This window comes from Oryctolagus cuniculus, chromosome 2 (genome assembly GCF_051225735.1).
Source record: "Oryctolagus cuniculus isolate XC-2025 breed Fujian yellow rabbit chromosome 2, ASM5122573v1, whole genome shotgun sequence".
NCBI lineage: Eukaryota > Metazoa > Chordata > Mammalia > Lagomorpha > Leporidae > Oryctolagus > Oryctolagus cuniculus.
This window is the reverse complement of record NC_142868.1, coordinates 26,012,151-26,084,239: the sequence shown is the minus strand read 5'-3', so window position 1 is coordinate 26,084,239 and position 72,089 is coordinate 26,012,151. Positions and strand designations below refer to the sequence as shown.

At 39.0% G+C, this 72,089-nt stretch overlaps 1 pseudogene across 1 annotated transcript; it reads right to left on the bottom strand.

Moving 5' to 3' along the window:
- Positions 1 to 62,441: 62,441 nt before the first annotated feature.
- LOC127486513 (non-histone chromosomal protein HMG-17 pseudogene) lies at positions 62,442 to 63,535 on the bottom strand (annotated as a pseudogene). Its single transcript, XR_016229845.1, has one exon. The product of XR_016229845.1 is annotated as a non-histone chromosomal protein HMG-17 pseudogene (transcript).
- Between the last annotated feature and the right edge of the window lie 8,554 nt (positions 63,536 to 72,089).

Sequence of the window (72,089 nt, the reverse complement as noted above, 5' to 3'; positions counted from 1 at the left end):
CCGGCACCACAGGTGGAGGATTAGCCTAGTGAGCCACAGCACCTGCCTATAGTGTTGAAAATACTTTTCAACAAGTGTTTCAAATGCATTAGTAACTAAAGTATTCCAACACACAAAATAATCTGATATACCATGATCAAGGCATGATGGTTGATGCTCCAATTTTCTCATTAACAGCTCACTATGTTTTGCCTGTGGAGTACTTAAAGAAATGAATTTTGTAAGGAAAAGCTAAGCCTTTCCAATTGTGCCAATCACTTTATAAAATGATCTGATATGCAAAGACCATCGCTAGTGATGCAAACAACAGCATGTATTTTTGTATTTTTTAAAAATGTATTTATTTATTTGAAAGTCAGAGTCACACAGAGAGAGGAGAGCAGAGAGAGAAAGAGAGAGAGAGAGGGATAAGAGAGAGGTCTTCAATCCGCTGGTTCATTCTCCAGTTGGCCACGTAGGCCAGAGCTGTGTCAATCCAAACCCAGGAGCCAGGAGCTTCCTCTGGTCTCCCATGTGGGTGCAGGGGTCCAAGGACTTGGGCCATCTTCCACTGCTCTTCCAGGCCACAGCAGTGAGCCGGATCGGAAGTGGAGCAGCTGGGTCTCAAACCAGTGTCCATATGGGATGCTGGCCCCCAGGCCAGGGTGTCAAACCACCACGCCATAGAGCCGGTCCCAACAGCACGTATTAAATAGTATAAGCATTAAACCAAGATTATTCTCTGTTTCAAATAAAAACAGGAGGGTCTTCAGCATACAAGAAACAGATTTCAGTATGAAAAATATTTGTCGTAATTTCCCATTTCTAGACAAATATTGTAAAACATTTCAAGAGTTCGGTGGCCACTCTTTACTACGATGGGTATCAGCTTTATGATGACTCTGAAATATCCCTGTGTGTATGGGGTGGTGTTGGGTGGACAGTGGGTGTGAGATACACTATTTCAGTGATACAGTTTTTTTTTCTCTCTTTTTTTTAAGATTTATTTATTTTTATTTGAAAGTCACAGTTACATAGACAGAGGAGAGGCAGAGAGAGAGAGAGAGAGAGAGAGAGAGGTCTTCCATCTGCTGGTTCACTCCCCAGATGGCTGTAATGGCTGGAGCTAAGCCAATCCAAAGCCAGGAGCCTGTAGTTCTTCCAGGTCTCCTACGTGGGTACAGAGGCCCAAAGACTTGGGCCATCTTCCACTGCTTCCCCAGGCCATAGCAGAGAGCTGGAACGGAAGAGCAGCAACCGTGACTTGAACTGGCACCCATATGGGATGCCAGCACTGCAGGTCAGGGGATTAACCCACTGTGCTACAGTGCCGGCCTCATGATACAGTTTGAGTACGTGGAACAAGCCCCTTTTTTTGCACCAACTGGGACCCTAGCACCCTTTTTGACTATTCCAGTAAATCACTTCCAGACTATGTCATAAACTCTCTAGTGAGTTTTGAAATTTGTACTCCAGTTGTGTTAGTTGGCAAAGACTGGGAGAACCAAGGATGTTCATGGTCACACTGTGCATACGTGTATGTATACCACACACAAAATACTATCATAACACCAAAACGATTAATTAGAACTCAAGAGGATAATTTTACTGTTGTCATAAAGCCTTAAAATTTGGGCTATATCTGAAATTTTACAATGAATTCTTTAATTCACCAGAAACATTTTACCAATTCCTTTGTACATGTTGTCTCTGCTTCTATGTAAACCTTTTTAACAGATTTGATAAATTTATTTACAGTCACTCCAGAAACAATAAGCTTTGCAAGTAAACAAAACATGATAAATGAGTATTCTGAAGCTTTAGGATTGTTATGCAACTGGAGTAATAACAAGTTTTTTAAATTCTTTAACATCTTTTCTCTTTGTTTTATTCTTTGAAATATTCTCAATGGTGAATTCAGGATCATATCAGAATTTGTGAGTGTGTGTGTGTGTGCACGCACATTTCTGGTTAATATTAGAATGGGAGGATAGACATGGGAGCATGTATAAACCTAAAGGAATCAGTATTTCCTTGTTTATAATTTCATGAAAATTTTTATTTCAAATATTTTTTCAGAACATTTTTCATATTTGCCTTACAGCTGCTACTTTTACTACAGTAACAGACAATTATGATAATTAATAACTGTCTCTGAAGACATATGACGAATTTCATCACAATAAATGATATTAGTAGTAGTAGATGTAATATCTACAATTGAATTTGTATTCTATGTGCCTCACAAAATTCTGAGTACTTTAATTATGTTAAGTGTTAGAGCCCTTATATTTAAATATCTTTTAATTTTATGTGTTAACACTCCTTACTGAAAGCCATAGGTCCAATAGAAAACACATCAACACAAAAATATTTTTGCTTATATATTTTCTTTTATTATTATAAGTTTCATTGTATGTGTCTTATATATATGAGACAATTTTGAAATTTCATGTAAAAGTGGAAGTAAAAGATAAATTCAATTTGGTGCAAAAATATTTTAAAATCTATGCATAGCTTTTTAGAATACATATTTTTCACAAATCTTTGAAAATATGTTATGTACATATCTGTATATATGAATATATTTCTGTGATCAGAATATGTGTATACCCCCAAAATTCATATGTTTAAACCTAATCTCTAATGCTAAAGATAATCCCTTAGTAGTGATAAGCAGGGCCTTTAGGAACTGATGAGGTCATGAAGGTCTTAACCCTCATGAAGAGGACTAGTGCCCTTAAAAGCAGCCCAGAAGGAGCTTGTTACACCGTTTGAGGGTGAACTGAGAAGTTTCCTTCTGTGAAGCAGAGGGCAGCCTTCACCAGACACCTGCTTTTGGATTTCTAAGTCCCCAGAACTATGTGAAATAAATTTTTCATGCTTATGAGCAACTTAGTTCATAGTATTGTGTTACAGAAATCCAAATGGGATTGGAAGCCCCTTGTGCACATACGTGTATCTCAAAAACAGTGCATCTTTATCAGACTTACTATTAATTTCCTAAAGTAGAATTCCAACACCCTGCTGAAAAGAAAAAGAACATACACATCTGTTCAGTAGATGAAAATTCACACCTCTAATTTATATCATTCTGCTGTTACAAACGGCAAAGATAAAACTCCTTGGTTTGAAGATTCAACCTTTCCTGAATTTTCTAAGGCCAGATCTGTAATTCACTTGGTGGTCTAAAGTCTGATTATTGTGTGTTTCTTAATTCAGCCACATCCTAAAGCAGAAAACCATTCATTAACATAATACGCCTGGTGCTCTGGTATAGTGGGTAAATCTACCATCTGTGGCACCGGAATCCCACTTGGGCACCTGTTAGAGTCCTAGCTGCTCCACTTCTGATCCAGCTCCCTACTAATGCACCTGGGAAACAGCAGATGATGGCCCAAGTACTTGGGCCCCTGTACCCATATGGGACAACTAGGAAATCTGGCGCCTGGCTTTGGATCAGCCCAGCTCTGGCTGTTATGGCCATTTCAGGAGTGAACAGGCAGATGGAAGATCTCTCTCTCTCTGTCTGCCTTTTAAATAAATAAATAATTTTTAAATATATATTATATATATATATACCTGGTATAATGATTATATATATGCCATCAAGTATTCATAAAATGTACAACACATTTACCAAATTCTTCTAAATAATTTTAGGTGGCCTTTTTGAGTTGATGTGATATAATAATTTCACTTGATTAAATGTAACACTCGTATGACAGTGCCTCTGAACATTGTCAATGTCTCTGCTACATTATTTTGAGAATGAAAAAGGGTGGAGGTGGGGTTGGCATTGGAGGTGAAGAAATTAGAGAAAAGCACATGCTTACACTGCAGGAAGACTCTTATTTAAAAAGTCCACAAATAAAAATTTATGGATATTGCAGCTTTAAGCCCAGAACTGATGACTTCACATAAAAGACTGCAGCAAATGAAGATTTCATTGTCCTCTTTCTGACTTTCTGAAATGACACAAGAGTCTGCGTGTTCTGGGCACCATTCCCCAAATCCACAGATGCTCTTCTGGGAACGAGGGTGGCGGCACTGGCAACCAGAGCAGGCTGACAGCGTGCGACTGTTCCTGGAAGCACTGCCTTCTGGAGATGAGCCTTTCAGGAAGGCAACAACCACATTTCATTATGTTCTTCGCACATCATATATGTATTTTTAATATTTGTATTAATATAAAAAGGACAGATTTCATGTGTTGCAAAGATATAATTCTAAGAACATAATGAAACTTCCTCTCTCCCGCTCTTCCTCCTCCTTCGTTCCTTTCTATTTTTATTTTTCTCTTAATTTTTGCAATAACATAATTTCAATTTGCCTTGTAGTCACAGGCTTAATATTACACTAAATATAGTGCTCAACAAGTAAAAAGTAGAAAAATTACTATTTAAAATACAGAGGCTTGGGGATGCTGCTGTGGCATAGCAGGTAAAGCTGCCGCCTGCAGTGCCAGCATCGCATATGGGCACTGATTCGAGTCCCCGCTGCTCCACTTCCGATCCAGCTCTCTGCTATGGCCTGGGAAAGCAGTAGAAGATGGCCCAAGTCCTTGGGTCCCTGCACCCACGTGGGAAGACCCGGAGGAAGCTCCTGGCTCCTGGCTTTGGATCTGTGCAGCTCTGGTCCATGTGACCAGTTGGGGAGTGCACCAGCAGGTGAAAGACCTCTCTCTCTCTCTCTCTCTCTCTCTCTCTCTGCCTTTCCTTCTCTATCTGTGTAACACTGACTTTCAAATAAATAAATAAATCTTTACAAAAATAAAATAAAATACACAGGTTACTATTATGTGGGAGGGATGGTGATTGGAAGAAAAATATACTACTAATATATAATAAATATATATTACTAGTTTATTTTAAATTGGAGACATTGTGATTTTAGTTATCAAAGAATGGAATATCTGAGGCATTACACAAATAAAAATTGGAAATAGTCACTTAGTAATTACCAATAGATCAATTCATTACATTTTTAAGGGAATACCACACTACAAAATGCTTACTTTTAAAATAAAATACTTAAAGACAATATAGGTAATATAGTCCTTTACTATCATATATTTTACAGTGAATTTATCTTCAATTCATAGATTAATAACTTTTAAAAGTGACCTTAGTAATCATCAACCAACTCCTTCATGTTATAGGTCCCTCGAGATTAAGTGACTCACTCAAGATGAGCCAGCCGTGAATCAAACGGAACTCTCCAAAATTCAAAATTCAAGGACAATATTTTACTTTTACCAATTTTCAAAGAGTTTTAAATTTATTACCTCTCCTACGAAATCAGGACTTTAGAAATAGTAATGGTTTCATTTTTAAAGAAATAGAAGCCCCAACAATTTAAACAAATTGCTTTGTAAGATATACTTATCAGGATTATAAAATTTAAATCCATGTTACAACATATCACTATAAATGATAAATATTTACACTCACAATGATAAAATATATTTCCTAACAGTTTTCTATTTTATGTTTTTATCAAATCAAACCAAAGGAAACTCTTTTGAATACATATAGAATAGCTACTTTTCTGTTTTACAGACAATAAGTACTCAATTATAGTTCCTCTAGAATAAAATTAATTGAAAGAATATGCAATAAACTGTAATATAAAAGCAGACAATGAAATTTTCTCATTCAAAAACTTTTCCTTTTAGATGCATAGGAAAAAAATGATTATTTTACAATCTAAAAGTCAATCAAATGTCTTCCATTATTTTATTAGTGATACTACTTGTGATGCAAATGATATAATTCATCCTCACATCATGATTCCGTTGGTAGTTAGGGTCCTAGTGTGATATGCTATTTATATACCAGTCTCATTTGCATCACAACTAAGTGATCAAAAGTTCACATTGTATTTGTGCTGGATGTGTGTTCCTTGTAAATCTTACATCAGAACTTGGTATATACTAGGCTTTCAGTAAATGCTCTGTGGGCATGAATGGTTCTGGCTGTATAATTTTTTTTAAGAATCATTACAGTTCAGTTATTACATCAGAATCAGATACAAGAAGCCCACATATGTGTGTGCAGACACACAAATACACACACAAATATATGAGTAGTAATCTCTGATACCACATCTTGAATTTCTTTGCTAAGTTGCTCATTCAGTGTAGAAATGGTTGAGCAGTTTTATGGTGAAATACTTTATCTTAAACTCATAAATAGGTTTTTCATTTCTTCTTTATGAAGAATATCCATTGACTATCACACAAAAAGATAGGGGCTAGTGCTGTGGTGCAATGGGTTAACTTCCTGGCCTGAAGCTCTGGCATCCCATATGGTCACCGGTTCAAGACCCTGCTGCTCCACTTCCGATCCAGCTCTCTGCTGTGGCCTGGGAAAGCAGTAGAAGATGGCCCAAGTCCTTGGGCCCCTGCACCCACGTGGGAGACCCAGAAGAAGCTCCTGGCTCCTGGCTTTGGATCGGTGCAGCTCCAACCGTTGCAGCCAATTGAGGAGTGAACCAAAGGATGGAATACCTATCTCTCTCTCTTTCTACCTTTCCTCTCTCTATGTAACTCTTTCAAATAAATAAGTAAATAAATCTTTTAAAAAAAGACAATATGATAATATAATTATCTTATTACCCTAGTTAATTTTTGTTCTTTATATATTTCTCAGTATCTGTTAAGGGCTACTTTTTATTCATATAAAGGGAACATATTTCATGTATTTCATATATACAATTTTAAGAACAAAATGATACTTCCCATTCTTCTTCCTCTTTTCTTTCTTATTTTTTCATTTCATTTTTGTGATGACATACTTTTAATTTACTTTATAATCACAAACTTAATCCTGCACCAAAAAACTCAACAAGCAGTAAGTAGAAAAACCACTATTCCTCCAAATTACAGACAAGAAATATAAAGAATAATCAAATATCAAGTTGTCAATTTCATTCTTATGCATTACTTTTGTTTGTACTGTGTGTATTAGTTTCCACAAAAAAGGACTTGCTTTCTTTGCGGACTGGCTTATTTCACTAAGCATAATGGTCTCCAATTGCATCCATTGTGTTGCAAAAGAAAGGATTTCATTTGTTTTTATGGTTGAGTAGTATTTCATTATCTATACATACTATGTTTCCTTTTTCCAGGCATCAGTTGATGGACATCTACGTTGATTTAATATCTTAGGTATTGTTAAGTTGAGCTGATTTCCTTTAGGCAAATTCCCAGGAGTGGGGTGACTGGATCTTAGGGTAGTTCTATTTTCATATTTCTGTGGAATGTCCTTAGCTGTCTTCCATAATGGTTGTATTAGTTTACATTTGACTAACAGTGTTTTGGGGTATCTTTTTCTCTGAATCTTCACCAACATTTATTGTTTTTTTGATTTCTGAATGACGGTCATTCTAACTAGGGTGAGGTGAAAACTCATTGTAGTCTTTATTTGTATTTCTCTGATGGTTAGTGATCCTGAGCATTTTTTCATGTGTTTGTTAGCCATTTGTATTTCATCTTTTGAAAAATGCCTGTTATATCCTTAACCCAGTTCTCAACTATATTGTTTCTTTCAGCAATTTTCTAGAATATGTTCATTTTCTACTGCAGCATTTGTTTGGGGTTTATCCAACATTTACAGCATATTTATTAAAAGATGAAATGAAACTAAAACATTCACAAATAGATCATTTTGCTTTTTCCAGCAGTAAAAAATGTAAAGACACAAAATAGTGCTGCCTGCATCACTTATTGCCAAGCACAGTGGCTTCTGATTGATAGGCAATCTCAAAAACAAAGCAACCCCATATTAGAAATATTCCTGCAGCTTCAATTGCTTTGCTTGGAACTGATATGTTGTGTCTTACTTGGGCAATGTGCTCAGGCTTGACAGAGCACTTACTCTGTCTACTGATCTGTCATGCTACTAAATTTTATCATGGAGTAATGCCAATAAAAAACTTTTCTCTTTCTTTTCTTGATTGTATTTGGCAGGCCTATTGTTCTGTGCACTTGCAGGTAGCAGTCACTCAAATATAATGATCTAAACAGATTCCAAATATTGATTTCTTGGCAAAGATTCTACTACTGTCCCAGAAAAAAATCTCATGAAAAACATGATCTGTGTCCTCCCTGTGTTCTTTTATTGTGGTCCAGCATATTGGTCTTTTTTTTTCCCCCTGGGAAACTGATACAAACCTCCATTAAATTAGCAAGTAGACATCAACCATAAATTTACTAAAAGAAGTTAATGCAACAATTCAAAGAAAAATTGATGAGCACAGAAGAATAGATGGGGTACAGTATTTTGCCATTTTCTATCATAAAATGACAATGCTTGCTTTATGAAAGAGGGAGGTTTAGTCGATCTTCAAAAAGCAAGCCAGAAAAATGTCCATATTAGCGTGTGTTAAAAATATACCAGGATGCAGCTCAATTCACAATAGCAAACATACAGAATCAACCCAAATGCCTGTCAACTGAAGACAGGATAAAAAAATTTATGGGATATGCACACCATGGAAAACTACACAGTGGTAAAAAAATGAAATCCAGTCATTTGCAACAAAATGGATGAAACTGGAAAACATCATGCTTAGTGAAATTAGCCAGTCCCCAAACGACAAATACGGTATGTTTTCCCTGACCTGTGATAACTAACATAGCAATAAGGCAATGTATAGAAGGGAAATTATTTTAGAAAAAATTTTACTTAATAAATATAAATTTTGAAAGTACAACTATTGGATTTAGTGGCTGTTCCCCCATAAGCACCCTCCGTCCTGCAAACCATCCCATCTCCTACTCCCTCTCTCATCCCACTCTTTATTAAGATTTATTTTTAATTATCTTTATATACAAAAGGTCAATTTAGTATATGCTAAGTAAAGATTTCAACAGATTGCACCCACACAGACACATGAAGTATAAAGTACTGTTTGAATACTAGTTTTACCGTTAATTCGCATAGTACAACACATTAAGGTCAGCGATCCTACATGGGGAGTAGGTGCACAGTGAATCCTGTTGTTGACTTAACAATTGGCATTCTTATTTATGATGTCAGTAATCACCTGAGGCTCTTGCCATAAGCTGCCAAGGCTATGGAAGCCTCTTTAGTTCACAAACTCTGACCCTATTTAGAAAAGGCCATAATCAAAGTGGAAGTTCCCTCTTCCCTTCAGAGAAAGGTACCTCCTCATAGAAGTGAAATTGACACCTTGAGAAGCAATGACTTTAAACAGTCCTCGTCTCAACTGTTGAGGAAGTTTGTTTGTTTGTTTTATACTATTTGTTGAACTCTTTTCTTAACATAGAGTTAATCATATGTGTATTTAAAGTTAATAGAAAATAGGCTGGTGCCACGGCTCACTAGGCTAATCCTCCGCCTGCAGCACCAGCACCCTGGATTCTAGTCCGGCTTGGGGCTCCGGATTCTGTCCCGGTTGCTCCTCTTCCAGGCCAGCTCTCTGCTGTGGCCAGGGAGGGCAGTGGAGGATGGCCCAGGTCCTTGGGCCCTGCACCCGCAAGGGAGACCAGGAGGAAGCACCTGGCTCCTGGCTTCGGATCAGTGCAGCGCGCTGGCCGCAACACGCTGGCCGTAGCAGCCACTTGGGGGTGAACCAACGGGAAAGGAAGACGTTTCTCTCTGTCTCTCTCTCTCTCTCACTGTCTAACTCTGCCTGTCAAAAAAAAAAAAAAAAAGTTAGTAAAAAATAGATCCTAGTAAAATAAGAATTGGAATAGGAGAGGGAAGAGGAAGAGTTTTGAAAATTTGAAAGAGTTACACAGAGAGGAGAGGCAGAGAGAGAGAGGTTTTCCATCCAACGGTTCACTCTCCAATTGGTCTCAACGGCTGTAGCTGTGCTGATCCGAAGCCAGAAGCCAGGAGCTTCTTTTGGATCTCCCACGTGGGTGCAGGGGCCCAAGGACTTGGGCCATCTTCCACTGCTTTCCCAGGCCATAGCAGAGAGCTAGATTGGAAGAAGAGTAGTCAGGTCTCAAACCGTTACCCACATGGGATGCCAGAGCCTCAGGCCAGGGCGTTAACCCACTGCGCCACTGCACTGGTCCCTTAAATAAAAGATTTCTAAGGCTTAAAGTATACCAGGTGGGAATAGAAGTAATATGTTGAATACTTACTTTGTACCAAGTTCATTTTTAGGGACTAAAACATGAATCAATGAACTAAGGGATAAATTGGCTTCTCTCTCTCTCTCTCTCTCTCTCTTTTTTTTTTAAAGATTTATTTATTTTACTTGAAAGTCACAGTTTCACAGAGAAAGAGAGAGAGAGAGGTCTTCCATACTCTGGTTCACTCCCCAGATGGCCACCACATCCGGAGCTGTGTCGATCCGAAGCCAGGAGCCAGGAGCTTCCTCCGGGTCTTCCAAGTGGGTGCAGGAGCAGAGAGCCGGATCTGAAGTGTAGCAGCTGGGTCTCGAACCAGTGCCCATATGGGAGGCAGGTGCTTCAGGCCAGGGTGTTAACTCGCTGCGCCACAGCGCCACCGGCTCCTACACACACAACTCTTTTAAGGATCCTCAGCCTCACCCCCGGGCTGCATCACATCATAGGTGAAGTCTGTATCCATATGTGTCTGAGGTCCATTTCTATTCTTATAAAGCCACCAGGATTCAATCAGAAGCAACACACCCCAATGATACAATCTATTCATTTCCCAAAGATCCCACCTCTAAAAACTATGGTAGGATGAATTTTCCACTTTATTTGTACAGTTAACTTATGAATTTGAGAATTAAATTCTTCCATGAATTTGGAGAGATTGATCATATTCAAACCATTGCAGTTATGAAAGTTATTGAATTTTCTCAAATGCTTTTTCTATAACAGTTGGGATGATGATTTTTTCCCTCCTTTTTGCTAATATAGAGTTTTAAGTTGGTTGTATGCCAGAATAAACCTCATATTACCATGCTTTATGCTGCCTTTAGCATAGGGCTAACTTCTGTTTGCTAGCATTTTGCTGAAGGATTTTACATCAACATTCACAAGATATGTTGACCTATTTTTTCTTTCCTTATAGTGTTTTTTCTCTGGCTTCAGTATTGGGGTAATGCTGGCTTTATAGAATGAGTTGGAAAGTACTGGTTTGTCTTCAATTTTCTGGAAGAGTTTGAGAAATACTGATGTTAATTCTTTTTGAAATGTTTGGCAAAATTCATAAGGTAATCCATCTGCTGCAGGGCTTTTCCTTTATTGGAAGGTTTTATGATTTTTCAAGTATTTTGAGATAATATATTTTAAATTTAAAATATAGCCAAAGACCTTTTGGCTCCACTAAATAAAGAATGAAAAAATAAATAGTAAAAATATCATAATTCAGCAGGAAATTGAATAAGAGCTATACACAATAATCAAAGGAAAAGATGTTCATCTTCACTCATATAAGTTTTTAAATAGTCACAAAATCAATCTACGTACTTGTTATAGATTTATTCAGGCTTTCTATTTCTTAGTGTTTTTGTCTTAGTACACTTGTGTTTAATAGGGATTTGTCCATTCCATCTAGGTCATTCAATGTACAGCTGTTTCTGATAATTATAATCATTTTCTACAGTCCTCAGGTTCATTTGATTCAGTGGTTTGCATCTTCCTTCTTTATCTTACACATCATCATCCTATTTTTAACTCTGATGCCAAAATATCATATACAACTATACATACACATGCACGCATATACATACACATATATGAAGCATTCAAAAAATCATGAAAATTGAATTTTAATTAAAATTTCCATGAAGTATGTGAACTTCTCCTGATAAAATGTAGTCATATAGCTATGTATTTAAATGTAAGTATTAAATATTTATGCATATATATTTAAAGGTAAATTGTAATAGGTATCATTGTGTAGTTGTAAATGAGGGGGAAATGGAACTAAAGGATTTCATTTAAAAAAGGAAATTAAAGCAACAAGTCCATGGAAAAATGAAATTAAAGGAAAAGATTAGGAGACAAGTGTTGTGTGACAGGCTAAAACACCTCCAGGGATACCCACATGCCATACTGAGGTTCATTTTTATTCCCACCTACTCCATTTCTTTATTTTTTTTTTTATTTTTTGACAGGCAGAGTGGACAGTGAGAGAGAGAGACAGAGAGAAAAGTCTTCCTTTTGCCGTTGGTTCACCCTCCAATGGCCGCCACGGCCGGCGCACCGTGCTGATCCAATGGCAGGAGCCAGGTATTTATCCTGGTCTCCCATGTGGTGCAGGGCCCACCACCTACTCCATTTCCAACCCAGCTTTCTGCTAATGCGTTCTTGGAGGCAGCAGACGATGACCCAAGTGCTTAGGTCCCTACTACCCAGAGAGGAGACCCAAATGGAGTTTCAGGCTCCTAGCTTTGGCCTAGGCCTGCCTTGGCTGCTACAGGAATTTTGAGAGTCAATTAATGGATTGGAGCTCTCATTTTTTCTTTCTCTCTGTTGCTCTGACTTTCAAGTACATGAAAAATTAGCAGAAACTTTTTAAGTCTAAACATAGTTTTTCATAATGAAACATTTCATTAACTTTTGAAGACACTTGTACAAAATAACTGTATCACTGACTACCATTTGACATTAGGCTATGCAAGGATCAAGAATCTGATTTTGGGGGTCAGCATTATGACTCAGAAGGTTAGGCAATTTAAGTTGCAGCTTGGGATGGGTGCCAGATGGAGTCCTGGCTGTTCCACTTCTAATCCAGCTCCTTGCTAATGCTCCTGGGAGAGCAGTGGAAGATGGTCCAAGAACCGGGGTCCTGCTACCTACATGGGAGAGTTGGATGGAGTTCCAGGCTCCTGCTTTCTGCCTGGCCCAACCCTTGCCACTGCAGTCATTTGGGAAATGAGCCAACAGATAGAAGATTCCTCTCTTTCTCTTTGTCTTTCTCTCTCTCTCTCTTTCTTTGACTCCCTTTCTTTGTAACTCTGCCTTTCAAATAACTGAATAAAATCTTAAAATTAATGATTTTTATGTCATAAATTTTATAGTTATTTGAATGACATTTTCTTTTTGTTAATAATTGTACACATTTATGTGGTACAGTGCAGCATTTTAATACATGTATATAATGTGTACTGATCAAATTAGGGTAATCAACATTTCCACATTTTTTTTTATTATTTTTTTTTATTTTTTTATTTTTTTTTATTTTTGACAGGCAGAGTGGACAGTGAGAGAGAGAGACAGAGAGAGAAAGGTCTTCCTTTGCCGTTGGTTCATCCTCCAATGGCCGCCGCTGCAGCCGGCGCACCACATTTTTGACATTAATTTATGATTGGAGCTTTGGAATTCCTTCCTTCTACTTGCTAATAAAGCATATAAAAGGTGATTATGTACTACAGTCATCTCATCAAGCTGCGTAAAACTAGACAGCTATTTTTTTCTAACTCTTATTGAGTTATGATTCACATACAAAAATCTATAGGCATTTCATGCATGCACAAGATGAGTTTGAAAATACATATACCTGTGAAACACCAAATTGTTATCACTATCAATACCATAAATTTATAAATCATTTCAAAAATTTTTCTTCCACATCCTTTGTTTTTCTTTATTTCATTTTTCTCTACTTATTTGGGTTGACACATAATTATCTATATTTACAGAAATATTATGATGTTTGGTACATTTATATACTATATAATAATCAAATTAGCTTCATTAGCATATTCACCATCTCAAATATTTAACATTTATTTGTAGTGGAGACATTAAAATCCTTCCTTTTAGTTATTTTAAAATATACATTTTTACTGATTTTCATCACAATGAGGCTTTGCAATTCTACAGTGGTCAATACTTAACTAATACACATCTTGTGAACTCCTAGAGTCTCCAGCGACAGCCTGCTTCTTTCTATTAGAAGTAGTACTTTCTTTTCCTTGCAGACAAAGGCCTTCCTTAAGGTAACTTCTCTGAATTTGACATAACATGTCCTTTGGGCCTAGGCCACCAATTCAAGTTTAATTTTTTCAAAATCTGGGCAAAAGTATTCTGAAACCCATAAAAGAGGAAAGAGTTTATACCAACAGTGAACTATAAGACTCAGTTAGTGTATATTTTCAGGATCCAGGGTAGTATGTATGTGACTAGACTGAAGGTGCTTGATCAAGGGAGGGTATGGTGGGAACTATCATTGTGCTATTAAAACTGTATATGTGAAATATTTTATATAAATAACATTTATATAAATGCACATTTATATAAATATATAAATATTTTATAGAAATAAAAAAGTTTCAAAAGTGGGGGCTGGTTAGACAACCAAGAGTTTTATCCATTGGGAACGCGTCTCAAGTTATAGGATTTCACACCCTGGTGAATACTTCAGGAGGTGACATGAACACTGTCCTATAATCATAGAGAAAACAGTGGCTTTTTCTAGGTGAGGTGAATGTGCCAGACAGCCATGGCAGACAGTGACACTGTAAAGCTTGCCAGAGCAAATGTGCTATAGAGGATGGAGGTGAAATTTTATAAAAATAAGAGGTTTTTTTATAGCAGTTCCAATTTATAGTTCCAGCCATCGGTGTCATCCCAGACATCCCTTTCAATATAAAGAACAAATTATCTGTACATTATCTCTTCATGTTATGGAGAACGCAGCATCAGACAGGAAGTACAGTGCCTGGTAAACTGCTTGCAGTTCTGCAGGCAGTAAAGTCCTTAGAATATCTAGAATATTGCTTTCTCACTTGTTATGGGTGATTCAAAAAGAAAAAAAAAAAAACAGCAAATATAAAATAAACAAAAAACCCTAAGAAACAGGTGTCTAGTTTTGGATACCAATCCAAATAAGCATGAGCTTTTTTACAGATTCAATATAGGATGCAATCAGCACTACCCATTTTATAACACAACCTGGAATTCTTTACATAACAGAAAAATCAATGTGAGACATACGGCAGTGTGGGGTAAGGTGGGAAAGGAACTACTGAGGATGAGCACAGTGTGCCAAAGCAGCAGGTAGCCTAGATTTGCCTTTCCCATGGCCTAAGACTATGCTCACATTTAGGATACTTGGAGATTATCTGATGAGGTAGCAAAAGTTGGGGTTCATTTCACAAATGTGTCAACTGATATGAGGGTAATTCAAAAATTTCATGGAAAATTTATATTAGTAAAAGCTATGCATGGATATTTAAAATTGTTTCTACCATAATAAACTAATCTTTAATGCCATTTTTCTATGAATGTTTGAAGTACTCTTCTGTTGGGAATACAACCTGTTAGAGCTGGTAAGGGCAGCATTCTCAGCATCAGCTAAAATGTCCACTGGGACACCCACACCCCATCCTTGCCAGTGCCTGGATTGGAGTCCTGGCTCCACTGTCAGTTCTAGCTTCCTGTTAATGTCTACTCTGAGAGGCTACAAGTAGTGGCTGAAGAACTTGTGTCCCTGCAACCCACTTGGGAGATGGAGTTCCCAGACCCTGGCTGTGGCCTGACTAAGTACCAGCTATTTTGGGTGTTTGGGGTATGAAACAGGGAATAGAAAATCTCCCTCTGTCTGTGTTTCTCTCCCTCTCTCACCACATCTCCGCCTTTCAAATAAATGTTAAAACTAAATAAATAAAGTATTTTTTAAGAAGAGATTGTAGCTCCTTGGTTAACCACCCCTTTCCCCATCCTAAGTATGATCTTGAAAAGCACCTGTGAAGGAAATGGTACAGAGCTTTGGGCAATGCACATTGTCTTCTAATTCATTTGAACCAACAAGTTGCCTGAGTCTTGAAAATCTGCAGACTCAGAGTACCTGACAAAAGATTTGAGAGGCCATAAGAGTAATTTCATACTCAAAGATCATGAACAGACTTATAGGAGAGGACAAAAAGTGTAAAAATCTTTGTATCTCATGTTAATGTCTACCAGAGACCAACAATCTGATACATAAAACAACTCTGATGATTCTATCAGTCAGCATCTACCATCATACATCCTGGTATGTGCAAAACATGTGTATTAGAAATGCTTGGAGGCCGGCGCCGCAGCTCACTAGGCTAATCCTCCGCCTTGTGGCCCCGGCACACCGGGTTCTAGTCCCGGTCAGGGTGCCGGATTCTGTCCCGGTTGCCCCTCTTCCAGGCCAGCTCTCTGCTGTGGCCATGGAGTGCAGTGGAGGATGGCCCATGTCCTTGGGCCCTGTACCCCATGGGAGACCAGGAGAAGTACCTGGCTCCTGCCATCGGATCAGCGCGGTGCGCCGGCCGCGGGGGCCATTGGAGGGTGAACCAATGGCAAAGGAAGACCTTTCTGTCTCTCTCTCTCTCACTGTCCACTCTGCCTGTCAAAAAAAAATGCTTGGAATAGGCACAGGGGCTGTGAATACATATTAAGTCTGATCTTATGACTTCCATCACTGAATTTACATTTATCATCAGTGATAACCAAAAATGAGTGTCCAGTTTGCTCCAATACTTCAAAAAGGACAACCAAACACTTTGTGGCAAGTTGTTCACATTAAATTTCCTCTACTCTGGAAGACTCACAATGTATTTTGACAGAATGGACATATATGGTGTATGCAAGTATCTTAGTCCATTTTGTGTGGCTATAGAAGAATACCACAATAAGTTATAGGGAACATAATTTAATTGGCCTGCAGTTCTGGGATCTGTGAAGTACAATATCAACGTGGCAGCATCTGATGAGGAACTTTCTCCTCTATCACTATGTGGAAGAAGACATCACAAGGCAGAAGGGCAAAAAGAGATTGAGAGAGTGCGGGAAAGATGAGATAAACCCACACCTAAGATAATAAGCCCACACTTGTCATAAACAGTGTTCATCTATTCATGAGAATGAATGTAGACCTTATGACCTAAACACTTCAATGTCCCACATCCCAATGCCATCACAATGGCTATTAAACTTCAATGTAGGTTTTGGAGAGGACAAAATTCAAGCCATAGCAAGCAGTGCATTTGCCTTTTTTGCATGCAAAAGCTAAGTCAGTACTACTATTGGAAAACTCATGAATGTTTGATCTGTGACCATGAAATCCTTTATAATATCATATGAAACCAAGGACCCGGCAGCAAAAGAATCATGAGCATGGGCTGGTGACATGCTATTGGCTCAAATGCTCTGGACCTGACAAAGTACTGAGTGGGCTGTTGAAGACAGCTGCAACATCAGCTTGTACTTGCCAATTCAGAAGGACAGCATGCCACTCTTCAAGACACTGTATATGTAGTTTAAGTTAGTGTTTAAGTAGTGCTTTGATCCAAGTGGACAGAATGAATACGTCTGGATAAACGAAGTAGAGTAAACAGAACTGATCCTGCTTACCTTTATTCTTGGTGACCCACTTGGAGTGTCCGTTCTACTTATCCCTGTAAATCTTGGTTTTGCACGTATGGAGATGGTGGTTTCCAGAGGAAGAACACTTCCAGCAGTGAATAAAGAAGTAATGCATTTGAACCGTAAGCTACTAGGGCATTTTAGACTTGAATCAACAAACCAGAGGTCAAGAAAAGGAGTTTCCATCTTTGCAGGAAAGATGATCCTGATTGTCCAGAATTACGAGGCTGCTAGTACACAACATGGTTAGCAAGCAGTAGGTTTGCCACCCATGTGATCCACTGACATTTCTTCATAGGCCCTTCTTGAGTTTTGTTAGAAAAAGAGCAGAGGAAATAACATTTTCTAAGAAAAGATAATGATGAGGGGCCCGGGATTCACAGGGGTTGAGAATATGATCATCAGATAAGTCACTAAGATCAACAGAGTTGTTATCTGAGAGTGAAGAAACATACATTGACTAGTAAAGTAAGAATACAACGAATATCCATTTTGACTTTGAGGCCCGCTATTATGAAAAGAATTATAATCCATTCTAAGAATCTTCCTCTCTAAGGTTGTCCACAAAAGGAAGGCCCAAAAGATTTCTAGAAAAGAAGTCAGAATGTTCTCAGAATTCATAAAAAGGTATTGATTTGATGGATGCAAGTATGTACCATCATATGTGCTGTAATTTACTGTATGTGTCCCTATTCAAAAATAAAAAAAAATCAGCTTCCAGGAGTGTGTCTGGCAGGAAGCCTTCAGCTAACAGTCATTTCAGAAACGTGTTTAGCTCTAAGAGTCACCTCACTAAAAGTTGCACGCCCACCTACATAGAAGCCCTCATCCAGTGATTGTGTTTCCAAACTGACCCAACTGTGAAGGGACTCCTTGCCTTCATGACTGCCTTCAAACTCATTTAAATTTTTCATTGAAGAGAGAAAGAGAGAGAGAGAGAGAGAGAGAAGAAGAAGAAGAAGAAGAGGAGGAGGAGGAGGAGAGGAAGAAGCGGAAGAAGAGGAAAAAGAGGAAGGGGAAGAAGAACGAGAAGGAGAGGAAAAAGAGGAGGGGGAGGAGGAAGAGAGGGAGGAGGAGAAGAAAAAGAAAAAAGAGAAAGAGATGGGGGGGGAGAGAAGGAGGAAACACCATATTAGAATTGTGTCTGTAAACTACATTGAATCTGTCCTCTCGGTATTAATATGACATTAGCCTGAAAAAAATTAAATAACAAATGGTAAAACAGCAAATACATAAATCTTTCCTTGAGATTATAATGAAACTCAGCTCTTTTCTCTCTAGTGCTGTTTCCTTTTTACAATGTTGATCTCAAGAGTACTCTTTAATGCTAATGGTACTCCTTAATACTAAAAATAATATTCCTTAATACTAAAAGTATTCCTGCACACTAATCTCTCAGAGTCTATCTACTGAAACCAAATTACAATAGGGGCAAGATAACGAGGCTTGAAACTGATGTTGTTAATGAGGAAGTTACTGTTAACAGCAAGGTCTAGATAACACCTTGTGTGTCTAGTGGATGTGGGTGGCTAACAGGTAACCTGTGGATCAGTAGAAGAAAGGTAGCCACAGAACTGGAAGCCTAGAATAATAGAAGAATCATCTTAAAAAACAATTAAAATCGCCATGCATTTTGACAGAGGTAGTGAAGGAAAAGTTTACCAAACATCAAAATTTCAAGAAAATAAGAAGCGGAGGAGGATTACATAGAAGCTAACATTAGGATGACCACTCATATAATTATTAGGAGAGAAGAGGTTAGAGCAATGACCGGGAAGTGACCAGAAGGTGGTAGAAAACAAACATGCTACCATCTGAGAGAATCCTCAGTGAGAACCATGTTTCAGAAGTAAAAAGGAACATTCAGTAAGGAAATTTTAAATGTGGCAGATTCTGTGTGAAGGCTACGTCTTACCCAAGTTGTTTGAACTGGTGAATACATGTTTTTACATGCTTTGTGTATGTTATTATAGTCTCTATCTTGTATGAATGTGAACCACATAAAACCTTGTAAAAGTCAAATTTTTAACCTCTTTCCATTAAAGTTAATATTCATTGAAGCTGAAACTCTTATGAAATGTAAGAACATCTGAAGGAAAAAGCATATTTTGCCATTTTCAGAAATTGTTAGATTTGCAACACATGATTTCACATTTTATACAATTTTCAAATCAGATAAGTTTCAAATACTCATTATAATCTTACAAAATGAACAATAGCAAAAAAGAGTCTACATTTTATTATTTGGTTATGATTTATATCCCTAAGCTTGCAGGACCATAATTCCAATATCTTCTATCACCTTATTATACTACGATAGGCCACTCAATATCAACATGCTCAGAATAAAATTCTTATTTCTATTAGATCTTCTTTTCACTTAATCTGCTATTGCCCTGCAAAATTTGTTCCCTTTTCTTTCTGGACGACATTAAGATTATATTCCGTAGATTTAAGGATAGATAGCTGTGACCATGCGATTAAATCCTAACCATTGAGATATATATATAGATGAAAGGAGTATGATGGAGTTTCCAAAAGGTCATGGAAGATGGAATTAAATTATTAGTCTATTCTTTGCAAATGTATGCATTTTCTATAAACTTTTTAGATCTATTGTATGTACCACTTCTATGTTTGCCCATTAAAATATCCCACCAAATACTGAACTCTACCTTGCATTTTGAACTGAATGTACAGAGCCTGCCATATTTTTGCAAGGCCCTACCTGAAGTAGCTGTAAAATAGAATGAAACTAGATCCTTGAATCATATCACATATAGTCATTCAGGAAGTGCCAGAATTGTTTTTATATTAGTGAGAAACAAATTTCTTTAACATTCACCACTGAGATTTTTGTGATATGTTTTATGATAGACTTCTCCAACTGCATACTTTTGTTCTACCAGACTTTCCTATTTTTGTTCAGGTCATCATAACATTCTAGATACACAACTGACTTCGTGTAGGAGTAAATGCAATGGGCATTCCCAATTAGTTCTTCCTTTCCAACGCCCAATCTTGTTCATTGTCAAGCTCATATTCTACAACTCTAGTGTTTTTTGTTCTCATATCTTTAAATTTCTACCTATTATAATAGAAGTGTTTAAAATTGAGCATAATATCTACATTCTTCATTTTTTAAAAGATTTACTTATGTATTTGGATACTTATGTATTATGTATTTACTTATGTATTTGCTGTATTTGGACAGCAGAGGGAGAGAGAGAGAGAGAGAGAGAGAGAGAGAGAGAGAGAGAGAATCTCGCATCTACTGGTTTTCTTCCTAAAGGGCTGCAACCAGGTCTGGGCCAGGCTGAAGCCAGGAGCCAGAAACTCTATCCTCATCTATCACATGGTAGGGGCCCAAGTACTTCCCCTGCCTTCCCAGGAGCATTAGCAGGAAACTAGATCAGAAGCAGAATAGTTGGAACTTAACTTAGCACTCTGATAAGGAATGTCAGCATTGCAAATGGGCAGCTTAATCCACTCTTCACAACATTTCCCCCAACCCTGCAACATATTCTTCCTGTTGCCAGAATTAAATTCCTTGTGGTGCTTTCCTTGATGTGCGGACTTTTCCATCCTCAAACCAGTCTCAGAGCACTGAATCGTTCAACTCTCTGATTTTTACCCCTTCTACCAGCTAGAGAATACTTTGCTTCTAAAGAGCCCATCTGAGTGTGTAGGCCTGCGTGGATGTTCTCCTTTTCTTCAAGTCAGCTGCGCAATGTCCCATAATCTAATCATGTGCAAAAATCCACCATGTTTATGGTCCTGATGATAATTCAGAACAAGTACATCAGGGGTGGGAAATCTTAAGGGATATGTTAAAATTCTATATATTGCAAGAGTGTTATAGTTCAAAAAACAATTCTATAAGCACTGTCACTGAACTTTCGTCTCACTAAGCTATAGGTTAGGTGTAGTAAGAATTATTATTACCACCTCATATTTAAGTAATGAGAGGTTCAACATATTTAAGCAATTTGGTCATAACTAGTGTGATGGTAAGGTTTAAAAAGAAATGTTCTGTTTTATGTCCAAGATTCTATTTACATTTTATAGACTACATTTGGATTGCATGCCTATTTTTTTTTTAATTTATTTGACAGGTAGAGTTAATAGAGAGTGAGAGAGACAGAGAGAAAGGTCTTCCTTCTGTTGGTTCACTCCCCAAATGGCCACTACAGCTGGCGTTGTGCCAATCCAAAGCCGGGAGCCAGGTGCTTCCTCCGGTCTCCCATGTGGGTGCAGGGGCCCAGGCACTTGGGCCATCCTCCACTGCCCTCCCAGGCCACAGCAGAGAGCTAGACTGGAAGAGGAGCAACCGGGACTAGAACCTGGCACCCATATGGAATGCCAGCGCTACAGGAGGAGGATTAACCAAGTGATCCCTGGCACCGGCCCCAGGATTACATGCCTGTTAGTATTACTTTATTGCCACTCAATTATAAAATGATAATGTCAAAATAGCGCATTAATGTAAGAATGTAGAATTTTCTAAATGTTTGTATAAATTCTTCTTAATATAATCCTGGAGAGCAAGACCAAATTTCTTTATTCCTCCATTATCAAGTTGAGACCACATAAAAACAGTGAATAGTTACCAAATTTATTGATTTTTCTTTTCAATTCATTGAAAATTGAATTTCATTGATTTTCTGTTCAATCAATTTACCTGCTCAAGCTAAATCCACAGAGAAATATATGAAATAGTATACATTTCATTTCATTATTTATTCTTCTGATATATGGAAAAATAATTATTAAAGAATAAAACTACTGAAACTTTTTTCTTCTTGTTAAAAATGATTTATTTATTTATTTTAAAGCCAGAATTCACTCCCCAGAAGACCACAATGGCTACAACTGTGCTGTGTCAAAGCCTGGAGCAAGGTGCTTCATTCAGGTCTTGACAAGGACCCAAGCATTTGGGCCATCTTCTGCTGCTTTTTCCAGGTCACTAGCAGAGAGTAGGGTCAGGAGTGGAGTAGCTGTGTCATGAACTGGGGCCCATATGGGACGCCAGCATCTCAGGCAGCAACTTTACCTGCTATGCCACAACACCAGCCCCCATTTTTTTTCTTCTAATTCTTATAGCCATGGACAAACCTTTTATAATTCAAAAATCCAATTATTACCAACTCTCATTTTTACTGGAAGATTTAAATTTGAACATATCAGTGCTTCAACGGTTTTATGTAAATTATCTGTATTTAAAGATGATTGCTCTGAAAGAAACATCAGGATTAAAGTAGACATATACATAATGTGCCGGGAATTTATACGCAGTAGCTTAAAAATTCATATATTCTAAACAATACTTTTGAGTAAATAACTTATGATGCTTAGTATGTATGTTGGCATTGGAGGCTAGGGGTGTAATTTTCAAAATATAGTAGTTTGATATTATATGAAAATCACATTTCCCACCCATTAAGCTGTTCATGTTTCAGCCTACAAAATATATGAGTCTAATGTATACCATCAGGACAAAGCCAGAATGGAGGAGTTCTAAACTTCCTAACATATATAGAGATGGCATTTGTTTTCACTTTACCAAATCAAGTTCAAGCAAGTAAACCCCAAATGTTACTCTTGGAAAAGATCAACTAGGGCTTTGACCTACTTAGATAATTCAGACGTTCCTATGCTAATGCTCCTGTGGAACTGCAGAAAATATGTTGAGCATGTTGTAAAATAAGGGGAAAATTTCAAGAAAGTTAGCATTTTTCAGCTATTAGATGCCATCATTAGCAATATTCAGAAATATTCTGACAGCTTTCACTACAATCTCCTCTTCTTTTGTTAAAAAAAAAAGTCTACTCTAAAGAAATACATTCAGCTAGGTTATAATTAACGTGACTGTCAAAAGATATTATATATCTTTAGCTGCTTACTATCCTGAGGTAGACAAAAAGTAGCAGGACTATAGTTCTCTGTTTAATCAGGTCAAAGCAATGGCAACTTTAATTAGAGTTATTGTCAAGACACTGCTTAAAGTCTATAATAGTAAACTATGTCATATGTTTTTTCTTTTATCTTTTATTTTAGCTTTATTGAGGAAGGGGAAATTTTTTAATTTATAGATTGGCTAGCCTTTTCTCATACTATCTGTTACAGCAACAGCTCTTCATGGATTTAGCAATCAATGACTAGCAATTGACCTACCAGTTCTACTAAAGTGTTAAAAATCTAATGAGATTATTTTAACTATTTAATATTATTTAAAAACTATTAAGATTTCAAAGCACAAAAGTCATAAGAATTGAAATGAAATATTTGCGGAAAATATTTTCCCTACACAACAGTTATTTCATGTATAATATGATAGATTAGGAAAGAGATGTATTTTCTAAAATGCAAAATAATTGGTTATAAAAATGATCAGGCTTATCACTGAAAGCATTACACTATATAGAAGCATTTATTATTTAAACTGGCTCTAAACAAATTGTTCTAATTTCTCTATTTTTTAAAAGTATAATATAGAACTTTCAACAAAGTATAACTATAATAAGAGTATTTTATATGGAATAACTGTTATTTCAATTAAGAAAATTAGGGATAATTCTGAATTATTTTTATATAGATTGACCTCTCACATTTTTATACATTCATTGTTCTTGGACAGTTTTTACTTAGGTGAAAGATTTAAGAGTGAAATAAGAAGCTTATCTTAATACAGATAAATCCAGTTCATGAAAATAAATATAATTCACATTGTCCTTATATTGTCTAAATTATGAAGAATATTTGTTTCTACTCTGACTGCTAATTCCTTCTTTTGACATATGTTAATTTCCCAGGAAATTATGTTCACCCCTTTAAGGAAAAATTTCTTACTACATACTGACTTTTAGTTCAGGGAATATACAGCTTAAGATAATAAGACTAGCAATTACTTTTCTATTTTGACACAGTAGTCCCAGACCATAGCATTGCATTTAATGAAGTAGGCCACTGCTGCCTTTAGGACGGATTTAGGCAGTCTTTGACTTGGGTGGCTTAACTGTTCCCAACACAGATAATCAACCCATAATGACCAGTGGATTCTGAAAATTCTGCTGCCCTCTCCCAGTGGCTTGCTTTCCATTATTTCTTCTCGCTCTTTCTGTAAGACAGTGCCAGGGGGCACCCTCTTCTCTTCCAGTGTGTGCTCTCCTGGAACTTCCGGTGTTTACCTCTTTACAGGACTGAAAGGAAGAATTCATGACCATGCACCTGGACCCTCAGAGGCAAGGACAGGATTCTGACTCCATCCACTGTAATTCCCCACTGCCTTCGGTTATCCCCACCTGAGTTATGCCTACCAAGAACAGCATTCCAGCTGATCAGAACATCCAGTTGATGTTAATATTTATCTTCACAGATATTCAGTGATCATCCTGAATCCCAGGTTTTTATTCTAGAAATGGAAATCTTTCTCCAAATTTTATTAAAAATGTATCTGGTATAACCTTAAATACAGAAAGGAAGATGGAGGGGAGAGGTAGAGAGACAACAATAACCACATCTATGTTTCTACTTCGAAGAAAATTTAATCTCTTAATGGAAGACACTTCAAAACATGAAAAAAAAATACAAAGTTAGCTATTTCTTAAGGTGTTCAACAGGAACAAAATGACAACAGCTATCACTTGACCTGGTCGAGTTGGAAAGATTCATGGAAATAAATTACAGTCCTCACTGCTCCGCCCAACCATTCTAAATCTTCTGTTTGTCCTGGAATCTGCTCCTCATGATTGAAATTTCCAGTCGTTAATTACCCCAGACTTACCCTCGTATACCATCTGCCCCTGGGACCCAGCCACTGGTACCAAAAATTGTTGTTCTTCCTGACTGTAAGAGAAGATTTGGGAGGGAATGGCAGAGGCCCTCATCCCTTGAAAGCATATAGATTGTTTTCCTGACACTGAAGTGCTATCATGTTTTTGAATAGTACTACACTTCTGGCATTTAGGAGGGTAAATAAATTTCTGTGCATCAACTTATGAACATAACCAAAATAGATGAACAACTCCTTCAGGAAAATTGCGTGTTGAATCTCAAACACCTAAGTTACCTATAAACTTTTAGAACAATGTATGGTTATAAATCCTGTTGTTTGTGATACTTCAAAGGAACAAGCCTATTGCATTCATCTGAAACTGCAAAGTTTGCTCCTCTTTGCGAAAGCTTTACTTGATAGTGGAGGGTTTTGGAAGAGGATAAGACCCAATTTTTAATTTTGTTGCTACTTTGTTTTTCTTGACTTAGAATCCCTTCACCCTTTTCTGTAATTCCCTTTCTAAACTATAATTCTCAGCTGCTAGAATTAGGGAAGCAGGTGATTGTTTTAAAATATAGTACAAGCAGGGGCTGGCACTGTGGAGCAGTAGGTTAATCCTCTGCCTGCAGTGCCAGCATCCCATATGGGCGCCAGTTCTAGTCCTGGCTGCTCCTCTTCCAATCCAGCTCTCTGCTAATGGCCTGGGGAAGCAGCAGAAGATGGCCCAAATGCTTGGGGCCCTGCACCGACGTGGGAGACCTGAAAGAAGCTCCTGGCTCCTGGCTTCGGATCTGGCCATTATGGCCATCTGGGGAGTGAACCAGCAGGAGGAAGACCTTTCTTTCTGTCTCTCCCTGTCACTGTCTGTAACTCTGCCTCTCAAATAAATAAATAAAATCTTTGAAAAAAAAAATAGTACAAGCAAGCTGAACTTTGTAATCTTAAGTCTTTGGAGCAAGCAGTGTTCTTCACTTTAGCCAGAGCTGTCGCTCCCCCTCTTCGTGGAGGAACGACACAGGACCCTGCGCTGTTCTTTCGTCTGCTCGGCCCTCCCCGGGTTTGCTGCTGGTTCTTCCCGGGTTGGCTACTATCCCTTCCACCTCCGTGGAAGGGCAGTTCCCCCTGGCCACATTCCCCACTTCCGCAGGGGAGCGGCACACCGCCGGCTGGCTTTCTCGGGGGCTGCACAGGTGTTCCCCTTAGATGTTCCCCTTAGATGTTCCTGGTGCATGCTGTCTCTCTCCTCCTTTATAGTCCTCCTCTGCCAATCCCAACTCGGCTGCCCACACGCCGAGTACGCTGCTCTCCTCCAATCAGGAGCAAGTCCTACAGTTTATTGGTTGAACTGGAGGCAGCTGTGCGGAAGCTGTTTACTTCTCTCCCAGCGCCATATTGTGGGAGAGCAGATGCATAGAATAAGTCTTAATTCCAGTAACTCAGTCTAGTCCGGTTTGCTCCCCACAGATCCCCCTTTCTTTTTATTTTTGGCGTTGATACGCGCCTGTCTTCGGTGTCCCGCGGCACACACTCTGCTCTACTTGCTAGAGTTGCCACAGGTTCTTACAAGTCCTATCTATCAGGCAAACCGAATCCGGGTCCTCTCTTCGCCATGTTGTGAGGAGGTTTTTAGGCGCTGATGCGTGCCTGTGTTCGGTGCGCTGCAGCGCATGCTCTGCTCTGCCTGCAGGGGCTTACAAGCCCTAACAATCAGGCAAACCAAATCCAAGCCTCCTAATTGTTGTATTGTGGGGAGGCCTTACTGATGTTAATTCGTGCCTGTCTTCGGTGACCTGCGGCGCATAAGCTGCTAGCCGCCCGCAGGTGCTCATCGCCTCACTTAATCAGGCAGACCGAATCCAAGCTCTCTCATTGCCGTATTGTGGGGGAGACTTATTAGTGTTGGTTCGTGCCTATCTTCGGTGACCTGCAGCTCATACTCTGGTCGAGCTGCTTGCTGGTGCTTACCGCCTTAATCAGGCAGACCGAATCCAAGCTCTCTCATTGCTGTGTTATGGGGAGGCCTTTTTGATGTTAATTCGTGCCTGTCTTCGGTGACCTGCGGCGCATAAGCTGCTAGCCACCCGCAGGTGCTCATCGCCTCACTTAATCAGGCAGACCGAATCCAAGCTTTCTCATTGCCATGTTGAGGGGAGGCCTTTCTATTTCTCTATTTCTCTATCTCCGGGCATTCCTATCTCTCCCATTTTACTTCTGTCTGCCAAAATTCCTATTTCTCTTTTACTTCTAAACTTCTGTTTCTCTTATCCCTGCGGCTTCCCGGCGCCTCGCCCTGCCCGCAGGCTCCGCCCCGAGGCTATTTCTCGGCGGCTTTCCGGCTGAGCTGCTTCAGCCCGCATCTCTCTCATTTGCGCGGGTCGGCTTTGCGCGCACACTCCGCGGTCTCGCACTTAACCCTTTCGCGTCTGAACCACGGCCTCGCGCCAGCCCCGCGTTCCCTATCTATTCACGCCCCGTGCTCTCTCTGCACGCGGCGGCTTCCGCGAGTAACACAGCGTAGCTTGCGTCTCCACCACTAGCATTCAATCCAAGTTCCCCGGGCTAGCCTGGCGAATTCAACCCAGCGTACGTCTCCGCCCCACGGTTTGGCTTCCCGTCCTTTGCTCCCCGGGCTAATCAGACGGATCCCAACCAGGCTTACGTTTCCGCTTCTGGTTTTAACTTTTCGCCCCCTATTCCCGGGCTAACTTGAGAATCCCAAAGTGGCTTTTGTTTCCACCTCGGCCTGCCCCCCGCGGCTTCAATTTCCCTAACATTTTTCTCTACCCGGTATGTTTCCCCAAGCTTTCCTCCAAAAATACTCCTCCCTCATTTCTCCTGGCTTCTCCCCACAGTCCGTATCCGAGTCTGTTTGTTCTAGCTTTCACTTTCGCTTTCGACCTTAGAGATTTCTCCCAGCTTCCCCCCGTAGTCCGTATCCGAGTCTATGCCTAGGCTTTCAATAGCTTCTTCCGGCACCTTTTTCGTCCGGCTTTTCCCTAGGCTGTTTGCTAGTCTCTCTCTCCGATATTTTCCCAGTTCTTCCCGTTTCTTCCCTCCTAAGTTTCATATCCGTCCTAGGTTTCCTATCCGAGTCACGGCACCATTATGTCGCTCCCCCTCTTCGTGGAGGAACGACACAGGACCCTGCGCTGTTCTTTTGTCTGCTCGGCCCTCCCCGGGTTTGCTGCTGGTTCTTCCCGGGTTGGCTACTATCCCTTCCACCTCCGTGGATGGGCAGTTCCCCCTGGCCACATTCCCCACTTCCGCGGGGGAGCGGCACACCGCCAGCCGGTTCTCTCGGGGGCTGCACAGGTGTTCCCCTTAGATGTTCCCCTTAGATGTTCCTGGTGCATGTTCTCTCTCCTCCTTTATAGTCCTCCTCTGCCAATCCCAACTCGGCTGCCCACACGCCAAGTACGCTGCTCTCCTCCAATCAGGAGCAAGTCCTACAGTTTATTGGTTGAACTGGAGGCAGCTGTGTGGAAGCTGTTTACTTCTCTCCCAGCGCCATATTGTGGGAGAGCAGATGCATAGAATAAGTCTTAATTCCAGTAACTCAGTCTAGTCCGATTTGCTCCCCACAAGAGCAGCAAAAAAGTTTCTGTTGTTAAAAATTTTGAAAAGCAAAAGTTTCAATTATTTTATCTCACAAAGGGATATACATTTTCACAAAGATCCCAAGAATCAAGACCATTAAGTCAGAGGAATGAAGCTTTGTAGCAGATACCTCTTTAGAAGTTACTTAGAGGAGATCTGCAGAAAAAATGTCTTCTGCACGTGGAGGGAAGTTAGATTATTAGCATTAAATGAATTTGAAAATATTATATGGGTTCTACAGTTATGGGGCATGTATATTTTTTTCAATAAATGTGTACTGAGTACATATTTGTCTCTAGGTGACACAATATTGGGTATGACTTACACAATGGAGAATGTAACACATACAAGCCAAGGAACCTAGATTTGAGAGGAAGAATATGATACCACAATAGTGTGAAAATATCAGGCAGAGGGAACAATAGGAAGATTGAAAATGGGGAACCAATCCAATTTGTGGGGAATTGGGTGGAGTAGAAGCATAAAGTAAAATGCCCTAGAACTCTTCACGAAGGAGAAATCTAAGCAAGTTGTCCCCATCAACTTAAGGCCAATCAGAAAATGACACATCTTAATGCTATGCTTCAAAAATGATACTTTAATATTATAATTCAAAGTCTGGGAGATAAACATCATCTTTCCATTTAGACATTCAAAGTAATATCTGCATTTAATAAAGAGTGGCAAACATGTATTTAAACCCCCGTGTCATCGGGGAGCTGTTATGTGAGCCATAAATTATGGTTAAGAAGAGGAAACACCTCATTTGAAATTGACAGTTAATCTGAAGTGCCTCAAGAGCACCTGCCAGCACAGTAACAATGACACGGGTCTCCCTAGAAGGTCCTGTTGACTTGTCTTTGCAGAGAGGTTGGTGACAACAGTTCTTAGTCCTGGAAACACTGAATGGAGCTAAAATGGTTCGATTCTCCAATGAAACTACTACAAACAGCGTTCACTTCCCTAGCAAGGCAACTTAAACGGAGTGGTTTGGTTCTCAGCAGGACAACACACTGCTCTCATAAGCTCTCATTCACACAATTTTATTGGCAACAAAAGGCTCCAGCGGCTCCAGCAGCTCCAGGAGCTCATCTTCCCAGAGTAATTGGAGTTCTTTCCCTTGCTCTTTCATCCTTGCCTATGAACACTCACACATTTCAAGTTGCTACCCACGGTTCAGCCACCACTATTTTGGTGGAGGGAAGAGAGGAACTTGAGAGATGAGAGAAAATAAGACATGAAGAATACTTTCCACATTTACTTCTTTGCATGGAATAGGCACCAGGGTTCAACTCTTGCCTGATTTTTTTGTTAGAGGAATTTGTCTCCATCGCAACTCTTTTCTGTGGCTCAAGCCGTCTTTGTGCTCCTGCATCCCCACTGTGGTTCTTTTCCCACACAAGGGGTCTGATACGCTGCTTTATGATGCTGCTCTTGGAAATCTGGGGAACACTTTCTTATTTCTTCACATAGCCAATGTTTATCGCACACTCAGGCCTAGGTACTGTGCTTGGTGTTTGAGCTATGGCACTGAGAAAGAAAGGAGGTGTAAAACCATTAGTTATAAGTGGCTTTGAAAAGGGAAATGGGAGGGAAAAGAAAGATTATTGTATTATTATTATTATTACTATTATTATTCAATATCTCTGAAGTTAACCAACCACAGAAAGAACTGAGACTTTTTTTTCTGGAGAAAAGTACAATGTAATTAAAAATGGAGGAAGAAGGAATTAAGAGACAATAAATTGTAAAGCAATGATTCATCAGGAAGGAGTGTTAGGTAGAGAATGAGAAAATGCCCTCTCCTGAGGAACCAAAAGATGATGTGGTTTGAGTTGATCTCTATGAAAGGGAGAGCAAAAGATGCAAGGCTGAAGTGGGGGAATATGGAGCTAGTTACTCTTCTTTAGGCATGGGAATAGTTGAAGACTTTTAACAGAGTGCTAAAATCAGAATTACTTTTTCTGAAGATTGCTCTAACTGTTCTGGGGAAAAGGTGCAGTGAAATGGAACGAGACTGAAGATGATCCCAGGAGAGTAGATCAGAGATGTTCATGAGGATAGGAATTATGAAGAGGTGTTAGCAGGGCTGAGCGACATTGCCCTATTTGAATAATAAATAGCAGTCAAAATTGGCCAATGTTGGAGACAGATTGAACTCTGAGGAGATGGCATTTTATTTATTTATTTATTTATTTTGACAGGCAGAGTGGACAGTAAGAGAGAGGGACAGAGAGAAATGTCTTCCTTTTGCCGTTGGTTCACCCTCCAATGGCCACCGCGGCTGGTGCGCTGCGGCTGACACAGCGCGCTGATCCGAAGGCAGGAGCCAGGTGCTTCTCCTGGTCTCCCATGGGGTGCAGGGCCCAAGCACTTGGGCCATCCTCCACTGCACTCCCTGGAAGAGGGGCAACCGGGATAGAATCCGGTGCCCCGACTGGGACTAGAACCTGGTGTGCCGGCGCCGCAAGGCGGAGGATTATCCTAGTGAGCCGCGGTGCCGGCCAAGATGGCATTTTGAATGATGTTACCCAGTTTTCTTATTAGTAAAAGTACATAAAAGTGTGTGCAGGCTTGAGGCAGGATATAAAAAATTCCCATGTGTTTTATAATGCTCTATTTCATCTGTTCATAACAGATGTATTATGACCTTAGAGACTCTCAGTATCACCTGTGTCATGTTTCAACTGACCTTGCAGTTTCGGTCCTGCATAGGTGGTAATCAACTTCTTAGAGGCACAAGCTGACTGCACTTTGACTACTGCCTGTGCCATGCACCTTTGATCTTCTACCCTGGGGCTTCTCTGTTGACATCACTATGATGTCATCTAATTCACAGCTTCCTTCACCACCCCCATATGAGTCAATCCAAAAGTACCAAGAATGTTAACAAACTGCGCATAAAAGTGAACTCTTTTTCCCCGTGCTCCCCATCCTCCAATGGCTAAGTTTGGGATACTTTCATGAGGCTTACGGGGAATCCTTTCCATTGAGAAGAGCAATCTTCCTCACCTCACATAACCACCTGAAAATCTATTCGTGCACTGACTTTTCTTCCTTGTAGGCTTCATTCCACAAGTTGCTCACTTTCACTGTATACAAATTAAAGAAGTGGAATATTAGAGGACTTATAACAGTTTATGGAAAAGGAAAGAAAAAAGGTTGACTTGGTGCAAAAAATTGAACTCTGGGAATATTTTTATAGTATTCATGTTTTGAGCTTTGAAGACCCTTCATATGAATGTATTTTAAAAATTTTGCATCAAAATAAACCTTTTAATTGCATTTTCTAAGATTTTTTTAAGTATGTGCATTTAAGTTCTCTGCCTCCATTTCATGGGTAACTGAATTCAAAAATAGGCCCTTAGGATGGGATATTGAGATGGATTTTTCCCTATTCTGATGGAAATTAGAACATGCTTATCAGTGCAGTGGCGATAACACCTAGCATATGGTGGTATTGCTTTCACTTGTGGTTCACTGGAGTGAAAATCGGGTTAAAAAAGTGAGGTGTTGAGGTATGTTGTGGCTGTGGTGCTTGAAAGACATGGGGCAGGGATAATTATAAGGAGTTTGAAATAAACTGGCATATTTTAAGTGCAGTGGGAATCTAGTAATGGGAAAATGCCAAGATAAGGATATCTTGCTGCCAAATTAGGCAAATTGTAAAGGGGTCACTTTGCAGACTTAGCAGAGTTTAAGGAGACGCTCATCACCTGCAGCTGCTGACTGTACTGAACATTGAAGCAGGATCTTACTCTACTACTGTCAAAACAGCAAAAGAAGTTGACCTGGAACACCAAGTGATTATGAAAGTGCAGGTGCCCATCATGGGTTGGGAATTGTAAAATTTTGAGAAGTGTATTTTTAGGTGGGCTGATTCATAATACAATAGAATCATATGGGTTCAGAAAAGATCTAGAAGTATATTCCATGCACATGTAAGATATCCTCTCAACTATATTTCACTGATGCCTTGTTTTCAACTTCTATTTGCAATTAATAAGGGGAAACATTCCTTTCAGCCAAATAATTGAAGAGGGAACTTAGGTCAGGATCACAGGTTTTCTGTGTTTAAGAAAAGTCATTGACAGTCAAAAACAGACAGCTGCTGCATCAGAGTCTCAGAGTGATGTTAAAGTGCAGTGCCAATGGAAATGCGGTGGGCAGTACTTCCAGTCGTGCACTTGATTGTCTGATCCGAGGTAGATTCATCCCTTTGTTGCTGCATTAGACCAATGAGAAGAGTTTACACATTAACCTTTATAAGTCCAACAACAAAGGATCATCTTTTTTAATTCATAAAAATTTTATATCCCAGCAACGGAGACTCAAGAGACCTCTGACTATAACCATTACTTGGCAAAAAGAACATTTACTAGGTGCAAGTAGATTATATCAAATGCCTTACATTCTGAAAGAGGGACTTTTCCGTTACTGGAGTCAACATTCATCCTTGTGTAGACCTTTCTCACCTATAATTCTCACGCCAGGAACAATGATACCTGGAGGCTCCAACTAAGAGGAGATTCTTCACCAACAAAATATAGTCAATGAAATTCAACTATATCACCTACATATAATCACTGAGTCTCACTTTCTTGGTATCTTATTTGCCTCTGTCAATATCTACTCTTACTTTGTGCTTATAGCTCTGAGTTTGGCAGCTAAACTATTTAACACTTGGCATGTACAACTCTCAGAACCACTATGATTCCAACTTCTTGGCCTGTAATGTGTTTGACATTCTAATATTGCTTCCCAAGAAGTGTCCTCAGGACTTATTTTAATCCTGTACTCTCACTCTACTCATATTACTAAGGGCTACACATTAAGACATTTTGAAAGAGTTTACAAATATATTAATTACTCCTTCCATTTTGAAAATAAAATTTATTTAGTATCCTTATCTTTGAAATGGAGGTAATATTCACTGTATTGTCAAAGCAGTTAAATCAATACATACAATGGTCTTCAAAAATTGCCTTGCACATATTAAGAACTGTAATTAGCTCTTATTATTGTCCCTACTCATGTTATCCATGCAGAATGTAATATATGAATAGTGCTGTAGGGAGCCCCTGATTTGCAGTGGTTCTATTTACATAATTTAATGTTTACATGTAGCTAATGACGTTTAGTACATTAGGTGTATTAAATACATTTTTGTTCAAGATTTATTTATTTATTTACTTATTTATTTGAAAAGCACAGTGACAGAGATAGATAGAGGGAGAGACAGAGAAGGAAATCTTCCATCTACTTATTCACTCCCCAAATGGCCACAACAGTCACAGTTGTGTTAAGCCAAAGCCAGGAACCCAGAACGCCACCCAGCTCTCCCATTTGGATGGTAGAAGCCCAAGAGCTTGGCCTCATCTTCTGTTTTCCCAAATGAATTATCAGGGAGCTTGATTGGTGGCAGAGTAGCCAGTACTTGAACCATCATTCTAATATGGGAAGCTCATGTCACAAATGGCAGTTTCACCCACTGCATTACAACACTAACCCTAAATACATTTTTGACTCGTTGTGTTACCAATATTTAATGGGTTAATTGAAATAAAACACTCTGATGAGTCAAAGAGCATCTTCATATATATCAAAAAATGTTAGTCAACAATGAGCTTTCAACTTCACCTTTTCTTGTGTCTAAGATACAGTAACTGTTGAAATTGACGGCAATGATGATGATGGTAATAGATGTGCATACATTTTCTACATAATTTTATACACCTTAAACTTAAAATTTCTTAACTGTTACTAATTTTCTCAGAAACTCAGGGAAATGAATCATAATGTGACTGAATATGTGGTAAGATGCCAGCTTCAGTGTGATTCCTAATAAGATGAAATAACTTTTAGTTTTTCAGCCAAGAAGAGTCGTTACCTTTTTAAGAACACCACTTAATCTTCTGGGTACAGATTATAGATCACTCTTCTTCCATGAAAGTAGTAGACTTTCAAGTTGAAAAAGGACCTGCTGTAGACATATTTTATGGCTTAACATTATCATATACCAAAGGACATATTTTGCTCTTAACTCTTTCGAGTTGATGGGTGCATGTAGAAAGATACTAAATCATTTAATATCCTAGTGTATTCTGTAATTTTTCATGTTTTCAGGAATTTATATATTTATCCCTTTTCCTATACTATTTTTAAGTATTTTTTCTAAGATTCAGCACAAATATCACTTCCCTGTGAACCCAAGACCAATTTAGAGTCAAAAAAAATCTTTTCAAAAGCCTTTCATAGTCTATTTCTTACTCCAACTTTGAACTCTCTGTACTTCAGCATCTCATACCAATCAGATCTTTACACAAATATAACAGCCTTACAGAGTCGTTGCCTAAATATCATATTAGTGACCTGTGAGTGCTATAAATAATATCTGTAATCTAGATACCTTAAAAACAGAAATTTACTCTTTGAAAGTTGTGGAGGGCAGAAGGTTAAAGTTCCAATGGGACAAATAAAGGGTTTGACAAGATCAAATGAATTTTTGCCAGAGAATCTAGGGAAGAATCCGATCCTTGCTCTGACTTGGGAAGTGAGTGAGACTCTGAGGGTCCTAGTTCTTCAATTCCCTTATAAAATTTAGTGGACTTTTTAATTTTTTTCAGTAATATCTACTGCAAAGAGAGACAAATAAAAGAAAGGCAGGTAGGATATCTCTAAGAATTGGCATTTAATGAGTCACTAAATGGTGCCAAGCAAATTAGATGTCCATACTAGAATTGATGGGGAGAAAAGAGGTGGGATGATTTAGATCCCAGTCTTAGAATTCAAGCAAGTAAAGGAGGGTAATTATTTATGAGGAATGCCTGGTGTCAGATGTCAGAGTTGAGCAGTGTGGAGACTAGGCACAAGATATCACTGCTTGCTTGGTAGGAGCAGGGGATGGTTGAATTGAGATTTTATGTAAGGTAGGGAATGCCCAGGTAAAGTGATAGAGCTTGAGTTGACTAAAAAGAATATCTAGGTGAGAAGTAAATTAGTATGGATATCAGAGTGCACACAAAGTAAGAAGAACTTCTTATAAGTGTGTCGTTTGACATAGATTGTTAGAACATAGAGGACAGAGTGTTAATATGGAGGCTAAAGCACAAACTTGAGGGTCAAGGGCCCTTTTAAGGAGTACAGGGAGGCAGGACACTGTAGTAAGCATACTTATGTGTACTACTATGGGTCAGGTATTGAGTCTTACATTCAAATTACAGAAATGTAAAAACTTTAATTTCTAGTTTACTAGGAAAGTATAACACATCAGTAATGTAAAATATTAATTATGTGGAATAATATCTTCCCCTCTATTTGATCATGAAACATGAATGTTTGTGTTTGGACCATGGTTTCAGACTTGATGCAATATTTCTAAAATATGTCCATGTTACCAGTCAGTTATTTGGTGAGAAGACATAGAAATGCATGCCCCCCTACATCTTGATGTAATAATGAAATCCTGAGCAACAAAAGCAATTCATTTCATAACAAAATAATTAAAAAGGAGAAATAAAAGTTCATATGCCATCCACAGCAGTCATATAGATGAGTTATTGAGGTATTCAGATATCTCAACAAGAAGGCTATTTCAGTCAGCTGCAAGAAATGCAAGTAGCAAATACCTAAAGTTGGAGCACTTTCAGGTTCTGCTTCCATCCCAAGCCAAAGATATCCATCATAGGCAGGCCACATCCATATTAAAAGTGATAATGCAATGGTATTGGTAACAAAAGAAAATAGCTTAGAGAATTAATCATATAATACAGTAAAATTTTTAAATGGGAATTTTAAAACATACTATAAAATAGTCATTCAATTTAGAAGAAGGCAGAGATCTTGGGATAGAGATGGGAAATACATATGAGACACAGAAAACAAAAATGAAATCAAAAGATAAATACTAACAGAATTAATTACATTAAATGTGAACGGATTAAAAATTCCACTCAAAAGATTATCAGAATGTATCAAAGGCATGATAACACTATATTCTTTTTACAAGAGATATTCTTTATATTTGAATATATACAAATAGTTTAAACATAAAGTAGTAGAAAACTTATTTCTCATACAAGCTTAGAAATCTAAAGTGATATCAGACAAAATAGACTTTAGAAGAAATTTCTTATTAAACAAGCATGTTTCATAATGAAAATTGGGCAAATTCTCAGGAGATTATAAATTACAAACATATATGCCACACACCAAAGAGCAGCTATCTATAATAAAAGTTTACTTAACTGAAAGTAGAAATGGGGTGGCATTTTGGCATAGCCGGTAAAGCTGCCGCCTACAATGCTAGCATCCCATATGGGCACTGGTTCAGTTTTATTCCCAGATGCTCTACTTTTGATCTAGCTCCCTGCTAATGGCCCATGAAAAGCAGCAGAAATGGCCCAGGTGTTTGGGCCTCTGCCACTCATGTAGGAGACCTGGAAGAAGCTCTTGGCTTGTGGCTTTGGCCTGGCCCAACCCCAGTTGTGGAAGCCATCTGGGGATGGCTCTCCTTCTCCCTCTCTGTAAATCTGATTGTCAAAGAAATCTTTTTTTAAAAAGTAATAATGGACAATTCAACAACAATAATAGGATACTTCAATACCTCATTTTCAATAATAGACCAACTAACCAGAAGATAAACATGGATATAGAAAACCTGAACATCAATAGTATAAACATACTAGAACTAATAGAATCTACAGAACACTCTACTCAGAAACAGCAGATACACAACTCTTCCTGGGCACACAAGAAACATTCTCAGAAATAAATCCTGGGTGAAGCCATGAGATGGCCTCATTAAATTTGTAAGAATTTAAATCATCCAAAAATAGGTTCTATAACAACATTGGATCTAAGTTGGATGTCAAAAACAGAATAAAATTTAGGAAACTAACAAATTATGAAGATTAAGCCATATATTTCCAAACTAAAAATGGATCAAAGAAAAAAATCACAAGGAAAATTTAAAAATCGAGAAAAGCATAGCATAATGAAACTTATTGGAAACTAAGACAGTGCATAAGGGCAATTTGTTACCACAACTATCTACTTTAAAAATGAGAACTATCTCAAGTCAATATGTAATCTACCTTATGTGAGTTATAAATGATTATTTTAAATTAAAAAATCTATCAATTTGTAATATACTATATTAAAAAAGATAAAAACCAGATTATTTTCTCTACAGATATATAAAAATCATTTGGCAATATCCAATATTCTTTTATAGTAAAAGCATTCAACAATTTAAGCATGGAAAGAAAAGTCCTCAAACTGATAATGGTCATCTAAAGCACCCTTCAGCTAATATCATAATTAAGGGTTGAAGATTAATAATTTTCCCCTTAGCTTGGGGAAGACATATCTACAGAGCAGTGTATAGAAATTAAGACAGAAAGGGTTTCAAGTGAGTAAGTCAAACCATTTCTATTTTAACATGGAAAGTTTTTAATAGCCCATTATTTATATATTTATATATATTTATAGAAATATATATTTATAGAAAGTTTTTAATAGTCCATTATTTTTTAAATTTTATTTAAATTAAACTGATTTTGTGTATTTCATATGTACTGATTTAGGTACATAGTGATACTGCCCACCCTACTCTACCTCCCACCCACACTCCCACATTTCTTTCTCCTCCTTCTCCTATTCCCACTCTCAATTTTTAATGAGCTATTTTCAGTTTAATTTATACTTATAAAATTAACCTTATACTAAAGAGTTCAACAAATACTTTGAAGAAAAAAAAAACACTGTTCACCAACAGAAGAGATAAAGGCTGTAAACAATCATTGAATCTCAAAATCTCTATTTCACTCCAATACATTACATTTTAGGTACTCCATTAGTTAACTCAGATCAGAGACTGGCTGTTGGGGACTGGTTTATTTCACTAAGGATAATGGTTTCAAGTTGCATCCATATTGTTGCAAAAGGCAGGATTTCATTTTTTTTATTATCAGTGAGTGGTACTCCATGGTATATATATATATATATATATATATATATATATATACCATAATTTTTTATCCACTCATCAGTTAATCTGGGTTCATCTGGATTCATTCCATATCTTAGCTATGTGAATCAAGCTAAAGAACATGGGGGTTCAGATAACTCCTTCGTACTCTGATTTCTTTTGGTTTGGATAAATTTCCAGGAGTGGGATGGCTGGATCATATGGTAGGTCTATATTCAGATTTTTTAGATATCTCCATATGGTCTTCCACAGTGGCTGCACCAGTTTACATTCTCACCAACAGTTGATTAGGGTACATTTTCCCCCATATCCTTGGCAGCATTTTTGTTTGTTGATTTCTGTATGAAAGCCATTCTAACTGGAGTGAGGTAAAACCTCACTGTGGTTTTAATTTGCATTTCCCAGTTGGCTAGTGATCCTGGGCATTTTATCAAGTATTTATTGGTCATTTGAATTTCCTCTCTTGAAAAATGCCTGTTCAAGCCTTTGCCCATTTCTTAACTGGATTGTTTGTTTTGTTGTTGAATTTCTTCAGCTCTTTGTAGATTCTGGATATTAATCTCTTATCAGTTGTATTGTTTGCAAATATTTTCTCCCATTCTTTTGGTTGCTTCTTCACTTTACTAAGTGTTTGTTTTGCAGAAGTTTCTCAGCTTAATGTAATTCTATGCATCAATTTTGGCTTTTATTAAACATACTTCTGGGGTCTTTTCCAACAAGTCTTTCCCTATGCCAAGGTCTTGCAGAATTTCCCCAAGTTCTCTAGAAATTTGATGGTATTCGGTCATGGATTTAGGTCTTTGATCCATTTTGAGTGGATTTTTGTATAAGGTATTAGGTAGTGGTCTAATTTCATAGTTCTGCATGTGGAGATCCAGTTTTCCCAGCACTATTTGTTGAAGAGTCTGTCCTTAATACAGGGATTGATTTTAGCTCTTCAGTCAAAGATTAGTTGGTTATAGATGTGTGGATTGATTTCTGGAGTTTCTATTCTGCTCCATTGGTCTACAAGATGGTGGAATAGGGAAAGACATGCTGCACTAGGCTAGAGATAAATAGTAAAAATAAATAATTAAAAATAAGATAAAAATATAAAATATATAAAATAAAATTTAAAAAGGGAGTAACGGGGCTGACGCTATAGTGCAGCAGGTTAACGCCCTGGCCTGAAGTGCTGGCATCCCATATGGGTGCCAGTTCAAGACCCAGCTGCTCCATTTCTGATCCAGCTCTCTGCTGTGGCCTGGGAGAGAAGTGGAAAATGGCCCAAGTCCTTGGGCCCCTGCACCTGTGTGACAGACTGGAGGAAGCTCCTGGCTCCTGGCTTCGGATTGGCACAGCTCCAGCAATTGCAGACATCTGGGGAATGAACTATTGGATGGAAGACCTCTCTCTCTGTCTCTCTCTCTGCCTGTCCTCTCTGTGTAACTCTGACTTTCAAATAAATAAATCTTTAAAAAGGGGGTGGGGGTGGGAGTAAGAAGTGCACTCTCCAGGGAGAATTAAAGAGAAAAATGCAGTGGAAATTCTATGGAAGGAAAAAGAATGCTGTGGACCTGTGTGGAAGGTGTGGACACATAGCACAAACACACACAATACACAACTCCAGCAACTGAGAGCCAAAGTCTACCATTATGAATCCTAGTGAAAAACTGTTAGAACTAATAGAAGTTTTATCTATGTGGCAGGCTAGTACAGTGTGGGGAGCAGCCCGGACTGGACTGAGTTACTGGAATTAAGACTTATTCTATGCATCTGCTCTCCCACAATATGGCGCTGGGAGAGAAGTAAACAGCTTCTGCACAGCTGCCTCCAGTTCAGCCAATAAACTGTAGGACTTGCTCCTGATTGGAGGAGAGCAGCGTACTCAGCGTGTGGGCAGCCGAGTTGGGATTGGCAGAGGAGGACTATAAAGGAGGAGAGAGAGGCATGCACCAGGAACATCTAAGGGGAACATCTAAGGGGAACACCTGTGCAGCCCCCGAGAAAGCCGGCCGGCAGTGTGCCGCTCCCCTGCGGAAGTGGGGAATGTGGCCAGGGGGAACTGCCCTTCCACGGAGGTGGAAGGGATAGTAGCCAACCCGGGAAGAACCAGCAGCAAACCCGGGGAGGGCCGAGCAGACGAAAGAACAGCGCAGGGTCCTGTGTCGTTCCTCCACGAAGAGGGGGAGCGACATAATGGTGCCGTGACTCGGATATGAAGCCTAGGCAGGGTTCAGTGTTGCTCCTCCACGAAGAGGGGGAGCGACATAATGGTGCCGTGACTCGGATAGGAAACTTAGGACGGATAGGAAACTTAGGAGGAAGAAATGGGAAGAACTGGGAAATTACCGGAGAGAGAGACTAGCAAACAGCCTAGGGAAAAGCCGGACGAAAAGGGTGCCGGAAGAAGCTATTGAAAGCCTAGGCATAGATTCGGATACGGACTACGGGGGGAAGCTGGGAGAAATCTCTAAGGTCGAAAGCGAACGTGAAAGCTAGAACAAACAGACTCGGATGTGGACTGTGGGGAGAAGCCAGGAGAAATGAGGGAGGAGCATTGTTGGAGGAAAGCTTGGGGAAACATACCGGATAGAGAAAAATGTTAGGGAAATTGAAGCCGCGGGGGGCAGGCCGAGGCGGAAACGAAAGCCACTTTGGGATTCTCAAGTTAGCCTGGGAATAGGGGGCGAAAAGTTAAAACCAGAAGCGGAAACGTAAGCCTGGTTGGGATCCGTCTGATTAGCCCGGGGAGCAAAGGACGGGAAGCCAAATCGTGGGGCGGAGACGTAAGCTGGGTTGAATTCGCCAGGCTAGCCCGGGGAACTTGGATTGAATGCTAGTGGCGGAGACGCAAGCTACGCTGTGTTACTCGCGGAAGCCGCCGCGTGCAGAGAGCACGGGGCGTGAATAGATAGGGAACGCGGGGCTGGCGCGAGGCTGTGGTTCAGACGCGAAAGGGCTAGTGAGAGACCGCGGAGTGTGCACGCGATGCCGAGCCGCGCAGATGAGAGAGGCGCGGGCTGAAGCGGCTCAGAGCCGGCGAGGCACCGAGAAGCAGCCTCGGGGCGGAGCCCGCTGGTCGGGGCGGGCGCCGGAAAGCCGCAGGGATAAGAGAAACAGAAGTTTAGAAGTAAAATGAGAGAAATGGGAATGTTGGCAGACAGAAGTAAAATGGGAGAAATAGGAATGCCCGGAGATAGAGAAATAGAGAAATAGAAAGGCCTCCCTACAATACTGCAATTAGAAGGCTTGGATTCGGTCTGCCCGATTAGTGAGGCGATGAGCACCTGCGGCGGCTAGCAGCTTATGCGCCGCAGGTCACCGAAGACAGGCACGAATTAACATCAGTAAGGCCTCCCCACAATACAGCAATTAGGAGGCTTGGATTCAGTCTGCCTGATTAAGGCGGTAAGCACCAGCAAGCAGCTCGACCAGAGTATGAGCTGCAGGTCACCGAAGATAGACACGAACCAACACTAATAAGTCTCCCCCACAATACGGCAATGAGAAAGCTTGGATTCGGTCTGCCTGATTAAGGCGGTAAGCACCAGCAAGCGGCTCGACCAGAGTGTGAGCCGCAGGTCACCGAACACAGGCACGCATCAGCGCCTAAAAACCTCCTCACAACATGGCAAAGAGAGGACCCGGATTCGGTTTGCCTGATTGATAGGACTTGTAAGAACCTGTGGCAACTCTAGCAAGCAGAGCAGAGTGTGTGCCACGGGGCACCGAAGACAGGCGCGTATCAACGCCAAAAAAATAAAAAGAAAGGGGGATCTGTGGGGAGCAGCCCGGACTGGACTGAGTTACTGGAATTAAGACTTATTCTATGCATCTGCTCTCCCACAATATGGCGCTGGGAGAGAAGTAAACAGCTTCTGCACAGCTGCCTCCAGTTCAGCCAATAAACTGTAGGACTTGCTCCTGATTGGAGGAGAGCAGCGTACTCGGCGTGTGGGCAGCCAAGTTGGGATTGGCAGAGGAGGACTATAAAGGAGGAGAGAGACGGCATGCACCAGGAACATCTAAGGGGAACACCTGTGCAGCCCCCGAGAAAGCCGGCCGGCAGTGTGCCGCTCCCCTGCGGAAGTGGGGAATGTGGCCAGGGGGAACTGCCCTTCCACGGAGGTGGAAGGGATAGTAGCCAACCCGGGAAGAACCAGCAGCAAACCCGGGGAGGGCCGAGCAGACGAAAGAACAGCGCAGGGTCCTGTGTCGTTCCTCCACGAAGAGGGGGAGCGACAGTACAGTATACAAAAATTTATTTGATTTCTATGTACTAATATTGAACAATTCCAACCGTAGCTAAGAAAACAATTTTATTTTTAATAAAATTGAAAAGTTGGGGCTGATAATGCGGCATAGCGGATATAGCTGCCCCCTGTGATACTGGCACCCCATATGGGTGCCGATTCAAGTCCTGGCTGCTCCACTTATTATCCAGCTCCCTGCTAATGTACATGGGAAAGCAGTGCAGCATTGTCCAAGTATTTAGGCCCCTGTACCCACGTGGAAGATTCAAATGAAGCTCCTAGCTCCTGGCTTTGACCTGGCTCAGCCCCAGCCGTTGTAGCCATTTGGGGAGTGAATAAGCAGATGGAAGATCTCTCTCGCTGTCTCTCCATCTCTCTCTCTTTAACTCTGCTTTTCAAATAAATGAGTGAAGCTTTAAAAATAAATAAAATGAAAAGTGTAAAATATGAACAGTGAAAATGTTCCTAACAGTGAAAATGACATCCTAAGTCATTATGAGTTGGAAGACTTAACCCCTATCAAAATTTCAACTTCCTTTTCTTCAGATATCAATAATTTGGTACTAAACTTCATTTGGAAATACAAGAGACTCAAAATAAACAAAACCATTTTTTAAAAGAACAAAATTAGAGGACTCGTTTCCTGATGTCAAAACAAAATAGAGCTATGATAATCATGACAATGTAGCAAATGTATAAGGACAACATAGTAACAAATTATATATCTGATAAGTGTCCAGAACCCAGAATACATAAGAATCTCTTAAAACACAGGGGCAAAAGACAAATGGCTGATTAAAAAATGAGTAAATTGGTAATATGCATTTCCTCCAAAAAGATACATAACTGACCAGTAAACACATGAAAATATGCTTAATATCATTTGTCATCACTAGAGTGCAAATTCAAATCATGGTGTGTTACTACTTTATAACCACTAGGATGGGTCAAATAAAATAAAAATATAAAATTATAATATAATGTGAGGAAGTGGAAAATTTAGACATTTTCATTAATTCCTATTTAGAACATAAAATAAGATCTGGCTTAAATTATAGTTTTATCTAAGATAGTTTTAAAGAATCCTATAAAATAAAATTTGATTCAAAACTTGTTAAGCTATTACTGTTAGAAATAAAATAATGAGACAAACTTATATAGCTGCATAAATGGTAGCATTAGTTGGTTCTATTCTCATTAGTGTTATTTTTGCTGTTCTACTGATGATTCAAAGAACTAAATGATATTTTAAAAGATTTATTTATTTATTTATGTGAAAGGCAGAATTACAGAGGCATCAGGGGGAGGCAACAGCCTGAGCTGGGCCAATCCAAAGCTAGGCCAGGAGCTTCTTCTAGATCTCCCATGTGGGTGCAGGGACCCAACGACTTGGGGCATCTTCTACTGCTTTCCCAGGCCACAGCCGAGAGCTGGATCAGATGTCGAGCAGCCAGGACTTGAACCTGCGCCCATATGGGACACTGCAGGTGATGGCTTTACCTGCTACACCACAGCGCTGCCCCTTAGATTAAATAATTTGACCATAGTTGAGTTGAGTTGGGATGAGTATTCAACGTTTCTGGGACAAACTTTGGAGATCAGTTTTGCTATGGAACCAAAGTAAATCATCCACATTTAATTTAAAACTAATAATAAAACAGCAAAGAAATACACTGAACTAGACCTGTAAGGTTTATGAAAGAAAAATCTAGATTTCATTTGAGCCTGACAAGAAAGAGTAACTGACCCCTGCCAAGTTATTGCTATATATCATTTCAGATTTTAATTTCACAATGAAAATACTAATGGTTGTTTACTTGATAAAGAAACCATGTTATTGTAATATTAAAGGAACATTTTTTAAAAAAAAATTTTGAATAAATTCTATTAGAGGAGTCAGTTTTTGTGATAGTGCATTTAAATTTTCAAAACTGCCACAACTTTTGATTTTGTTGATTAAAAGTCAGCCACCCTCATTCTTCACCACATTTATAGCACAGGCTACTGGACTTTGGCAAAGCTGCCATGACCACACACTGTTTCTTGAATCAGAGGTAATGAGCAGGACTGTAGGCCAATTCTTTAACAATGAGTTTGGTTTTCTGGCATTTCTGGAAGAAATTTTCATCTCTTGTTTCTCGGCAGCACTCACGGAATACAGATTTTCACCATCTGGGGTCCACACGTAGAACAGCATGAGGCATGACATATCTGCTTGAAAGAGATTTATTTCCTCATTTAGGAATGATGGCAATAAAAATATGCAACACAGGCTGTTATGGGTTAAACTGGGTCCCCCTACAATAGATATGTTGGAGTCCTCACCCCTAATATCTCAAAAATGTGACCTTATTTGGAGACACAGTCTTTATAGAAACAATCAGGTAGAATGGGCCTCTATCCAATATGAGTAGACTTCTTTTAAAAAGGGGGAAATGTGGATACAGAAACAGACACACGAAGGAAGATTATGTGAAAACACAGAAGGGATGCCATCCACAAGCAAATGAATGCCTGAGGCTACCAGAAGCTAGGAGAGAGACAGGGAGCACATTCTTTCTCACAGCACTTAGAAGGAGCCAACTCTGCTAGGCTATGAATTTCCATTGTTAATGTCACCGCTGATGGTGTTTTCTTATGGCAGCCTCAAAAAACTAATATGCAAGTTACGTTTAATTCACAATAAGGCACATGCATTTAATTTCAGGAGCTATTTAGAGTCACACATTCTTAACAAGAGAGATTTCTAAGAAATCATTAGGTGTTGTTATCATGGTGTGAACATCACAGAGTGTACTCAAACAAACCTAGATAGTGTAGGTTAGTCACTCAATATGCAATGTCAATGCAATCAAGAGACATAGAAAACATCATTTGTGTGAGTCTCCTGCCAGAGTAATAGGGCATACTGGTTTAGAAAATTTATACATATATACACATATATGAATGGAAGGTGTACACTTTAAAACAATGATAAAAATATACATAGTAAATTAATAAACCAATAACAAAGATGCTTATTATGATCAAGTATTATGTACTCTACAATTACATTTTATTCCTTTATATCCAGATGTCTAACCCACAAATTATATGAGTAAATATACAGTTGTCATTTCATCCACTCAATTTTGTGGCAATTTGTTACAGGGAATATCAATAACACAAAGCTATAATATCTATTAAACAATTTTCTCCTTTTGTACAATAACATCATATTTAGATTACTACAGGAATTTAGAGGTGGAATTTGGAGGGGAAATACATGATGATAATCCTGAGGGGAAAGGAGATGTGCTGGAGAGCACTAAGCCACTGCAATGTTGATGGTGTTCTAGTACATGCTGTCACAGCTGCTTCAGTAGAGATTTGCTTTGGAAACAAATTTGAAAAAGCTTCATCATGAATGCAAAGTGGTGAAAATAACCTTTATGCACATTATGATTTCTAACACATAACTTGATTTTATTTTTCTCAGACACTGAAAAGTTAGGTTGTTACTTTTCGTTGTTTTCACTGTTCTTGGGATATTATTTCCAATATATGTATTATGATAGTAACAATATTTTATTCAGGGGAAGGAATCTATACCATTGCTAATATGACAATTATATCATTTCATGAAAAAATTACTCAACATAAAAAAACATGGCATTGGACAATAACAAACTTATCAAAAGCAGTATTTTTTAAAATTTTTAATTTGTTTTAAGATTTATTTTATTTATTTGAAAGAGTTACAGAGAGAGATAGAGCCAGAGAGAGAGAGGTCTTCCAACCACTAGATCACTCTCCAGATGACCACAACAGCCAGAGCTGAGCCAATCCGAAGCCAGGAGCCAGAAGCCTCTTCCAGGTCTTCCAACAGGTAGAGGGGCCCAAGGACTTGGGCCATCTTCTGCTGCCTTCCCAGGCCATAGCAGAGAGCTGGATAGGAAGTGGAGCAGCTGGGACCCAAACCGGCACCTAAATCGTATGCCGGCACTGCAGGCCAGGGTTTTAACCCACTACACCACAGCGCTGGCCCCAGTATTTTTTTCTTTTATATACTTTCCTTTAAGGGGGGGGGGTTTCTGAATTTTATAAATTTCACTAACAGATTAAATAAATTTTATAATTCAATGAAAACCTTACATTAAATGTATCAATTTTCTATTTTAAAAAACTTAGTGAATTAAAACAATACAAATTTTATTATCTTACCATTTTAGAGGTCAGGAATCTAGTGTGTTTCCCATGGAAATAAAATCAGACTCACGATAAAGTGTATTCTGTTCTGGATGTGTCGGGTGGAAAATACATTTTCTTGCCTGTTGAACTTCTAAAAGTTGCCTGCATTACCTGGCTAATAACTCCCTGTATCCTCAAAAATAGCAATGTTGCAGGACAAGCTGTTCTTAGAACACAGCTCCCTGAGCCATCCTCTTTTGCTAGATTTATCAATAACCACACAACCTAAAACTGTTTATAAAATGCATGGTGTTTGTATATCTTAAATAAAAGGTTCTCAGAGGAAAAAAAAAATAGCCTCACCAGGGAAAGTTATCTGCTTATCAGGACTCATATGTAATAGGCCCATAGAGATAATCCAGGTCATTTCTCCATCTAATGGCCTGTAACCATAATCACATATGCAAACTGTTTTTGCCGCACTTGTTGGCATCCACATATTCCTGCGATTAGAGCCTTATTTTGCCTACCATTGTAGATTATGGTATTTGTGTAATACATTAATATCTCTAAAATAAATTTTAATTCTGAAATTTAATTCTGAAATTGCATAGTGTATATGCTCAAGAAAGTAAATAAAGATGTACAACATATAAATGCATACCCTTTCCTTGAATTTCTATGTAGAAAAATAAAATTTAATACTCCAACAAAAAAACTCATTTTAAATGAAAACTCAATACCTTAGGTTAGAGGAAGTTGAATTCTAATAAAACAGACTGAATGCCCAGTAAATTTAGTAGATTTAAAAAACAGACATTGCTGTTATAAATACATAGACATAGATTGTAGCTGATTTTTCTGTTTCTGACTAGAAATCTTAAAATATTCATATTGATCACCTATTTTAAGTGTTTTTATTAAAAATAATTGATTTTCCACTATGTAAGTTTAAAAAGGATGTGTTTAAAAATTGCAGCATCAAATTGGAAACAAAAATACAACTTAGGGGCTGATGCTGTGGCTCAGCCAGTTAAAGCCCTGACCTGCACCATTGCCATCCCAATAGGCTCTGGTTCATGTTCTGGCTGCTCTTCCCATCCAGCTCTCTGCTATGGCCTGGGAAAGCAGTAGAAGATGGTCCAAGTGTTTGGGCCCCTTCACCCACGTGGGAGACCTGGAAGAAGCTCCTGGCTTCAGATTGGTCCAGCTCTAGTTGTTGCAGCCATCTGGGGAGTGACCCAGCAGATGGAAGTTCTTTGTCTCTCTCTTTCTCTGTGCCTCTGCCTCTCTGTAACTCTTTCAAATAAATAAATAAATCTTTTAAAAAAAATGAAAAACACAACTTAGTATGAATACATCAACCTTTCAAAACACTGCTCTGATTAAATCAGGGTTCTGCTTACAAGCAATCATTCTTTTTTTTTAATATTCCATATAAATGGCTGTATTTACTATGCCCAGGGCATCTTCTGAATTCAGACTCTCCTTCCCCACCAGGAAATATTTCAGCAAACTTTTAATCAAGATAATATAAATCCTAAATTCATCCATATCATTAAGAGAATTGCCACTAAAAATTTTACTTTTATGTTTGTAAAATTGTGAAACATATTGCTGCTGTTTTAATCAACTGATTTTATTAGAAATTATTTTTACTTAGTCTCTTCATAAGGAAATAAAATAACACTTAGGAAAATGACAACTATTATTAAATTGCATTTAATTATATATACCCACATAGTAGAAGGATAAAAGGATGACCAACAAAATATCTTTAAACATAACATCAAGACTAAGTTTTGTGAGTGAAAAACAGAAAAAGGCAACACTTTAAAAAAATTTTTTTTGTCCACAGCAGTGCTCCTGAGGCTGGCCACTGCCTCTAGCTAGCACCTGTGGCCAGCTGGCAGCGCTGGCTGGGCAGCCTCCTAGAGCCAGGGGTCTGGCAGGCTCTGTGGGCGAATGGCATACGGAAGCCGAGGGGGGCCCGCCCACTCCTAAGCGCGCTGAGGCGGCCAGGAACACTGGGGGCAGAAGTGGGTCTGTGTTTTGCAATGCCTGACAAGAGGGAGGGAGCCAGCCAAGGCACAGCCAGGTCCATCTCCCCGGGAACTGCCCGCGGAGGCTTTGGGAGTGCGTGCAGCCAACTCTTGGCTTGGCCATGAGACCTCCCATCTCTGTGCCTCCAGCCTTCCAGGCAGGCTGCAGGGTCGGGGGCGGCTGTGGGCCTATGGAGCTTGCTGCCCGTGGGCGGGGCCTCCACGCGCAAGGTGGCACAGGTTTCCTGGGGCTGCGCCTTGTCCCGGCCCAAGGGAGGTGGGGGGAACCTAGGAGACGCCCGGGAACGCATGAGTGCCCAGACTCCGGTCCTGCAGGCAACAGAAGAGGGCCCATGCGTGTCTGCTCAGGCTCAGGAGGCCATGGTGGGACAGCCTGTACCCCAGCTCCGAGCTCATCTCGCGTGGACCGCCACAGTGCCCGTCAGGAGTGGGTGTGTCCCAGCCAACACTTTTAAATTTTATAGAAGAAAATGTCCAAATGTCCATTCTATCTAAAGGGATAGATTAGGAACCAAATCCTGTCACTGATCAGTCTACTTGCTAGAGTTGAAGAATGAGGTGACAGTTTTAATTGAAAGTGTTAAAAATTGTTATATTCCAAAAATTATACATATTTAAACATATCATTTAAAAATATGTATGACAATTTCAAAATGATCAGGAGAACTACAAAGCATTTCAAAGTTCACCAAGAAATGTGAAGATTGTTACAAATCACCATGCCCCACTGTAAATTTTCCTTTCAGACTCCTCTAATTCCTATTCTGAATCATTAAACTCATATATCCATAAACCCTTCAGATAATATCAAGATCTATTAGGACCAATTTTAACTTTTCTGTTTCTTTTATTAAAATGATTTCTTTCTTTACTTATTTGTATATATATATATATTTGAAAGGCAGAGTGGGAGAGAGTGAGAGAAAGAAAAAAGAGAGAAGGAGAAAGAAAAAGAGATTTTCCATCTGCTGTTTCACCCTGCAAATAACCACAACAGCTGGGGTGGGGGGTGGGGGTGCTGGGCCATGCCAAAGCCAGAAGTCAAGCTCCATCTTGGTCTCCTATTTGAGTGCCAAGGACTCAAGTACCTCAACCATTATCTGCTGTTTCTCAGGCATATTAGCAGAAAACTGGATCGGAAGAGTAGACAGGACCCAAACAGGCACTGTCCTGGATTGTGATCAGGCTGTCCCAAGGGCCAACATAATCCACCGCACCACAATGCCTGCTCTAGTCTCTTTTTCTTTTACTGCACATAAGGGCCATATATTTCTTTAATTGTATTCTTTTTGGAAGAAAACAATACTTATTTTTAATAGAATAAGATTAATTCTACCTTGCAGTTAGTGTAAGGATTCGTTGTGCCAAATGTAAGTCTAAGATTTATTAGGGAATCTTAATGATAATTTTTCTATATCTCAATATATTTTTTCTATTTCATTATCTTATTTGCTATTTAAGCTGCTAATCACTACTATTAATCATTGCTATTGCTATTTAATCATCACTAATAAATTATTCCCAGCTGTGGTAAAGTAAGCTAAAATAATAACACATAATAATGTAGTCCCTTAAAAGAAAGAACAGTGAAATAAATTATTGCTAATGTAAAACCCTTCAACACCCTTATTTCGTAGGCTAAAATACTGCATCAACATTCAAGAAATTATAAAAGAGAATCAGAATCTTTCTAGCTTTCTATTGGTAATCTGCCTCCTAGATTAAGTTGAATACAATTGAAATTCACAATGTGTTACATGTTTTGCTCTTAAAGGCAAAGAAAATTATCTAAAATTCATTATATTTAGATAGATCACAGCATATAAAAAAAGACAGATGGTAGAACCAAGTTTACACCCTAAAAATTGTGAAATTTATCTGCTAAATGAAATTTCAGACTATGTGCCTTTACATGTTGACAATTTGAATGAATTTTCTTGAACTAAATTATTTATGTGTGAACCATGTATTTCTAAGGACAAAAAAAAAAATCCTGTCATTCTTTCAACAGGAAGACCTAAATTATGTTGTGTTTTGTGTCAGAAACCTGTAAAATTCCATTTTGCTGAAAGAAAGTGGGACAGCATTCTTTTAGCTTTAATGATTTCTGTGTACCAAAGTGTACTTGATGCAGTTTGTAAGCAACAAGGCAGGTGCACATACAGATGCAGTAGGAGGAAATAGTTACGATTGAAATGAAAGCCATTGTAATCCATAAGCTGTACTTTGGAAATTTATATTCATTAAATAAAAGTTAAAAATTAAAAAAAAGAAATGAAATCATTAATTGATTAAATCACTCTAAATGGTGTTTTAAATCTGTGAATTAAAATGTTTTGCAACTATGAAGTAGACAGTATGTTTGAAACCACAAAAATACAAAAATTAGGATCTGGGGACCGGCGCTGTAGCCCAGTAGGTTAATCCTCCGCCTGCAGTGCCAGCATCCCATATGGGCGCCAGTTCTAGTCCTGGCTGTTCCTCTTCTGATCTGGCTCTCTGCTGTGGCCTGGGAAAGCAGTAGAAGATGGCCCTAGTCCTTGGGCCCCTGCACCCACATGGGAGACCCAGAGGAAGCTCCTGGCTCCTGGCTTCAGATGGGTGCAGCTCCAGCTGTGGCGGCCATCTGGGGAGGGAACCAACAGACGGAAGACCTCTCTCTGTCTCTCCCTCTCACTGGCTGTAACTCTACCTCTCAAATAAATAAATAAATCTTTAAAAAATATTAGAATCTGTTAGAGATTTCAAAGATCTGTTAACTGTTTTATTTTGATGATACAAGGATATAAATAAGAGGTAGTGATAAGCTAGTACTCATTAGAGGTACACTCGAAATTGGAAATCAGTATTTATAAGATTTGTTCCCATGACCTGAATGACAGGAAGAAAAATGTTGGTTCCCATCTTTTTTTTTTTTTTTTTTTGACAGGCAGAGTGGACAGTGAGAGAGAGAGAGACAGAGAGAAAGGGCTTCCTTTGCCATTGGTTCACCCTCCAATGGCCGCCACGGCCGGCGCACCGCGCTGATCCAATGGCAGGAGTCAGGTGCTTCTCCTGGTCTCCCATGGGGTGCAGGGCCCAAGCACCTGGGCCATCCTCCACTGCACTCCCTGGCCACAGCAGAGGGCTGGCTTGGAAGAGGGGCAACCGGGACAGAATCCGGAGCCCCGACCGGGACTAGAACCTGGTGTGCCGGCACCGCAAGGCGGAGGATTAGCCTAGTGAGCCGCGGCGCCAGCTCCATTCAATCTTAGAAACCTGAGCCAAAATAGGTCTCTTTTCTTTATAAAATCCCCAGTCTCAGGTTTTTATTATAGTAACATACAGTGTACTAAGGCACCATGGAAATATCAATAAACAAAACAACCTGGATATATTAGTATTTGATTAAGTGGATTTTAGAGCAAAAGAATTACTAGAGAAAAAGAGGGCTTAGCACATAATCATTTGAAAACATAATTATTTGAAAAAAGTGTACACAAAAATATTTACAAATAGCATGATCCACACTGGATTGAAATCAAGATTATATTATAACCACTAAAATGAAACAATTAAAATGATGCAATTAGAAAATGAACAAAAGGCAAAAGTGGCCATCTCTACCAAAGAGGATGCAGAAATAGCCAATATACACATGAAAAGCAGCTCAACATCGTTAGTCATCCATATAATACAGATCAAAACCTTAATGAAGACCAATAAGCTTTACCTAACAGGATGACTGCAATCAACGATGACAATAACAGGGGCCAGCATTTGTCACAATGGTTAAGATATCATTTTCATACTGTAATGGGGACCCTGGATTTAAATACCAGCTCTGCTTCTGCCGCAGCTTCCTGCTAATGTACACCCTAGGAGGCAGCAGGTGATGGTTCAAATATTTGGGTTCCTACCACCCACATGCTAGACCTTGCTTGAATTCCAGCTCATTGTTTTGGCCTGGTACAGCCACGGCTGCCGTGGGCATTTGAAGGGTGAACCAGCAGACAATTCTCTCTCTCTTTCTCTCTCTCTCTCACTTTGACTTTAAAATAAATAACTAAATCCTCAAATAAATTAAAACAATAAGGGTTCTTAAATTCTAGTTTCAACCCTGAGTGATATGTCCATTTGACCTTGGAAGATGTCATTTTAAATCTTGAAGGCTCAGTGTATATTTCCCCTTTTAAAATATAAATGCTGATAAAAGTAATGTATGCTTATTCTGGAAAACTTTAAAAATGAATAATGACATAAAAAGAAAATATAAATCAACCACCCAGAGATAACCATTATTAATATTTTGATATATTCATTTGATTCTTTTCTCTTAACGAATGTGCCTATTTTAATCTTTTTTTCCAACCTCAATTTGTGAGCCTTGTCACATCCCTTAAATATTGTTCTAAAGTACCCTTTTGAGTATATGAATATATATGCCAATACATATTCTATAATGTGTTTACCCTTTCTCATATTTTGGACATTTGGACGACTTCCAAATTTTTTTTACTATTCTATATAATAGTGAGATGAAAATCTCTCTATATAAATCTGAGTTTATGACTACTTACCTAAGCTATGTTCCATAAAAAGAGGATTACAGGGTCATAAAGAATGACCTTTCTGACAAGCTCTTGATAGGAATTTCCGAATTGCTTGAGCCTCGGTTTATTGGTAAAAAAGAGAAGCTAGCATTCGATGATTTCAAAGGTGCTTTTCTCGGCCATAAAATCGCATGACTCTATGACTTAGTCAGCTTCACATTACAAAGTCTATGATTCATTAATCAAGTAACTGTCCCTGATACTAAACAATGCCTCAAAAACAATACTGCATTCATAACTATTTGTCTCTATATTTTTATACAGGAAATTTTAAGCTCAATTTGTTACTCTCCAGAAAGCTGACTTTGAACCAAGTATTCCAGGCTAAGTGACTTGTTAGGGAACCACTTGCAGTTAAAATTAGTCAGATATGGGAGCAGCAGGACAAGGAAATGGAAAAAGTCATACAGGACGTCACTATTGGTGAAGTCCTAGGCTCCATCCGACCTCATGGTGTCTCCTGCAGGATACAACACATTGTGCTGTTTGCATTGATTCTCCAACTTCAATTTGTCCTGGTTTCAGTTATACTAAATTTTTCACCGCTTCACATCTCCCTCCTGCCTTAGCCCCTTTGCATATATGAAGCCCTCTGTCTGACATGCTGTTCTCCTATCCATTCCACTGTTAATTTCTCTTCATCTCTCAGAATTCAAATTCAGTGCTGTTTCTCACTCCTTCTCCTGGGCATCCAACTGTGGTAGGTGCCCACTGCCATGTGACCTCTCATGTGTTTATCTCTTACCATAATGATTTTTTTAAGGATTTATTTATTTATTTATTTGAAAGGTAGAGTTGCAGACAGTGAGAGGGAGAGACAGAGAGAAAGGTCTTCCGTCCATTGGTTCGCTCCCCAGATGGCCGCCACAGCTGGAGCTGCACCCATCCGAAGCCAGGAGCCAGGTGCCTCTTCTCAGTCTCTCATGCCAGCAAAGGGGCCCAAGGACTTGGGCCATCTTCTACTGCTTTCCCAGGCCACAGCAGAGAGCTGGATCAGAAGAGGAGCAGCCAGGACTAGAACTGGTGCCCATATGCGATGTTGGTGCCACAAGCGGAGGATTAACCAAGTGATCCATGGCACTGGCCCCTACCATAATGATTTGTTTGTCCATTTATTTCTTTTTGATTTTGCTTTTAAATTTTCATTAAGAGTAAAACTTACTAAAACTTGTAAGAAACTGCCATCTTGTGTGATAATTTGGCAGTTTCTACAGCAACAAGTTAAAATCAAAACCCATGACATTGTAAAATATCCCTCCATTTGGGTTGGTATGATGTTTCCTCACAGTTACGATCCGATAATGTATTTTTGTCAAAAATATTGCTGAAGGACTGCTGAATCCTTCTCAGTGCATCATTGTGAGGACATACTATGCTGACTTGTCCAGTGGATGGTGATATTTTTATTTCTAGAGTGAGATGTTAGTTTAGAGGGTAGGCATGTGCTGTAGTGGTTAAGATACAACTTGGGACACCCACATCCCATATCAGAGTGCCTAGGTCTGAGCACTGGCTTTGCCTGATTTCAACTTCCTATTGATGTACAATCTGAGAGATGGCAGGTGATGGCGGAAGCACTTGGGTCCCTGCCACCCCAGTGGAAGACATGGATTGAATTCTGGTTTCCTGGCTTTAGCCTGACCCAGCTCAGCTGTTACAGGTATTGGAAAGTGAACCAGCAGATGGAGTCTCTCTCTTGCTTGCTCTCTCTGTTTATCTGCCTTTCAAATTAAGTAAAAACAAACAAAAATTTTTGAAAGATGGTATTTGTAAGGTTTCTCCACTATAAACTCAATAATTATACTTATTGCTGAATTAATAGTTGATAACAATTTTATGAGGAGAAAAATATATTTTTCTTTATAAAACTTTTACTGCCTTGTTTTAAGATCTATTATTTGCCTCAAATATTACTATACTGATTATATTTTTTAAATTTTTATTAAAGTTTGTTTACTTACTTTCCCTTGATTTGAAGACAAAGAGAGGAAGAGAGAGATGGAGAAAAGGAGATCTTTCATCCATTAGGTTGCTGCCCAAATGCCCAGAATGGAAGAGGCTGGCCTGCCAAACCAGAACCCAAAATTCCATCCAGGTCTCCCTGGGGGATGATGAGCACTAAGTACTAGAACCAACAGCTGCTGCCTTCCAGGGTACAAAATTAGCAGGAAGCTGGATCAGAAGTGGAAGCAGGCCTCAGTCTCATGTACTTTGCTATGGGATGCATTTATCCCAAGCAACAGCTTAACCTTGTGCACCTCAGTTCCTACCTTTGTGATAATTTTCAAACAGTGATTTTATAATTTTATCATTGATTTTGTTTTTTCATTGCCATACTGCTACATAGCAAAGATTTTCTTTCTTTTTTTCAGGCAATTATTCATTTTAATATATATCAATATGATCTTACAGATTCTCACTTGATGAGTTTTTTACTTTCTTGCTTTATTTGAATTCTCAAATTCTCCCAAATTTGGTCAATGGGAGACTCTTCAGTCTGTTTCCTGCTCAACTGATGTAATTTTTGTCAGAAATCCCTTAGATTCTGGTATTCTCCCTGTCTAATTTTGGACCCAGCTATTTTTCTAAAGAGTCTTGGTTCCTTCTGGTGGAGTATAGTATTTAGAAAATAAGCTCTAGATGCTAAGAATGTTCACTGATTTTAAGCTCTCTCGGCTGACAGAAAAAGTTAAAATATGTTTCATACATACATACACATACTTGCTTATATATGCATACAAACAGCTACATATCTACAACTATCTATATATCACCCAAGAATCTTAAGTTAACAGATACCTCCAATTCCAAATCAACACGTTTATTTTTGTATTCTTCTTCTCCCCCAACAAATATATAACCCTTTACTGTTACCATGAAACACCTACTTGACTTTATCCTTAGTAATGTTACTTACCTATATAGTTCTCTTTTCTATAATAATCTCCTAACTCTGTATCCCTGTGTCATACAAACCATCTGCTCCAGCCAAGGAGGAAAAGGATAAGAGAACAAATGAGATGGAGAGTGAGACTGACAGAAAGAAAGAGGGTAAGAGAGAACATACAAAATAGATTTTTCCCCACTAGAATGTATCTAATAATTTCATAGTAGGCGCCAAATTATATTTACTGAATCAAGGAATTGAATTTCTTTTTATATATTATAGATATCCAGCCATACATTGTGATTATTCCATTTGAAACAGCAGTATTTTTTTTTACAAAAACTCTGAGTAATAGTTTTCTAGTTGTTTAGCAGGTACTGAACACATATTTGTTAATAATTATATAATTAAAGTTCTAATTGTTTGTTTATAAATAAATTATTTCAGCAATTTGTCTTATTTGGCTCCATCCTTCCTTTTAAAAAATCAACAGTTTAATTTAGCAACTGATTTTTAAAAATTTATTGAAAGCAGCATTTGCCTTTCAGCATGTGATGAATTCCTGGAATGCCCTGACAATTGTGAAATGAAGTGTTTTTTGTATTAAAAAAAGAAACTAGGAGAATTACATTAGTCTCAAAAAAATAAACACATAGTGAATATAAATAATGTTCACTAAATATTGAACATTGCTCCTATAACAAGCACTAAAATGGGCATTTTACTTATACCTGCCCTGTACAATTGATAATATTTATGTAATTTAAACATGAAGAAAATGCAGATAAAAGACTAATAATTTGCACAAAGTCATCCAGCAACTGAGGAATAGAAACAGAGTTCAATTTCAGGCAAGCCTAACTACAAAGACTGTTGTATGCTCACAGCTTAGAGCCCAGGACAAGTAGATCCAGATTGCAACAGGTCAGAGAACAACTTGGGGTCGTTTGTGGGTTTCTATCTCCTTTGCTCACAGTTGCAGTGAGAAATGCAACAAGAACAGCTGCTTGGCCTGGACTGTGGTGGGACCACAGGAGATCTGCCTTTGTGTCCATGGCAGCTGTCACACACACACACACACACACACACAGAAATCTACACACATCCACATACAACTACACACACCAATAGCCACATCCACCAATTACCTCATACAGCCACACATCCATAAGCAGCTGTGCCTAGCCATGTGCCCCAGTTGCTTACGTGGGTTTACAGACAAAAGTGGCCCAGAGCTAAGCAGTTGCATAACAGACTGTGGGCAGCTAGCCAACCAAGTGGACCTGTTGGTTACCAGGACACCAGTTACCATAGAGGCACAGAAATACGGGAACACAGAGATAAGGGGGACAAGGGCAAAAGGCATGGAAATTTGGTAACTTCACCTTCCCAAGTTCATGTCCTCAACAACTGTGTAGTTAACACTCTTTGAAATAAGGACCATAGTGCCCCAAACTGTCAGACTGTGATGGGCAAGGTCGAGTCTGTACCTCATTTCGGGTTAAAATCCCATCATATTTAAAAGACTCTTCTATTCTTAAGGCATGCTCTGGAAAGAATTCTGGGCAAGCTTCATAGGGAAGAACATAATTCAGGTTATAAATTTAAACATGGATCCAAGATTAATTGGAAAGCTAGACAGAGAGCAGATCATTCAGCTATAAAAAGGGTCATGTTTTTGAACTTGGTTGGAAATACAAAGAGCTCAATGCCCTTGGCCGAGTCTTGTTCATTCTTCTCGTTTAAACCTGACACCTTGTCAATAATACCTCAGTGAAAGTAGGAAAGAACTTGACACCTCAACCACAGAATTATTATAAAAATAAGACTCGTGTGGCTTTCCTTTCTTTCCTTCTATAATAAAACTAAGAAATAATAAAAGCATAAAGGACCATGGGGGTGTTGGGAGTGGTGGGAGAGAGAGAGGAACTAGTATCTAATAGAAACATGATAACTATAATCCATCCACACTGAGCTCCTTTATGTTCAAATGGAACAATCCTTTTCCAGTTTCCAGGTCTTCAGTCACGTTGTTCTCACTTCCTATATTAACCCCTCTGCTCCTACACGATCAGCTCCTTTTCATCATCAGGGTCCTGGAAAACCTCTTTCCACAATTCAAACTTCTCTGCAAAACCCACCAACCCTTGTCCCCTCCCTACTCCTTAATCCCTGTTACTTCTTTAAATTAGCACACAGCATTGCATTACTTTATTTAAATTAGGCAATTGTGTAATGCTATTAATTTTTATTCTTGTTGTTTTTACTTATTTGTTAATTATCTAACCACATAGGCCCAAATATGTTTCAGAAATTATATATTGGGCTCATTTGCACCTAGCATTGTGCCTAAGATTGATGGTAGGTTGGTAGGTAGTTAGATCAATCACTTGATCACTTGATCAATAGCTAGAGATAGATGATGCTCTGCTAATTATTACATGAATAATTCAGCTATTTTTTCATTTTTGTAAAGTTTCAAAAAGTATAAGTACATTATTTAAATAAAAAATAATACAGCTATGGGCTTGGCATTGCCTTCAGCAACATTACAACAATGGAAAACATCCAATCAGAATTTTAGAAACTAAATTCTGAATTAACATTATAAAGTATCACATCTAGAATAACACTCTTGTTTTTCATTTCTGTTCTTAACATGATGATTGTCATTTTTTATATTTTAACTGAAAACAATGTAAGAAAATTACAGACTAAAAGAAAATTAATCCATCTCAAATTATGCCTTATGTAATTTCTAGTTACACAGATTAGGACTTCAAGTGACAATTCTATCTTATTAATCTGAGAATTTTCATAAATAGGCAATGTCTCCCTTTTGAAATTATTGCTACCAAGATTGGTAAACATGAAAAAGTAATGATAGTACAGTTCTTGGTAATTTACTTATTGAAATTGTACAAACTTTTTGACCTGAAAATGCTAATAAGTAAATGAAAATAGTATACCACTATAAAAGCATAATTTGTGCAAAATATCTATGAAACTCAAGAAAATCATGTTAGTTATCCCACTAAAATTTAAAATTTAGGGAATGAGGCCAACAATTATATGCCATATAGTCAACAAAAATTATATTTTCTCAAAATTCTGTTTAGAAATGTGTTAGTATTTATTTTCTCAAGATTCTGTGCTAGTTTTTTTATTTTCTAAAATCAAAAAAGCTGTTGAGAAATAATGAAAATTTGAATAGTGTTTGCTATCAAAAGAGTTTCTAAAGAAAATAATGTGAAATCAAAAAAAAAAAAAATCTTTTCTCCAAATGACCCAAAGAGGACTGTTTACCACTGTTTGGCATTTGCTTTGTGATTTGGGAGATCATAGATTCCTCTAACAATTTTCAGATAATTATCTTTAAAATTATAATTGCTTTAAGTTGTGATTTTTCTGTTAAAAATATTGCTACATCTATCATTGAGGGTGATTTCTGCTGCAAAAGAAAGCCCTGAGTTAAACAGTTGCAACATTAAGAAAATATGTTTATTACACTTTAAAAGAAAATCAGAGGGACATCGATTCAGCATTATCAAAGATGCAGGACCTTTTTAATTTTTCTCTACAACCTTACGTATTGACTTTACCCAAAAATACACTCCATGAGTGTTTACAGAATAGTTGCCATGGACCATGGGTCTGCTTGCCTCCAGACCTCATATTTATAGAGGTTGAGCTGGGAACAATCTCCATACTCACATTGCACTGGTGCCAAACCCATTCCTAAACCAGTCACTGGCAAAAAGAGAAGACTGCATGATTAGAATAGACTCAGCAAGATTAACCCCAAGAAACAGTGTCCTGATACAAGGCAGTAGACGCTGAGAAAATGCCGGACTATTGCATACCAGGAATAATAGAGAAAGTAAGTATTGGTCAAGCAAGAAACTGTTTCTGCTTCCATGACTTAGGGAAATACTCATAGTAACAAAAAGAAAATTGACAAACCATATATTCTGAAAAACTGACATAAGAATTTGCTACTCTAAGTCAGCAATAGGGTGACTAGACTGAGACTTCACTGTTTTCAGACCCTTGGTCTTCGTTATGTTATATTTCATGGCTGGGTATTTCTTGCTTGCAACAGCATTTTAAGTTGCACCCTACAGAAGTCAACAATAAACTTCCACCTTCATTAATATTCAGTATGTATTTGAGTAGTTTTATTATTTATATATTTTGCTGATATTTACGCTCAATTCATTATGAACTTTTATAGGTGAGAATATAAGATTTACTATATTTACTGGGACTCCATAATGGCTTTATTATGCAGGCATGGTTAAGGTAATAAAACTATATATAGCACTGCCTCACCTTGAGAGCCTCTTGCTGTTGCTGTGTATTTTATTAAATCTTCTGTGGCCGTGGTAGTTAGTTCCAGAGACATGATTCCCCTATGGAACAAGATTTGGAGGGTTGCAATCCACAGCTGATGAGGCAATACATCCCCCTTTTCCCACTGTTTGATGTAGTGGTTACTGAAACTAGATTTGAGACATCAGAGATTGTTTTTGTTGAATGTCATGCACCAGCACATTTGCCCAGCTACAATGAGAAATCTTTCAACAATGAAGATATGCCTATTCCATTGGCATTTCAGGAAATGAAATTCAAATTTTCTGGCAGTGAGCTGTACTTTTTGGAAGTTGGCTTTTTCCAAATTTTCTTGCATCACATAAAAAAGGTCAACTGTGGATAAAATTGTATAGCAGTCATTTATCAAAGTTCTCACTCTGAAAATCTCCTAATGGCTAACATAATCAAAAGGTTTTCACCCTAAATCATTGCCCTTTTCTTTATTCCCCATGTTTCAATGCTGTTATCCTCAATCATCACAAAGATAAATCTTTATGAAAGAGAATATTGATTGTGATCCTTTTGTATTCCAGTTTATATGCTTTGTAAACCGATCTCATCCAAAGGGAACTTCAAACAGTGCTCTTCATGAAGACAGATCCCTCCCAAAATATACCAGTCGTCCCTTGATATCTGAGGGGGGACTGTTTCCAGGACCCCCGCAGACACCAAACTCTGGATTTTCAAGTCCTTTATATAAAGTGTTGTGGCTCGGTGGTTTAAACTGCCACTTGGGATGCCTGCATCTTACATCAGAGCACCTGGAATTGAGCCCCAACACTGCTTCCAATCCAGCTTCCTGCTGATTCACCTGTCAGGCGGCAGCTGATGGGCCAAGCAATTGATTTCTTGCCACTCATGAGGGAGACCCAGATGGAGTTCTGGGCTCCTGGCTTTGGTCTAGCCCATCCCTAGCTGTTGCAGGCATTTGAGAAGTGGACCCATGTATGGAAGATTCTCTTTGTCTCTCTTTCTCTCTGTCTGTATCACTCTGCCTTTCAAGCAAGCAAATAAATAAAACATTAAAAAATAAAAATAGAATAAGGTGACAAAGAATTTGCATATAACCTATATACAACATCTATGCATTTTAAATGATCTCTAGATTGCTTGTAAATACTATGTAAATAGTTGTTACACTGTATTGTTTAGAAAGTAATGGCAAAAAAAGGTCTGTACATGTTTAGTATAGATGCAAATTTCAGAATTTTTTATCTGAATTTGGTTGAATCCAAGATTACAAAAAGAGAACCCATAGATACAGAATGTCAACTAGATATATATATATATATGTTTGTACCATATACATTATATATTTGTTAAGTTACGTTATGAAGTATAAACACTGTATATACTCCAAAACCTCTTCCTTTTTTAAATCTTTTTTTTTTTCCAAGCCAAACTGTATCCAGCTTTATTAAAGATTCTTTTCATAAACAATCATGGTATTTCAGGCAGGACATGGGCAGACAATCGTGAACAGTATACAACTTTCAACTCCCTTCTTCAATGGACGACCAAAATCAGAAAGCCACTATAAAACCCAATGAAGTCTCCACGACACTCTGGAAAGGGGGAGTTTAGAGTGAGGGCTGACATTTCACATTTAGCATGTTGTTTAACAACTTTTCACAAGCCGACCCTGACTTTCAGGAAATGAAATGAAATGGCAGAATGGTCAACCTGAAGATCCACAATCTAGAGAAGGAACCGCTGCTCTCTCCAGGCCCCATCGCAGGGGTCCCTGTGAAGTCCAGACTGCCCATCATGCTGGTACCGAATTGTCTGGGGTCAGGTCCCCACAGGTCTCTGGGTCTGAGGGAGTTAAGTCTATGCTGAAGGCAGACGGGGGGTGGGGGTGGGGGTAGGGAGGGCATAAAATCAAATTTAGTTGTTCCACACCGCAGGGTGTGTCCCCTGGTGGCTGTGTCAAAGGCAGGGAATCCCTCCGGGGAGCCGAGAGGAGTCTCTCAGACCTACAGGGGACGGTGTTTCCCCCATCAATCCAGCTCCGGAGACCTTCTGTTAGTGACCTCTGCCCCTTCCCCCAAAACAACAATGAAGTGTTCTGTGTGCTAACAACATAGCTTAAAAAAAAAAGTAAAACAAAATTCTGCATTTTTATAAAACTTGATAAAAAATAGTATTTCAAACTGTACAGTCACCAGAAGTACACAGTTATCAAAAACGCACACACTTCACCTGGCATCTCCAGCACCGTCCGCTCTCTGTGCCTGGTCTGCTTTGGCGTCTCCGTTCTCTGCAGGGTTATTCCCGTCCTTGCCAGCATCCGCTTTTCCCTTTTTCCCTTTGGGCACCTTCTCTCCCTTTTTTGCAGGGGCCTTTTTAGGCTTGGGTTCTGGCTTTGGAGGAGCTGGTTTAGCGGACAACCCTGCGGATCTTCTCTGTGGTTCGTCCTTCACCTTGGCCTTATCTCCTTTAGCATCCCCTTCGGCCTTTCTCTTGGGCATGGTGGCGGCGGCGGCGGGACGTAGGCGCTGGGCGCGGGGATGCAGCGGCGCGCGGGCTTTGGTCGGTCCAGGGGTCGTCCTCGCCTCTTCTTCTTCACACTGCTCCATAAATCTTTTTAAGATTTATTTATTTATTTGAAAGTTAGAGACAAGGAGAGAATGAAAGAGACAGAGAAAGACAGAGAGAGATCTTCTACTTGTTCATTCACTCCTCAGATGGCTACAACAGCCAGAGCTGAATCAGGCAAGAGCCAGGAGCCAGGAGCTTCATCCAGGTCATTTAGGTCAGTGATGGGGACCAAACATTGGGGGAATTTTCTAGTGCTTTTCACAACCAATTAGCAGGGAGCTGGCTGGCAAGCAGCCAGGACAGGAACCCACACCCAATGGAATGACGGTGTCACACGCAGTGGCTTTACTTGCTGTGCTACAGTGACAGCCTCCCATTTCTTCTTTTTAAAATCAAGATTTAGGCCGGCGCCACAGCTCACTAGGCTAATCCTCCGCCTTGCAGCGCTGGCACACCGGGTTCTAGTCCCGGTTGGGGCGCCGGATTCTGTCCCGGTTGCCCCTCTTCCAGGCCAGCTCTCTGCTATAGTGCAGTGGAGGATGGCCCAGGTGCTTGGGCCCTGCCCCCCATGGGAGACCAGGAAAAGCACCTGGCTCCTGGCTCCTGCCATCGGATCAGCGTGGTGCGCTGGCCGCAGCACGCTGGCCGCGGCGGCCATTGGAGGGTGAACCAACGGCAAAGGAAGACCTTTCTCTCTGTCTCTCTCTCTCACTGTCCACTCTGCCTGTCAAAAATAAATAAATAAATAAATAAATAAATAAAATAAAATAAAATCAAGATTTAAAAAAATGAAAGTATACCTTACCTTTATTGTTTGAACTCTAATCTCCTCTGCTTACATTGAATTCTAAATAGCTTTTCATCTCTGATTTTTATGAACTATCATAATACACACACAAAAAATTGTCCCTCCTTCAGATTTTTGGCAATGATTAACAATGTTTTAGTTGATTTTCAATTTAGTTCAACAATCATTTATTCAATATGCACTAAGCGAAAGACACAGTGCCAAGTTCTCTGAGAAATACTAATGCCAAAAAGCTTATGACTCCAGAAGGGAGATCAAAAATCAATACACATAGTTCACTTAAATCTACCAAGTCAGCATGTAATAAGTGACATACATTTTCTGTAAGCTGAAAATTTCTGTCTCTACCAACTGACCCGATGAAACATGTTGTTCACAAGAAACACTTTTCTTTTGTTTAATGGATCAAAACATTGGCTTCGTTAGCACCAGAAAAGACTAGTAACTTGTTTCTAAATGAAAAAGATAAAATTGTCCTTTGAAAATTTAATCTTTTTGTTGTTAAAGATTTATTTATTTACGTATTTGAATGGGAAAGTGACAGAGAAAAAAAGAGTGCGGGAGCTCTTCCATCTGCTGCTACACTGCCCAAATGGCCTCAACAGCCAGATCTGTGCCAGGCTGAAGCCAGGAGCTAGGAACTCCATCTCCAATCTCCGTCTCCCACATAGGTGTCAGGGGCCCATCTTGGCCCATCTTACACTATCTTCCCAGGGGCATCAGCAGGAGGCTGGATAAGAAGCAGAGTAACCAGGACTCGAACAGGAACTGCCAGTGTCACAAGCTATGACTTGATCCACTGAACCACAATGGGAGCCTCTGAGGATTAAATCTTAATATTCACATGCAAGGAAGAAGAGGTCCCCTGAACCTCCACTAGAGCTTCTAATATAAAAATGTAGGTTATATTTTATCAAAAGGAGATGACATGATGCTTGCCTTCTGTATTTAATTTAATCTGTGTCTAAGAAAGCAAATTTATCACCCGTAGGAATTTGAATTTCTCATTCTAATACTCAACTTATTCTTAGACAATAAACATCATCTACTACGTATTGATGCAATAGTATTTATTGCCATCAGATGTCTAGACTAGCTAAGTTAACCTTGTATAGTTAAAATGCAGTGCGTATCTGTCTGAGAGCTAAAAGGCTTATGTCTCGCATGGGAGTTTGTAGGTTTGATTATTGGCTCTGACTCCTACTCCCACTTCCTGCCAATGCAGATCCTGGGAGGTAGCAGTGATGGTTTAAGTAACTGAATTCCCTGCTACCCATATATGAGATCTGCATGGTGTTTCCAGTTCCCCACTTTAGCCTTGGCCCAGTCCCAAATATTGTGGGTATTTGGGGAGTGATCCAGTGAATGGAAGCCCTCTCTCTCTCTCTCTGCTTCTCAGTTATGTGTACACACACACACACACACACACACACTATTTACCACAAACAATTCCTCTTGAGCCTTTGTTTCATATAAAGTTTTAATGTCTGGGGTCAGTGCTGTGGTGCAGTAGGCTAATCCTCTGCCTGTAGCACCGGCATCCTATATGGGTGCCAATTCTAGTCTCAGCTACTCCTCTTCCAATCCAGCTCTCTGCTATGGCCTGGGAAGGCAGTAGAAGATGGCCCAAGTTCTTGGGCCCCTGCACCCTTGTGGGAGATCTGGAAGAAGCTCTTGGCTCCTGGCTTTGGAGAGGTACAGCTCCAGGAGTTGCAGCCCATTGGGGAGTGAACCAATGGATGTAGGACACTTCTCTCTGTCTCTCCCTCTCTCTGTCTGTAACTTTACCTCTCAAATAAACAAATAAAATCTTTGAAAAATAAAGTTTTAATGTCCATAAAAGTGTACTTTCTGATAAGGTGTTGATTTTGCATTTTTGAGACTTTGCTTTCTCTGTTGAGTTTTCATAGCAAATTGAAATGTTGCTGCTTACTGATTATGTTTTCCTTCTTTTTCAAAACTTTTTAAAAAATTATTTATTTTAAAGGGAGAGTAACAGTGAGAGGAAAACACACACACACACACACACAAATCTTCCATCTGCTAGTTCACTCCTCATACGGTGGCAACAGCCTAGGCTGGGAAAAACTGAAGCCAGCAGCCAGGAACTCCATCTGCATCTCCCTCAAGGATGGCAGGAGCCTAAGCACTCAGAGCACTTCGCTGCCGTCCCATGCTCATGAGCAGGAAGTTGCACCAGAAGCAGAGCAGCCTGGCTTTGAACCAGCACTCATAGATGGGATGCAGTCATTCCAAGTGGCAGCTTAACACAGTGCATCACAATGCTGGCCCCTTTACTCAAAATTTCATGATGCAAATACTCTGGTCCATGAGAGTGATTGATTCCTTGTTACCAAGTAATACTTTGTCATTTTGGTATCTAGCTTAACATCTCTGGATTTCCAGTGAAATTTGACTCGAATACTGAAGACAAGTTTCCTTACTTGCTGACTAAATTGAGTCTGGATTCTATTAGCCTTACCTGGGACCCAAAGACAGCAAATGCACTTCATTCTCCACTGAGTTTTCCTATTAGTATGACTCACAATACCAGTTCTCATTTACATCCAGTACAAAAGGCATATTACATTGCTGTAGATTAGTGTCTTAGTTACATGGATGGAAATACTAAGAAAAGCCCTTTGATACATTCCCGTTATAGATATCTTTTAGGTATGCCCTATTAGAATATTTGTACATCTTCACTTTTTCCAACATATCTGTTTACCATTTATTCCAAATATACATATAATGTACATTTATAATCACTGAACATCTGATTCATGGAAAGTCCACTTGAGGGAAATTGTGGAGAACATGAGAATGAAATAGAATAGAACATGAGAATGAAAATAAAACTGATAGTTTTGATATTTTCAAGTTTTTTCCCTTTATTTTTGTTTCATCAATGAAGAACATGATATTAGATACTATTATGAACAACGAAATATGGAACGATGGATTGTATACTAACAAAAGAAGAAAATAAAAAAATATTAAATAATGACAGGAATACAGGAGTAACAGACTAGAGGACAAGAAAAGGGAAAAACATATTTCAGAGATTTCAGGCTCATCAGAGAAAAGATATGACCACAGGAGGCAACAATTAACTTGAATCAGTAACACTTGGGCAAGGTTGTATGTGATGTAAAGATTCCCAGAGCTTGACCCTCATCAGATAGTTAATGAAGGAACCATCATCCAGAAATAGGGGTTAGCTAGAATATTCCAGAGCTGCAGGGGATCACAGAAGACACTTACCTGTCCAGGTGATGTTGCTCAGCAACAAGGTAGAAGTCTTAGTCAAAAAAAAAATTGTGAAGCTCCATAAGAGCTTGGGGGCATATAACCCCACTGCCCTATTATCTTAGTGGGTAACAGTTAGGGGTGAAAGTTCACAGGCTATGTGAAGCAAGCAGGTTATACAAATCTAGTTGAGGGGTGAGCATTTTGCTCGGTGATTAAGACACAGTTTGGGAAGCCCTCCTTCCATACCAGAGTGCCTTTTCCAAGTCCTAATACATGCTAGGAGGCAGCAGATGACAGCTCAAGTACTTGGGTTCCTGCCACCTACTTGGGAGTTCCTGATTGGGTTCCTGGCTCCTGGCTTTGACCTGGCTCTTTTGTAAGCATGTGGAGCATGAACAAGTCGATGGATGAAAATTAATCTCCCTCTGTTTCTTTCCTTTATTTTTTTCTTTCCTTTTGCATCTCTGCTTTTTAAGTAAAGTTAAAATTTCATTTGGGCAATTTTAAAACAACTAGACACATAAAAGTTTAGGTTTAGATGCTGGCAGACACTTGAGCCAAAGTGTCTGAACCCATTGTGAAGAAATGAACAATGTAGAGGGCATCGTTATTTCATTTATGTAAAGGAAATACAGGTTCATTTTGCAAAAATGAATTTGAGGGCCTCTCAATTATCTGCTGAGCCTAAGGCTTGCAAGGTTTAACTTGTGAACAAGCAAATTATTAAATGTGAATTTATGGTTACTTGCAATGAGTGATCCAGCATTTATTTCAGTCATTATAAAGACAGATACATCAATCAGTTTTTATCTCCAAAATTTGGGAAAAGGAAATACCAATAAGAAGTCAGATATTTCCCTAGGTTCATAAATTTCTTAAAAGTTTGTGTGTTTTTAATGACATGAAAGTTTTATATACTTCCTAAAGCAACAACATTTCATAGGACTTGATAAATATAGACCACAAAATTTGGAAATCTTATGTCACAATTTTTCTCTATATCTTTTTGTTCCATGACTCCCATATATTAGAGAATTGTTACTTTTTGCTTCATAGAGACAGTAGATACAGCCTGGAGTAAGTTAAGTGACATTCTGAGTGATTTCTTTTAAACCAACAGCAAACAAAACAGTCAAAAGTTGAGGACTTCTCAACTTTCAGGATTTGGTATTTGAAGAGATATAGATCGGTTTGCATCTGGGAGTTGAAAGGCCAGATTAGAGAAATATCATTGAATTTTTACTGAAAGTCATTGAGTGAAGAAGGAAGGGTGTGACAAAAAAAGCACTCTCCCATCTAAAGGAGATCAATTTTTGTTTTTGCACCAAAGGGGGAGAATTAGAGAAGGGGTGAATTGTGAAGAAGGAGGGAAGGAAGAAAGGGAGGGGGAGGGAGGGGGAGTGGTAGGGAGAAAGAAAGGCCCAACCCAGACATTTTCTTGGAGCTTCCTTTCCAACTTCTTTAGGGCCCACGTTCTGCAGCGATCAGTTGAGAACTCCAAGTAAGTAGATGGATTTCAGAGCAGGAGAGATCTTGTGTAAACTATGCAATTAAACTCACTAATCAGCAGATATGTCTACGAAACTTTGGAGACCACACCTGCCAAAAAATACTTACCACCTAATTTGAATTTTAATTCTAAACTTTGGAAATGGGCACCGAATATAGGCGGTTGATATCTGATCAGAAAAAATGTGGTGTAAATTATACTATATGCAGATATTTGATATTCAAAGCCTGAGTATACATAACAACATGTGAAGGTACTCAAATCCCCATGACACATTAGTGAATTGAATAAGAATAAAACTGTGTGACATGACTCAGTCTCGGAAATATGTTTAATTGCTTTTAAATTCTTGCTGAATTCTGGCTGTCATTGATGAGTCATTGCATAGGTTTTAAGGAGTCTTTCTTCCTTTCATTGATGCCTCAATATGTACATAGCATCAGTACAAATAGTGTGCTGAGATTTTTAGCCTGATAGAGGAAAAGAGTATGCCTTTGAACTATGGAGGGTATCCAAATTTCACACACCCTTCAGTGATGGTCATAAAAGGGATTGAATAGGCCATAGAGATAAAAATTTGGGATAGGGCTATTTCAAAGTAATGAAATGTCACAACCTGAAGCCAGATTTGGAAGCACAGATAATTGTGGCCAACACCGTGACACAGGAATTTCATTAGAAGCAGGTGTGGCCAGTGCTGCGGCTCACTAGGATAATCCTCTTCCTGCGGCGCCGGCACTCCAGGTTCTAGTCCCAGTCGGGGCACCGGATTCTGTCCCGGTTGCTCCTCTTCCAGTCCAGCTCTCTGCTGTGGCCTGGGAGTGCAGTGGAGGATGGCCCAAGTCCTTGGGCCCTGCACCCGCATGGGAGACCAAGAGAAGCACCTGGCTCCTGGCTTTGGATCAGCACGGTGCGTGGGCCGCAGCGGCCATTGGGTGGAGAACCAACGGAAAAGGAAGACCTTTCTCGCTCTCTCTCTCTCTCACTATCCATTCTGCCTGTCAAAAAAAAAAAAAAAAAAAAAAAAGAAAGAAAGAAAGAAAAAAAAAAAGAAAAGAAAAGAAGAAGAAGCAGCAGCAGCAGCAGCAGCAGGTGTATAGGGTGTAGAGGCAAACACATCATTTCAGCAGAAACCAGCAAAACAGAGGTCACAGATTGCAGATGAGTCTCCTTTCTCTCATTTCCTTGAATCCATTCCAATTTTTTACCATATACCCTGTGTTACTGTGTAGAGTTCAAGCAATGGGAAAAAATGGGAGTATGGGGAAAGATGGGATACACTGTTCAAGTGGAAGGACAGTCATGATATGAAGTCTAAATTCGAATAGATTTATTTAAACATTGGTTGTGTCTAAAACCTAAAGGAAATGAAATTTTAAACTAGAATAGCAGAATTACTTTTGATGGGCTAAGATACTCTCTATGGTGGGCCCTGACTAATATTTTTTTAAAAATCTCTCCAGATGGTTCTACTGAGTAGTTAGGATTGAAAACAATGACTATCAGAAGTTTTGAACCAGAACTAAGAAAAGATTTCAATGTTGATTGATCTATTTCTTACTTTTTTCTATGTAACATCTCTTGTTTCCTTTTTGACTCTCCCCTTCCCACCCCTCTCTCCCTCCCAAGATGCTGAAGGTGAGAAGGCATGATTCACAAGAGGCTATGTCCCTCCTCTATCCATTCTCCTCCTGTCTGTATAAGGCATCTACTTCCTTTATCTGCTTAATAGAAATTTACCTTTGACCATCATCTGAGTTCTCTCTACCTTATAGGTAATCTCAATGATTTGAGTTTGTAGGCAGGAAATAATAAAAATAATCTCCATTAGGTTGTTTTAAATGATTAATTATTATAATCCATGACAAGTCTTTAACTAAAAAATATACCACATATGGTAGGCTTTCAATAAATATCATCTGTGTAATATCATCATTAGGTATACCATAAAAATTTAGTATAAATCCATACTTGTATACAATAATAATTATCAGCACAGTCATTTGCAGCACACAAAATTTCACAAATTGATAGAATAAATTTTTCCTTCTGAATAGTGAAAATAACAGATTATTTTCTAGTTTTACTTGAATTTTGGCTTCTTGTTTGTTTAAATACGCTGATTAGAAAAAGATAATATTTGATCACCTTCTGGTAGTTTATCTACATGTACACTACTTATATAATCTGCATTATTATTTAAAACACAGGATGACATTTCTCCCTTCTTTCATTCCTCTTTTCCTTTCCCTGATGTGAAACCAGGTTGATGCAACTATGTTAATCAAGAATCAGAAAAAAAAAACCCTCTGTTGGATTTTCTTCAGATGCCACATTAAACCTACCTTGGAAGGAGATTCCTGATTGTAGAATATCCATAATTCTGCAGTTCCTGCTACTAGCAATATCTGAATATGGAATACTTAGCTTAGGTGGAGCAGAGCTGGAGCAAGGATGCAGCCTGATGGCCTTTTGACATTCTGCTCCTTTATAGGTTTTTTTTTTTTAACTCAGTGACTTTGATTTTGCCAGTTTTTATTTCATATCTCAGTTCGTAAAAAATTAAGGAGTTTTTTTATTAAATAAGTTAAATGTCTCCATAAACTTCTATTTGCTTTCTGTAAAAAGAGTGAAAATAATAATAATATATAAACAATGTTGAGGACAAATAAATAAGACTTTGTAAAACAAGTACATAGAACCCAAAAGGTGATCTTTTCTCAAAGTGGTATCCTTCTGCCTGATCCCTGGTGTTAGCTATGTGCTCAATAGACACTTACTGTGGCTGATGTTTGCTGCAGTGGTTAAGGTGCTACCTGGGATTCCATATCCCATACCTATGTGCCTGGGTTCAAGTCCCTGCTCTGCTTTTTTTTTTTTTTTTTTTTTTTTTTTTTTTACAGGCAGAGTGGACAGTGAGAGAAAGAGACAGAGAGAAAGGTCTTCCTTTGCTGTTGGTTCACCCTCCAATGGCCGCCGTGGCCAGCCTGCTGCAGCCGGCGCACTGCACTGATCCGATG